Raw genomic sequence first — 72,089 nt, 5'->3', positions numbered from 1 at the left:
GCTGAAAAAAAATTTGTCTTGATATCCTTTCTAAAAAAAGCCCCTCAATTTTGATGCTGTGTTTTCTGGTCATAGACTCTTCCACCATAAGAAGCTTCCTCAACTCTGCCTGCCCCTTCACCTATCTTTGTATCATTTGCAACCCTGTCACAAAAGCCATCAATTCTGTTATCTAAATTATTGATATTTTACATGAAAAGATGCGGTCGCATATAGTCACCGGTCACTGGCAGCTAACCAGAAAAGGCTCCCTTTATTCCTGATCATTGCATCCTGACAATCAGTCAGGGTTCTAACCACCCCAGTATCTTTCCTGTAGTACCTTGGGTTCTAAGGCAACACCACAAAATGCTGGTTGAGCTTAGCAGGCCTGGCAGCATCTGTGTAAAAGAGTCAACAGTCCATGTTTCAGACTGATGAAGGGTCTTGGCCCGAAACATCATTTGTTTACTCTTTTCCATAGATACTGCCTGGCATCATCTGGCCTTTAGAATATTTCTTCTTTAGCATGCATCTATTTTATGCATTTCAATTTGTTCCCAGAATCTCCAGCTATTGCTTCTCTGCCATCATCCCTGCTAGTGTCCCCTTCCAATCAATTTTGGCCAGCTCCTCTCAATGCCTCTGAAATTTTCTTTACTCCACAGTAATACTGATAAGTATGACTTTAGCTCACCTTCTCAAAATAATTGCAGGGTGAATTCTATCATATTATGATCACTGGCTCCTAAAGGTTCCTTTACTTTTAACTCCGGTTCATTGCAGAACCCTCAATCCAGAACAGCTAATTGCCTAGTGGGCTCAATCACCAGCTGCTCTGAAAAAAAAAGCTAGTAGGCATTCTACAAATTCCTTCACTTGGAATCTGGCACCAAAATAATTTTGTACAGCACAGGCCATTCAGCCCACAGTGTTGTGCTGAACCAGCTATAAAGCAAATCAAAATCATCCAGACATCAATCCCTCCTACTTACACCATGTCCACAGCCTTCCTACTTCCTTACAACAATTGGGAAAGAGATACTCTCTGTCCACTTTATCTATGCCTCTCATAATCTTGTAAACCTCAATCAGATCCCCCTTTAGCTCTGATGCTCCAGAGAAAACAAACCTCGTTTATCCAGCCTCTGATGACAGCACATGCTCTCTAAACCAGGCAACGTCTTTGTAAAACTCTTCTGCGCCCTCTCCAAAGCCTCAGCATATTTCCTATAGTGGGACAACCAGAACTCTACACAATACACCAGATGTGATGGAACCAGATTTTTATAAAGTTGCAACATAACCTCCTGACCTTTGAACTCAATGCCGTGACTAATAAAAGCAAGCCTTCCGTAAACCTTGTTCACCCATTTATTGACCTGTGCAGCTACTTTCAAGGAGTTTGAACTTGGATTCCAAGATCTCTCTGCCTAGCAACACAGTTAAGGAACTTGCCCTTAAAGGTGTACCCTTGTTTCCTTCAGAAATAGAGGTACAACATTAGTACTGAGGACTTATGCATCTTAATCCTTTTTCGGAGGACCAATACTTCCTCCAACTTTACCAGGAAATGCTCAAATTTATTTATACACTCAGCACTGATCTCTTGGTACTCCGCATCCTTTTCCTTTGTAAGTACTGAAGCAAAGTTCTCATTAAGTACCTCACTCCCATTCTCTGCATCCAAGCAGATATTTCCCCCTTTACCATTGAATGGTCCCACCCTCTCCTGAGTTATCCTCTTACCATTGACATATGTATAGAATGCCTTGGGATTCACCTTAATCCAACTTGCCGAGGACTTTTCATGGCCCCTCATGGCTTTCCTAATTCCCTTTAGTTCCTTTCTGGTTTCTTTACACTGCTCATGTGCTTTGTTTGATTTGACCTTCTGAAGCTTTAGATACTTTATCTTTTTCTTCTTGACTAAATTCATCACATCTCTGAACATTCAGGGTTCTCTTATCTTTCCATCCCCATCCTTCCTTCTGACAGGAACATACTTTTCCTGTACTCTGTGCAATTGCTCTTTAAACACCCTCCACATATCTGATGTGGACTTGCCAGAGAAAAGGTGTTTCCAATTAACACTTCTTAGTTCCTGCTGAATGCCCTTGTAAGTTGCCCTACGCTAATTTAAAATTGTTCCACAAGGATAATACCTATCTTTGTCAATAGTTATCCTAAAAGTTAACGAGTTGTCACTCTTCCGTTACCGTTCACCCACTGACATGTCAGTCACCTGGCCAGGCTCATTTTCCAGTACCAGGAGCAGGGTGGCCCCTCCTTTCATTGGACCGTACACATAGTGATTTGAGAAACCTTCCTGGATGCACTTAACAAATTCAGCCCTATCGGAATCCCTTAAACTCTCCCATGTAGCATCAGCAAATCTTGAAGCCAGGATAATGGTTCCCCTGCAGTTCCTGTGCAATCCATCCCAATCAACCTGCTCATTGAAATTCCTGATGATTATCTTAACATTGCATTTTTGACATGCATTTTCTGCCTCCCGTTGTAACTTGTAGACCACATATTTGCTACACTGTTTGCAGGTCTGTTTATAAATCCAATAAGAGTCTTTCACCCTTGCAAATTCTTAGCTCTACCTAGAACGTTTCTACACCATCTGATCCTATGTCATATCTTTCTAATGATCTAATTTAATTTTTAACCAACACAGCCACACCACACCTTCTGCCTACCTCCTCATCCTTTTGATACAATGTGTATCCTTAGACATCAAGCTCCCAGCTATAATCTTCTTTCAACCACAATTCAGTGATGCCCACAAGGTCATACATGCCAATCTGTAGCTGTGCTACAAGTTCATCTAGCGTATTCCGTATACTATGTGCATTCAAGTATAACACCTTCAGTCCTGTATTCATCACAGTTTAAAATTTTGTCCCCCTTTTACATTGCAACTCATCCAACTGCAATTATACCTGAACATCAGCTTCTTACTAGCAGTCTCACTACACACTACCTCTGTTTGTAAACCAACAATTTGATCCTCAACCCTTTCACTTCATTTCCCATCCCCCTGCCAAATTTGTTTAAACCCTTCTGAACTGCTCCAACAAACCGGTCTGCAAATCTATTTGTCCCCCATGGATTCAGGTGTAACCTGTCCCTTTTGTACCGGTCATAGCTTCTGCTTATCAAGGCCCAGAGGCTCGGAGTAAAGAGGAAAGGTGTAAAGTCCCAGGGGTTGTGAAAGGCCTCAGACTGCATTGTCTGTTGATTGTGCTGTCGTTGGGGTTGCAGTGTCAGAGAATGCAATGTGGTGAGATAAGGAAGGTGAAAGTTTGGGTTTCATGGGATGCCTCCGTTAGTCAATTAGTTACCTTGACAACAGTGACGATTGTGCTGTAGAGGAAACTGATGATGAACAGAATGGCAAAGGCAGCAACTGTAAGCACATTGTCATCTCCATCCACGTATCCCTGTTCTTCCTTCACCTCCTCTCCTGTCAAGACTGTGCAGATTTCTGAAAGAATTGAGAAAGTGACAGTGTTAGTTTCTTGTCAATGTTTCATGAAGATCAACATGGCAATAAACTTGAGTAAACTTGATGACTTGAGTCATGTTTCCTCACAGCATGTCACTTATAACCTGGGAGCCCCTGGACAGAACGAAATGATCTAGTTTCTCTGAATCGACTACTTTCGCTCTGCTAAAAATATGAACCAGATCTTCACTTAGCATTCATTAACCATCGTCCCAACTTATAATTTCCACTGGGGAGTGCATGTATGTTCAGCAGTCCCTCCAAGACAGTTTGTTCAAAGACCTGGAGTTGGTTATTCATTTCATCGATTATCATCCCTGTAGTTAAAGCCTTCCAGACTGCTGACAGATCTGCCAGCCTTGAGTGAGTGGCAAAGTTGGTCACGGGTGTTTCTGCCCAATATCGAAACCATGAATAAATCTAGTGAATAGTGTCAGCACTCAACACATTGCTGCAGGTCCCAGGGAATCACTGGCTACATATTGTCCCTTCTTTCTGTAACTCTCCACTTTCTGAATGAGTTCACCAAACGTCTTCACAAAGTTGATAAAATACCTTTCCCTGTCAATTAACTTTGTATATTTGAAACTGTGGACCAAATGTTCTATCTGTACAACTGTAGAACTTCGGAATGTTCTATCATTTGCACAGTGGAAACTACAATACACATATACCTATATCTACTTGAATGTCTGTTTATCTGCTTATACAACGAAGGACAGAACCAACCAGGCAACACTTCCCACCCCTCATGTTTAAGTCACACATTGTATCCCAAAAGTACCGGCACAGAACACTGGCAGCTGAATGCTTTCCATACCTTCTTTATTGAACTTTGATTACACAAACACAGGCTGACATTTAACCTCTCAAGTAGTCTACACAAGTTTCCAACAGGATCAGACCTGACACTGGGAAGTTAAAAAAAAACTGCAGGATCTCAGAAATGTTGGTAATTTATTTTGATGTATTTAATCATGAAATACATATTTCCATTTTGAGCTAGCGAGAAAGGACTTGCAGGTAATCTTGCTTGTTTCAGTGATGTGAATCACTCTGCTGTAGGATCAGCCATCAATTGAAGGTTGACAATTGGAGTTGTCGGCCACTCTGTCCATGGGAATCTCTGCTGCAGAGGACCCAGTAACCCAACCTCTTTCCATCTCATCTGGTGGGGAAGGGTAATTTTAGAGTGCTCCTATTGGGATTTTTTTTAATATGATGTTTACCGGAAATATTCTGCTCTTACACCATCCAGGCCAATGTTTAGACCACTAGTGATCTCTCTGCATCTAAAATGTAAAGGTTTTTACTTTTAGAAAAGAAAGAGAAATTGTGGAAAGTGTTCAGCAGGTTAGAGAACATTTATGAACAGAGAAAGGGATAACATTGCGATAGTATCACAAGTGTACTCTGTACCATTGCTTCAGCACTAGTTCTGTGCCTGGCTGTGTACTGTGCATCTCTCTGGTTTACTGGAACTCAACAACTGTCTGGTGTCCAGTTACATTCCACAATGCCTGCTCCGGTTGAATTCAGTTCCTCCAATTCTGCTGACAGATAGACTTGCTTCATGTTTCCGAGACGCTGGTGTGCAAACGTTGATCCTGCAGTCATTATTTCATCATTCCCTCACTGACAAGGCTGGCATTCCTTGCTCTGCTCCAGCGGACCGATCACAGAGCAGTGAAGAGTTTGGTGTGGGACTGATGGATACGGGTAAACAAGGTAGGAAGGCCAATGTCCTTCACCAAAGAACATCAGAGAAATAGTTTGTAATCTCAAACTAGAATCCGGCACAGTGACCTCTGGTTGTGTGTTCACGCCATTGTCCTGAGGCTTGGGAACAGACTGTAGGTCAGTGATCCTGGTACTAGTACTGAGGGAGTGCTGCACTCTCACACATCTGTCTGAGATGCTACAGAGGGGCGCAGATGGGCACTTACTGATGGACAGACAGACCATGTGTTGGTAGTTTGGAAGAGAGTCACGTTTTGAAAGCATCGGATGAACTCTGATTCTTTCCCACTCTCTGCCTCTGCATTATTAATCCACTCACACAACTACAACAATGCCACACTTGCCGTTACCTATTGACCTTGTTTGGCCCTGGGTTGTGGCTGTGGCAGAGGATGTCAACAGTGGAGTGAATTTCAGAATCATACCCTGAGTGTTTTTCACATCCTGCCTGACGGTGGTGTTGGAGGGGGGATGAGACACTGTGCATCTGAAAACTGAGCTTTCCTTCCACTCCTCTGTGCTCATGGTCAGGACGTAGCTGGCAATGAAAGTCCCCGACTGTTCCAGAGCAGTTGGTCTCACACTGATGTTGGAAGAGATCAGAGAGTCCCCTTTCTCCCAGGTGATGGTTATTTGGTTTGGGTAGAATCCAGAGGCAACACACTCGAGGGTGACCGTGTTCCCACTCTTGGTCTCTCCCTCTGGCGGGAGAAGCAGTCTGACTTTGGGAGCTTTTGTCTCCACTGGAACTGATGGGCAAACAATGGAAATGTCAAACATTTTTAGTGAGGTAACAACGTTGTCCATTTTAATCGCTGACCTCTTGCCCACCTTTGGTACTTTCTGTCTGTGCCGATGCTGGTGAGGTTGAAGAAGGTTGTTGGGCAGAGCAAGTGTACTCCACCCCACTGGTCCACTCCTCCATACTGGTCTGGAGTTGGCTGATCACTGTGTCTCGGGTTCCTTCCTCTCTCGGTTTTTTGGTCACGTTTGCTTTGATTTTCTCCCCCTCGTTCACCTGCCAGTGGATTTGGACCTGGCTCAGATCAGCACCCACAATCATACACATCAGAGTAGCGGTCTGGTTGATCCACATCTCTTCAATGGAGGTATTTTGGATAAAGACAGACAACTCTGTAGATGAGAAATAGAAAATTTACAAACTGGACAATATCTGCTGTCAGCTGGCTTGACAACTTCAGCTCAGACTTATCCTGAAGCTCAATTTGTACAGAATTGTACATTGGAATGAAATCAGGTTTGTTTGCAGAGTGGGTTGCTCATCTCTGCTTACAACCTTTGACTGAGAAAACAAAATCAAACATCAAGGAGCTGATTTCCTCGGGACCCAGTCAGGTCACAGCAGGGACTGCAGGACAGTTGGCCAGCCACATGACATTTAGCTGCTGGAATGCCAATGAAGTATGCTATCGGAGCTGTGAATTGCAATGAGAGATGCAGTTTCTCATCAAAGACAACACTTCCTACAATCTTCTTGTCTTGAAGCATGTGAGAGTCTGTAGATCCATTTATGACAGGGACCTGAATCAAAGAACTGCCTCATATCTGTTCAGACTGAGCCTTGGATTCCTCCAGATTGAAAATTCTGATGTTGACTTTCGAATCTCCAATGAAAAATCTCTCATTTCATCTCTCTAATTTGTCTGCCGCAGTCAATGATCTCGCTTTGTTACAGTTGTCCTGTTCACTTCATCTATTTCCATCTCTACACTTTAAACCTCCCTGCCATTCTATTTACTGTGGAGTCTGCTTTTCATTTGCTGGACACTCATAGACATGGCTTTGTGTCCCATCATCCACATCATTAGTAATATCAGTGAATAGTTGCAGGGCCAACAAAGGTCACTGCAGAACACTGCTCACGATTAAATCCTGCTGGGTTCAGTCCCCTGACACGTGACACAGTGATAATGGAGTTGCTGATGAATGATTGTAAACAATTTCAGTCCATTAGTGTACAGCAGATCCTGGCCTGGTGTGGGGGCAGCTACCTCAGGCCAACATTGGGTAGTCACTGGAAGAGCTGAGCACCGTGATCGCTAAACACGAAATAGCACACCTGGATTCGAACCAGGACATCTCGAGGAAGTCTCTGAACAACAACCACCAACATATTGCCTGTGGAAACAGAGGAGCCAACAATTAACCACTGTTATACCACCATCAATACTGGTTACCGTGTCAGCCCATGGGCACACTTTGGTAAGGGTGATCAACTGGCTGTACTTCAACTCCAGGCATATAGGCAGAGACTAAAGACTACAGTGATGGTAGTGAGGACCAAGAAGATATCATCAAGGAAAGCAGAAGTATGCTTACTGGACTTTTTAGTTGGTGAACCGGACAATATTCAGAGACTTATCTTCAAATCGGAATGAATATGCCACAGTTATCACCAACTTCATCAAGACCTGTGTGGATGAGTGTGTCCATTCGAGAACATACCAGACATACCCAAAGAAAAAGTTGTGGATGGAGCAGGAGATTTTTAGTCTGCTGAGGGCTCGATCTGTGGCAGTCTAGGCTGGTGATCCTGCATTAGACAAGATGCCCTGTGAGCGGCCTGTTGCTGGGTGACTCGCCTCATGTGGTGCCCCTCTCTTCTCTTTCAATGAATGTCAGTGATATTGGAGAGGGTATTGTGGTTCTGTGTTTATGGATGGGACTGTTGTGTTTATGGACGGTGGACATTTTCAGACATCATTTTATATTCTGTGTTTTTTATCACCCATTCCTTTTCCGAGGGCAGGGTGTGTGGGGTTTGGTGTTCTGTTAGTTTTTTGTGCAGGGGAGGAGTTTTTTTGGGGGGGTTATGTTCCTGTTCCATTTTGTGAAGGGAGAGAGGAATATTGGGGGGGAGGGATTGATTATTGGGATGTTGTTTTTGTTGGTCATGGAGGGGAAAGGGTGAATTTGATGTTTCTGTCTGAACAATTTTCATATTCTTTCTTGTTTTCATGGCTATCTGGAGAACACAAATTTCAAGTTTTATGTGGATACAAGCTTTGATAATAAATGAAGCTTTGAACAATTCCAATTGAACTTAGAGAAGGAATCAGATGCCCTTCTGCTCTGGCAGACTTTTCAGGCCATTACTTCCTACAAGGTGAAACCCAACAACATGAATGGCAGTGATGCTTCATTCCCAGATGAGCTCAATGCCATTTAAGCACACTTTGAAAGGGAAAATAAAACTACATGTGTGCAAATCCCTGCAGTGTCTGGTGACCCTGTCATCTCTGTCTCGTACACCAATGTCAAAACAGCTTTCAAGAGGGTGAACCCTCACAAGGCATCAGGCCCTGATGGTGTACCTGGTAGGGAATTGAAAACCTGTGCCAACCAACTGTTGGGAGTGTTCAAGGACATCTTCAATATCTCACTGCTGCAGTCAGAGGTTCCATCTGTTTCAAAAGAGTGAGAATCATACCAGTGCCCAAGAAGAGCAGGCTGAGCTGCCTCATTGACTATTGCACAGTTGCACCCACATCTACTGTGATGAAATGCTTTGAGAGGTTGGTTATGGCCAGAAACAACTCCTGCCTAAGCAAGGACCTGGACCCACTGCAATTTGCCTATTGCCAGAATAGGTCTATCGCAGATGGAATCTCACTGGCTTTCCACTCGACCTTGGATCACCTGGACAATAACAATACCTGCTGTACGTCAGAATGTTGTTTACTGAATACAGCTCAACATTCAACACAATCATACCCTCAGTTCTAATCAACAAACTCCAAAACCTGGGCCTCGAGACCTCTTCTCCACAACTGGATCCTTGACATCCCCACTGGGAGACCACAGGAGCATCTTTTCCTCACTGACAATCAACACTAGAGAACCTCAGGGATGTGTGCTTAACCGACTGTTCTACTCTCTCTGCACCCATGACTGTATGGCTAGGTACAGCTCAAGTGGCATTTATACATTTGCTGATGAACTGTTGTGGGCAGAATTTCAGGGTGATGAGGAGGCACACAAGAGCAGGATAGATCAGCTGGGTAAATGGTGTTGCAACAACAACCTTACATTCAACATTAGTAAGATGAAGTAATTGATTGTAAACTTCAGGAAGGGGAAGTCATGGGAACACACATCAGTCTTCATTGAAGGATCAGCAGTGGAAAGGGTGAGCAGTTTCTGGTTCCTGGGTGTCAAAATCTTTGAAGATCTATCCTGGTCCAACACACCTATTTCTTTATTTGCATAGTTCTGATCTCACCCTTTCTCTCTTCTTACAATTCTCTCTGTCTCTGTTTCCACTGAACTCACAAGACGAAAACAGGAGAAAGTGCAGACCACCAGATTCCATCCTCTGGGCTGAGATTTCTGGGAATTCATTCCCACTGAGGGAAGAAATTTCTCTGCACCCCAGTTTCAAATGTCCTGCCCCTTACTTTGTAACTCTGTCTCTTTGTTCATTGCTCTGTGACAGGTGAAATTCTCTCAACATCTACCCCCTTGTGCCCCTTTTACATCTGATATGTTTGTCTAGAAATCTGGATTCTTCTCAACTGCACTCAATGCAGACACAAACTGTCTGGTCTTGGTCATTGTCTGACAGTCATTGAGTCTCAGAAAGGTACAGCACAGAAACAGGCCCTTTGGCCCATCTAGTCTGTGCCAAGCCATTTAAACTGCCAAGTCCCATTGACTTGCACCCAGACCATTGCCCTCCATACCCCTCCCATCCACGTAACCATCCAAACTTCTCTTAAACAATGAAATCGAACTTGCAAGCACCACTTCCTCTGGCAGCTTATTCCACACTCCCACAACCCTCTGAGTGAAGAATTTTCCCCTCAGGATTCCCTTAAACATTTCACCTTTAACCCATGATCTCAAGTTCTGGTCCCACCCAACCTGAGTGGAAAAAGTCTGCTTGCATTTATCCTATCTATACTCCTGATAATTTTGCATACCGCCATCAAATCTCCCCTCAATCTTCTAAGTTCCAAGGAATAAAGGCCTAACCTATGTAATCTTTCCTGATAACTCTGTTTCTCCTGTCCTGGTAGCATCCTTTTAAACTTTCTCTGTACTCTTTCAAGCTTATTTACACCTTTCCTACAGGTAAGAGACCAAAACTGATCAGGTAGAGATTTTTATTCTTCATGTATATGAAGGATGTAATTAATAAAGTTAATTAAATTCAATTCAACTCAGATTCGGTCTCACGAATGTCTTATACAACTTGAACATAACATCCCATCTCCTGTACTCAGTACTTTGATTTGTGAAGGCCAATGTGCCAAAATATTTCATTATGATCCTATCTACCTGTGCCTCCATTTTCAAAAAATTATGGACCTGTATTCCCACATCCCTTTGTTCTACTGCACTCCTCAGTGTCTTATCATTCACTGTGTAAGACCTACCTTAGCTGGTCCTACCAAAGTGCAACACCTCACACTTGTCTGCATTAAATTCCATCAGCCACTATTCAAACTATTTTACCAAATTTTCCAGATTGCATTACAAGCTCTGATAGTCTTTCTTGCTGTCCAACACAGCCACAATTTTGGTGTCAATTGCAAATTTGCTGATCCAGTTAATCATGTTATCATCCAGATCATTGATACAGATGACAAACAACAATGGACCCAGCACCGATCCCTGCGAGACTCCGCTCGTCACAGGCCTCGAGTCAGAGAGGCAACCATCTACTATCACTCTCTGGCTTCTCCCACAAAGCCAATATCCAATCTAATTTGCTGCCTCATTTTGAATGCCATGCGACTGAACCTTCCTGACCACCCTCCCATTTGGGACCTTGTCAAATGCCTTGCTAAGGCCCATGTATATAACATCCACAGCGTTTCCTTCATCAACTTTCCTCGTAACTTCCTCAATAACCTCCATAAGATTGGTTAAACATGCCCTACACATATAAAGCCATGCTGACTATCCTTCATCTGTCCATGTCTATCCAAATACACATATATCCGGTCCCTTAGAAGACCTTCCGATTGCCTTCCCACAACAGGTGTCAGGCTCACTGGCCTAAATTTCCTGGTTTATTTTTACTACCTTTTTTAACCAATGGAACGTCAGCTATTCTCCAGTATCTCACCTGGTGTTAAAGATGTTTTAAATTTCTCTGCTAGCCACCCGCCCCCTCCCCACAATCCTTAATTTGCTTAAATACAGTAAACCTCCTCCTCTGTAATCTGTAAAGGGTCCATGTCCTCGCTTCTGCTTTGCCTCACTTCTATAGACTCTCTGTCCATCTCCCAAATAAATACAGACACAAAAAATCCATTGATGATCTCCCCATCACTTTTGGCACCACACATAGATTACCATTCTGATCTTCTGGAGAACCAATTTCTTCCCTTGCAATCATTGTGCTCTTGACATATCTGTCGAGTCCTTTGGGATTCCCCTTCACTTTGTCCGCTAGGACTACCTCGTCCTTTCTTTTAGCCCTTCTTATTTCTTTCTTAAGTGTTTCCTTACATTTCTTATACTCCATAAGTACCTCATTTGTCCATACCTGCCTATACCTGCTGAGCACTTTCTTGTACTTCTTAACCAGGGCCTGAATAAGAAATCAAGTATCGCACACACTCTGTTGGGATTTCTATGTACTGATTAAGGAAACTTTCCTGAATACATTTGACAAATTCCATCCCTTTTGTAGTATGGGAGTCCAAGTCAAAATGTGAAAAGTTGAAATCACCTACTATCATAACCTTATGTTTCTTGCAATAGTCTGTGATCTCCCCACAATTTGTACCTGCAGGATGGTTTACAATATAGCCCCATTAACATGGCCATATCTTTCCTATTCCTCATTTCCACCTGTAAAGCCTCACAAGAGGAGTTCTCCAGTCTCTCCTGATTGAAAACGGCTGTGACAATTTCACTGATGTGTAATGCCATACCTCCGCCTTCAATCCCTCCCACTCGGTTGCATCTAAAACAATCGAACCCCAGACTACTGTGCTGCCTGTCTTGCCTCTCCTGCAACCAAGTCTCACCAATGGCCACCATATCATAATTTCTTGTGTTGAGCTCTGCCCTGTGCTCATCTGCCTTTCCTACAATAATACTTGCTTTGAAATATACGCAGCTCAGAACATTACCCACTGTCACGTGACGGGTCAAAGAACCAGCAGAAATGGAAAACACATTGGAGTCTGGTATTGCTATAAACTAATAATGTTGATTAGTAACTATGCAATACAGTACTATAAATGCAGATATATTTGAACAGATTACTGAGATGTGTGTGTTTGTGTAACTTGGAGTGAAACAAGGCTCTTTCAAACCCAGGGGTAAATGGATAGAGTCTTACGATGATAAGGAGAGTTCTGTTCAGTTCAAGGTAGTTATTTGAGTAGTGTTGTAGAGAGAGAGAGAGATGATGCCATCGATTTTCCCATTGTCTTCCGTGGTCTTCCGAAATATCTGTTGTTCTCCGAAGTCCTGTAGAAGTCACCGACTGTGATTATAATAACATGTGACCATTCTTCAGTGATGGAATTATCACCCAGATGAGGGTGGACACATAAATAACTCCCCACCGGTCACACCTTTTCACACTGCTAGAGCCACTGATAGATTTCCCCAAATCGATCCTCCAAAAGCCCCCAGCTTCCTGTGGGCGCAACAAAGCTTGTTCAGTGTTCGAAACTGTGTGTCTCTGTGTCTCAGTGGACCTGGTTGTTATCTCCACATGTTGGACACCAGCTGTCCATCAACCTACACCGTCCTTCTCTCTCTGCAAGAACTTTGCAAGCAGGCAAATGTCCTTGGAAAGGTAAACAACTTGTGGAGAAACCACAACATCAATCTTTCGAGCAATATCTGTCTCTCTCATTGCATTGGACACCTCCCTCTCTCTCTTTTTAACAGCTCAAACAGTGTCCAAAAGCCAGTCTCATTCCCCCGACATTTTAAAGTGATAGACCACAGAAAATATGAATCCTAGGGGTACATAACACTCACACCACACTCAACTTTTTGATTCCTGACTTTGTCTGATGTCTGAACAAACTCTGACTCCACAACCTCTCCACGATCTGTTCCTGCACTCTGGTTCTCATCTCCAGCAACTCTAGTTTAACCAGCCCCCTCCCCTACCATGCAGCACAAGCAAACCTTCCCACTAGGATATTAGTCCCGCTTCAGTACAGATGCAAACCATCTGCCATGGCAGACGGAGGTTTAACTGTGCCTTTGCAATAGAACAGTTCCCAGCAATGATACATTTCATTTAGTTAGCGACACACAGGCACCAGATGAGGAGCAGCAATCTTAGTGGGGACAAGGAGCCCTCAAACAGCAATCCGACATATTTGACACAGATATGACATTTGGTCAGTGGTTTCAACTCTCAACTCTTTGTCAGATGTCGTAGGTTCTAATTTCTTTGACCATTAGTTGACAGTTGATGCAGGAAGGGTTTAGACGCCAGTGATATAAAGACACCGACTTCTCACTGTGTGGGTCACCAACGACACCTCATGTTGAAAGTTCCTTATTTCCCATTTCCAAAAATCACAACCAAGACATTTTCAAGTTATATTTATTGAACTTGGATCAGTACATTGACAGATACAAAGATTTAATACATTGTGCAGTCCCAGACAGGGTTGAAATCCATTCAAACATGGCAGAAGAAGGTCTGAGAATGTACACACAAACTCAAAGATTTGTGGTGAATCATTTTTGTAGTTTAATTTGGTTCTTGATCTTAATTTCATTCTTAATTATTCTGAAAGGTCCAGATCTTAAACATGTTTTAATCAGCAAAATAACCCTCTGTGATAATTAATAATCATAAAACTAACAAAACTAGGGTTTCATGGATTGAGTCACACAGTGTTACACACAAGATTTAAAACTATCAGTCAGAACAAGTGAGAGATTGACCAGGGTTGGTTTGCTGTCAGATTTATTGATGCTTCGGAACAGGTTGGTTGTGAGCGACTCATGACCCACCACACAGGAGAAAGTGGTGCCGCTCTTCCACTCCTCAGGAGAAACCTTCAGCTGACTGGTCATTGTGTTCCAGCCTTTTCTGGGGTCCTTGGTCACCGGCTGGTTCACAAACCCTGTCTTCAGAAGGGTGTCATTGGCCATCCAGGCCACATAGATCTCTGCGGGAGAGAACTTGGTGACCAGGCACATCAAGGTCACAGTCTGATCGGTGTCTACCTCATCCGATGATGGGAGGAGGAGGTAGACATGAGGACGAGTCACAACATCACCTGGAACAGAGAGAATCTCAGTTAGAATGAATCTTCCAATAATTCCCTCCCTACCCGACACATTCTGGTCTTGTACCAACATGAACAATTTCTAAATCTGAGACACTTCACTTTATCTGAAAGTAAAGGCTTTTCCCTTTCTGCTCATCATTGGGATTTGTGGAGTGGAAATCTTGAACCTGCTGCATTTTACTTCTTCCAGCGAGGTTAGTCCATTCAGTTCAATCAATGGGAGTCGCTGAACACAGCAACTCGACAGAAAGTGGAACTCAGCCCCTGGACTTGCATCATCCTGTGCTGTTTGTTCCATCTCCCCTGGAGCAGGGGTGGCAGTCTCAGCTGTGTACGTGTGAGAGGGAGTGAGAACCTGTGGAACTCTCTCCCACAGAAAGCACTTGAAGAATTATCATGTAATATATTCAAGAATGGGTTGTGTATACTTCTTCATGTGAATGGGTCAAAGGATATCTGAAGAAAGCAGGAACAGGAATTGAATTTGGATGATCAGCTGAGAACAGACTGAATGGTTGAGCAGATCGAGAGACCCAATGACCTACTCCTGTTCTCATTTTCTATGGTCTATCACCCTGCTGGATGGTGATAAATCTGTCATATTACTGAGATCAGACTCACACTGAATTCTGTCCACACGTACCTGTGTCCTTCCTGATGTATTTCTTCACCGGTCTTGGCAAACTCTCATCCTCTATCACACAGGAGTACTCAGCCCCACTGTTCCACTCTGCAGCAGGGACTGTCAGTCTGCTGGTGATCATGTCTTCATCTCCGTTGCTGTCTGGACCCACAGTCCTCACCCCATCTTCCCTCTTCCTTCCGTCCACCTGCCAGGTTACACTGAATCCCAGTAAATCACTGTGAACCACCTCACACAGAATGGTCACTGTCCTCTTTGTCCAGATCTCTTCGAAGGAAGGTTTGCTTAAAGTGACCGAGAGGTGGGTATCTGAACATTCATCTGGGAGAAATGTCACAATTATTATTTCATCATTCCCCAATAGATGAGTTTCTCACTGACAAGACCAGCATTTCTGTTCATCTCTGGTCAATGATTTGCCAGTTGTATCAAGATGAGATGAGACCAATCTACATTGGTGAAGAAAGGAATCTCCCCTATTGAGCAGACAGGGTAAACACCCTGAGGGAACGTAAATGAGCAAGATTGGTGCTTACATTGTTTTTGTAGTTTCATGGTCACTTAAACTGTTACCAGCAACTTATTAAAACAAATACAGAAAATAACCAGTATTTCAGACTGTGTCGGTGGAACAGGAACAAAGTTTCAAGTGAAAATATTTCTGAAAATACACTTCATATTTCAAAATGGAAGTAGCAGAAAGATTTACTTTTTGTCACAAATGCTTAAAAATACCTTTTTTCCCTCAAGGTGTAACTAACATTTGCTTCTGCTTTGTCGGAATGTTGTGTATTCAAGCCACCCTCCAGAGGCTTCTACACATTGTCCAGGCTGACTATTCCCACACAGGAGCAGAGGGAGAGCTGCTCTGCTGGAAATTCAGTCACAACTGAGGCACTAATCGGAGGCTGGGATTATGTTCGAAGGCAGAGGGAGGGAGCATTTTGAAGACAAGTATCAGTGATCTCCAGAGTGCCTGTCCAGTGAAATGATCCAGATTCCCCTCAGGTTATGAAAGTATTTTCTGGGATACACTTATTTCTATGGTGAAAGCCTGGATTATGTTGGTTGAAAGCAGAAACAAACAGATGATTGGCCATTTTTCAGTGTCATTTGAGATTAAAAAGATTAAGGCGTTGAGGGTGAAGGTGAAATTAGGAATTCGGCTCACTACTCTATGAGGCTTCACTCACCTCAGCACTGAACTGACTCTGCAGCTGCAGCCTGCAGCCATCGGCTCTCACCTCAGCACTGAACCTGGCTCCGTGGCCGTGGCCTGCAGCCATCGGTCTCCTGGACCGGTTGCAGTGCTGAACTGGTGACGTGGCTGTGGATTTACTTTAGGGGACTCTGTGGTTCAGGTTCTGTGAATTGCTTGTTTAAAGTTTATTGTTTGCACAACTTGAATTTTAGAATTATAGAGTTACACTGCATGGAAACAGACCCTTTGGTCCAAGGAGTCCATTCTGACCAAGATTCCCCATCCACACTAGTCCCATTTGCCACTGTGTGACCCATAACCTTCTAAACCAGAGGTTCACAAACTGGGGTGTGCAAACCACTTGGTTCATGGTCGGGGTCCATGGCATAGAAAAAGGTTGGGAGCCCTTCCAATCCATGTACCTGTCCAACTGTTTGTTCATTTCCACACATTGGATGTTTGACTCTGAATTCTATTGTGTTTCTTTGTTTTGTGACTGCCTGCGAGAAGAGAATCTCAAGGTTGTATATGGTGCACAGACTTTGATGATAAATGTACTTTGTACTTTGAACTTTATCAGTTCCCTCAAATAACTAAACCAGAACTACACTGTGATTTAGTGTTGACCTTGAATTCATAGCACAATGTAAACAATTTCAATAATGGGGTGAGTACCAGGACCCTACCTGGGACGTTCTTCACTTGCTTCTTGATACTGCTGTTGGAGGGGGGATGATTCACTGTACAGCTGAAGACTGATTCTGTCTCCCACTCCTGTAAACTCACAGTCAGGAAGTGTCTGACACTGAAAGTCCACCCCTGCTCCAGAGCGGTCGGTGTAGCGCTGGTGTTGGAGGTGATCACGGTGCTGCCTTTCTTCCAAATGACATTTATTTGGTCCGGGTAGAATCCAGAGACCACACACTCCAGTGTGGCCATTTTCCTTTTCTTGGTCTCTTCCTGAGGTGGAGGCAACAGACTGACCTTGGGACTTTTTATCTCGACTGGAATAGACAAGAAAACAAATGAAATGTCAAACATTTTGACTCAGGTAACTAATGCTGGCCATTTAATCACTGGTCTCTCACCCACCTTTGGTACTATTGGTCTGTGCTGACACTCGGGAAGATGAAGGAGATTCCTGAGCAGAGCACTCGTACTCCACCCCACTGAACCACTCCTCCACACTGATCTGGAGTTCGCTGAGCACTCTGTATCGCGACCCGTCCCTCTCCGCTTGATGGGTGTGAATTCCTTTTGTTTTCTCCTTCCCGCCCACGTGCCAAGAGATGTGGATATCTTCGGGATCTGTACAGATAACCGTGCACTTTATGGTAGCAGTCTTGTCGATCCACATCTCTTCAATGTCGGGATTTTGAATAAAGACTGACAATTCTGTGGATTAGAAATGGAAATGCTCAGAATCTTATGGAGATATTTCTATTGGATGTGTTAGGTCAAGACAGATCATCAGTACATGACAGATGCATTTACTGCAAACAGAATAACAGAAACACCCAGGACTGAATCACGTGTCTCATATCCCTCCAAGTTTTGATTCAGAAAAGAAAATCAGAACAAAGGATGTGCTAACTCAGTTTCGAATCCCTTTCTAATAACTGTACCAATTGGTTCACTGTGAGACAGAGAAGCATGCAAATTTCTCAGCAGAGACACAGCTCAGTATATTCTTTGCTTGGAGACTCAGTGCCATTGATTAGTAACAATGAACACTGTGAATCAATGAGAATCCCTTTCTCCACCTGGGCTGAGCCTGGGATTCACTCAGTTTAATAACTTCACATCCTGACATTCCAGTCTTACTGTGGCTGTGCCTCTCCCCATCTCTGCAACCTTCATCACCCACACAAACTTCAGAAAACATTGTATTCTTTCAACTCTGCTCAATCATACATGGGCACTACTTCTGCTGGTGCCTGTGATTTTAGCATTCGTGCTGACAAACACTGAAGCCTCTGTCTCTCTTGAAATGAGCAGCCATGGTCAGAGTGTATCGTTAAGTTGCTGGGCTGATGAACTGGCAAAATGGGTTCAAATCCCAACCTGGTGGATGGGAGTTTAAATTCAATTCATCAATGCTTTTTGGAATAGAAAGATGTCTACGGAGGTATTTGTAGTGTCATTCCCTGTGATAACTTCCGGAGAGAAGTCCCATCTGATCCGGCTGGTCTGCGACTCTAGACCTGCAGCAACACGGCTGAACCTGAATCACCATCAGGAATGAGGCAGCAAGTCCCTCAGTTCCAGAGTGATCAGTGATTGATAGGAAATGATAAATGAATAAAACAGCTCTTTGATCAAGTGTTGGGTCGCCTGTCCTCTGGGTTAGTGTCGGATTTGTGTGAAGTTGTTGAGGCCGTCTCCCAATGCACGATCTTCAGTTCACGGACATTGCAGCTCTCTGCACTTTGTGTACACCATTTACACACTTGGTCACCTTCGGGAACGTGGATGTTTTTGCTCTTTGACATTTAGTGTGGAGGCTGATTGTGTTTGTGTCATGGTTGAGTCCTTCACTGAGACTGTGAGTCAGTGTCTTTGTCTGAAGAAAGAGCAGATGTAACACACACAGTTCCAGTCTGACTGGGACAGATCATCTGACAAAGTATGATATGTATTTCTTAATTGTAAGGGGATTTCTTCTTTTTCTTTGTTACTGTGTATGTAATCAAAATGGCTTCTTTGTTTTGTTAAAAGTAGGAATGCTTCTTTGTTGCGAGAGAGTGCTGGAAGCTTGTTTGGGTTAAAATTTACTGATAACGAGAATTGTATTCCTTTGTAAACCAATTGGGGTTAATGTTGTTCTTTCTTCTGAGTCTGTAAGCTATTGTTGGTGGGCTTTTGGGCAGATCGGCACGAGGGGTTGAGAGAGAGAGGACGCGATGCTGTAAGCTGGGTGAGGAATGGACCCCAAGGGGGGGGGGGGGGGTCCAAGGCCAGGAGGTACCCGGAGGAGAGGAGACAGCGATAGATGTGCTTGGTTGACCACTTTGGGTGGTCCTGAGCTGCGAGTCGAGGAGTTCGGAGGGGATCGAATGGTGGCAAGAAGACTTCAGTAATTGAGCTCCAACGGTTGTGCACGAAGTGGTTTGGACTTTGATAAGTTTGGTGCCTTTTCTTTATTGTTTTCCCTTCATATATGCTGTATCGTTATTAATCACTTAGTTATAGTAACCTTTATAAATTGTACTCATTTAATCGCATATGGTGTACTGTCTGTTTTTGGGCGAGGCGGGGACATCGCACAGCATCCACACCAGCTGATTACCCAGTTTGGTGGGGCCGAAGGCTGCTCCCCCTAGACGAGAACGAGCTGAGCGAGCCTGAGGCAACCCAGAGGGTTACATAATCTTTCCCGTTTCAGTAAGATTATGAGCAATTTTCCTTTAAAACAGGAAGTCCATGCGTGCAGACTAGATGATCATTGTTGTTGTGTAATATCACATATTTGCAAACCACGGTGTACACTGAAGGGTCATGGAATTGTGAATCCCAGTTTAATCAGCACTGTGTTGTTGTTAAACATGTTTTGGCAGGTTTCTCAGTTAGGTCCCATATCAGCCTGGTCTTGATGTTCAGCAGTCCCTGGGAAATGTGATCCTCTCATAAAACCTGACCGAGTAAAGATCTCTCCCCTTAGTGCTGAATGCTGGTGTTATTCCACAAGAAGCATATAATCCTGTCAATGCTTGGGTAATTCTATCAAAACATTATCCTTTGGACATTTCTTGGGATCACTGAGGTTCCCTCTTGGACTGAATTCAGTGTCCAGCACATGGATCAATGTAATTTTGCAATCGAACAGGAGACTGGGTAGACCCCTGTGTCTTGTCTCACCAATTTGTCTTGTGCCCAACATTATCAAAGGGTCATCCGTCCTTTGACTGAGTCAATTTGGAATTTCAGCCCCGTCATCTTCATCACCTCGTGCCTCACAGCCACTGGGTGAAAAACTGGTTCCAGTTCTTGCTGACCGGAGTCAGACAGGAGGGAATCTGGCCAAGGAAACTGGAATTGGGATCTGAGTCACACTGAAGCAACAATGTACACAAATGAATGAGTGTATGGACAACCAGAAACACAAGAGATTCTACAGATGCTGGAAATCTTGAACAACACACACAAAATGTGAGTTCACACAAAATGTGAACACGGGAAGTCAAGCAGCATCTATGGAGGGAAATAAACAGTCGATCTTTTGGGCCGAACGGCTTCACCGGTACTGGAAAGGAAATGGGCAGAAGCCAGAATAAGAGGTGAGTAGAGTGGAGAGGAATACATTCTGTCAGATGAGAGGTGAGACCAGGTGAGGGGGAAAGGGTGTGGATGGGGAGTGGGTATGAAATAAGAAGCTGGTAGGGGATCAGTGAAAGAGATAAATGGCTGAAGCAGAAGCAGAAGGAATCTGACAGGACAGTGCACTATGGAGGAAAGTGTTCAAGAGGAGGGGAACCAAATGTAGATGATGGGCAGATGAGGAGAAGTGATAGAATGAGGCGGTATCTAATATGGTGATTAGAAAAAAAGGAGAATAAAGAACTGGGGTAGATTACTGGAGGTTGCAGAAATTAGAACTCAAGCTATCAGGTTGGCAGATATCTGGATGGAATATGAGGTGTTGCTGCTCCAACCTGACTTTGGCCTCACCATGGCAGTAGAGGAGACCATGGACAGACATGTCAGAATGGGAATGGGAAGTCAAATTGAAAAAGGTGGCCACAAGGATAATAGAAAGTCGAATAGAAATGTGATTGGAGAGGTAGTCCATTTGAATCATGTGTTTTCTTCTCTTTCTGTTAAATTTCCATCCCAATGGATACCAGGGGCAGGTCTGGAATCCAGTAAGTAGATTGTAATGAAATCAATGATGAATTGTATATGCAGCCAATCACTTTATTTCACACTTTCCTGCTGAACAATGATACTCTTGGGTTGAACCATCTGAGAATGTTGCATTGAGATTACTCTGGTAAAAGAACCTTGGCACAGGCTTCAAAAAACAGCTGGGACAGTTTCCACCTGGAAATGGAAGATTCATAGATTTAAGTGTTAGATATTTTCAGCTCTCTTCCCATGCTTGGAAAAAGGGAGCCCCACATATTCCCACTCTCTATCCTCTGTATATCGCATCCTATCAAGATGAGGTTATGTCAGCCATGATAAATGCATGTGCTCTCTGACCCTGGTCAAGGATCTGAGGACACAAGTTCACAACATTCACTCGAGGACTGGGCATCAATTCAAAAATAATCCAGGCACCTACATTTCAGTGAGTGGACAATCGACAGAAACACTGGAACACTGGAACCAAAGTCTGGGGACTGAAGCAAATACAAAATTGCAGAGATAATTTTTGAGGAACTTACACCGAAAAGACAGTGAAAAGGGGAAAGGGAGATTTTCTCCAGATGGAAAAGCATGAGATGTGAGCTTTGCTCACTAACTTATTTTCATTATAACTACAAACAGAGACAACTACAACTATTGAGACACATTCGACAGGTGACCCTAATCTTACACCTTTCCTGCCCAGTAGATGGGGTTAAAGCTGCTGGTGATATGAGTTGATTCAAAGTGCAAAGATCATCTGTACATCACTCAACCAGATTGACAGTAGGGACAGGAATTGTGTGGGAGTATCAGTTAGGTAGTTTAGTGCTGTAAGTTAATTAATTTTTCTTCAGACATCACTCACCCTCTTGATACGTCATGTTGACCTGACCACTGAAACCGGAAGGTGCGTGCTTCACTTCACAAGTATATTTCTGTTTCTTGGTCCATTCCTGCACGGGCACTGTCAGGTAAGCGATTGTTTCAAATCCACCATCAGATCTCCGAGTGGAAGGGAGAACGATGCCTTCTTGGGCAGATCCAGCTTTTTTCCAGGATACTTCAATGTCGTCGGGAGAGAATCCAGATATCACACAGCCCAGGACAGCATTTGCTTGACTGTGGATCACCTCCCGGGGTGGAACAAGGGAGCTGAGCTTCGGAGCTGTAACACATTTAATATCTGTCAGTACATGATTGCTTGGCCCATGCTTTGGACTTCATTCCCCTCATCCCAGGCTAGTTCCCCAGTTCCAGCCCTCTCAAGAATGTTGTTAATTTACAGCTGATCTGATGATCTGATGGCTCACACCAGTGAGTGGGAGGGCTGGGTGTATCACTTGGGCCTCCCAGCAGTGTGTCCCACTATGCTATGATAATGCAGAGAGGTGGGTCATGGGGTTGAGGTGCAGACCTGCCGTGATCTCATTGTTTAATGGAGAATTACTGATACCAGCTCCTGTGAGCAGGAGTACATGGTGTGGTACTGTTTCCACTGGCGAGTTTGGGAAAAACAATTTTAGGTTCAATGGGAAAGAAGAACAGATGGACAGGAGGGAATTATTTTGTTGTAACTGCAAAGGCTGGTTCAGATTTGTGAGAAGATGGCTAAAGAAGGGCAGTGGAGTGGATTCCTGCAGCACATTCACAAGGGATGCTTTTACCAGAAGAGGGGGCAGCTGCAGGGTGAAGGGGAAAGTGCAGGAGGAGTGGGGTAAAGTTTAAATTGTTGTTCTGTGTGCAGGGGTACGATGGGCCAGCGGTCTCTGTATGTGTACAGGAGCTGATCTGTAGGGAGGGTTTAGTGGTAGGGTGTGGTGGAGAGGCTCCTGAAATTAGACAATGGAGTGGATACAATGGAGGCAGATCCTGATATCCAGTTTTGTGCTCATATCGACTTTCATACGTTTCTCACTGCCATTGTAAGAGCAGAATAAAGGAGTTAGTTGCCATGCTCCTACATTATCTGACAAAGCTTCCTACTCCAGATTTATGTTCTAACATCAGTTCAGCTTTAAATATAAATTATTTCTGATACTAACGTTGAGGTTGAGGTTTCTGCCACTCCGCTGTCTCAATCTCGTTTGGCTCGTACCCTGCCTTGCAGTAGTAGACTTTATTCTTCCAGTCTGCCGCAGAGACTTCGAGCAAGCTGCTCATCGTGTACTTTGAATTTTGCCCCAACACCGCTGGGTATTTCTTGATTCCTGTGGTGATGTCCCCACTGTTAGTGGACCATGACTGACTGATGCTCTCAGGCTGATAGTCCTTGACCAGACAGAGGAGCCTGATGCCTTGGTCAGATTCTGTGTTGCAGGAAGATGTGATGTAGACTGATGGCACAGACTTGACCTCTGAAATAGAAAGAAATTCACAGATGGTTCCCTGAATAAATGCATTACCAACAGAGAAAGGAGACGTTATATAAAGCAGTAATTCTCAAAATTATTCACCCCATCAAACAAAGGCAATATCACATTAACACTCAGCTGTGAGTCTGTGTCGCTGAGGTAGGAGGGTGTGGATCAATCCCACAGTGGTAACTTGGACACACAGTCCAGTCCAACACTTCAGTGCAGGACTGAGGCAGTGACCCAATGTCCGATTGGTCGGATTTCAGTCAAAATACCAAAGTGACAATCTGTCTCTCATCCAAATACAATTCCTGATTCTGAAAAGTCTGTTAGCCCCTGATCAGCAGAGTTTACAGAAGAAGTAAGATTTAGAAGTAACTTATTTGAATAATTCTGATCTGTTCAGTGTTGCTGTTGATGAGAGGAGTGATTGGTGTGGATATAGTGGTACCTGGTCTCCAGCACCATGTGTGCAATATACTGGAGGTTGGAAAATGGTCTCTGCTTCTGAAATTCAACTCAACAGACTACATTATACAGCTGACACTGCCTCACATATTTACCGTGTGTGACTGAGCAAGAATTTCAACCCCACTGAGCCTGTGGAAACTACTGAGTAACCGGGAGGGAATGGTAACTTGCATCAGAAAGGACAGAGGAACTGTGGAAATATATTAGTCCAGACTCTGTGGAGAAGTGTTGGCCAACACATGAGATTCCTGGGCAGATAGAGAAATCTCAAAATGGTGTTAGATGTAGGTGATATTCTCACTGAATGACCAGCCCAGAGAGTCCTGTGAGGAAATGCGGGTTGTGTCAATTCACAACCACTTCAGGTGCAAAATACACTTGAAAGCACTGGTTCTCAATTCAATTCACTGGAAAAGGAGAAGTGTTGACTTAACAAGGTAGGTAAAAGTGTCAGGATCAATTAATTAATTGACCAATTGACAGCTTTGACAGGTGGATATTTTGAGGAGATGTGGTTTGACCAGTTGTCAGAATTACCTTGTACAGTGTTGTGGACGTGGTTTGTACTAACCCACCAATGTGACATCATTTACCTCATGATTTACTCTGTCAATGACAGATTGTTGCTGGTGGATGAGGATAAAATCACCCAAAAAGACTGTGTGGACACAGCAGAACATGCAGGAACTCTGGGAGTAGGAGACTAGTGGGAGAGTACGTGTCAGACAGTGTGAATTGCAGTAGATGAGGCCTTTGTTGTCCAACAGTAAGATGGTCAACAGACACACACAGGCTTCAGATCGATTCTGCTATCGGAAGGGCAGCAAACTCAACATTTGTAGTAGAAGTGGAGTGATGGGAAGGTCACAATTTCAAATCAGGAGCAAAATAATGTGATATTCAGTTCACAGTATTCACTCCGGGACGAAGACCATAAAATATTAAAATCTGGATTTCAAATAGAATAAATGTAAATCAATAAATATAACATGTAAATAGGAATCAATATAATTTAACTGGTCAATAATGACAGCTGCATTGTTTAGAACCATTTCCAGTTGACTCTGGGGACTGTGAACTCAGAACATTTGCCTTCCTGAGCAAACACAGTTGATTCAGGTTGACAGGACAGGCAGAACAGAGAAATGGTCCCTTTCTCATTCCTTCAGACTGAGCCTGAAACAACGAGTGAAATGCTGATGTCAGACTCCCCACCGGGGACACAACTTCTGTGAAACAGGGGGACAAGATGACCTGTGCTGTGGGTGAAGTGTCACAGGAGAGAAAGCACAGGGCACGGTGCCAACTGGACCACGTCCACACAGACCGGGCTGAATGGTGCTGGTTCTAACCTGCTGGGACTCTCCCCACACTGCTACACTGGGAAAGGTGGGACGCTGCTGGGACTCTCCCCACACTGCTACACTGGGAAAGGTGGGACGCTGCTGGGTTTCTGGACACTGGAGACTTGCGGTGAGGTGTATCGGGGCATCAGCATTAAAAAGCCTCAAGCAGCACCCTGCTGGGACTCTGGGTCCAGAACACCCTGACACTTGGTGCTTGGAAGTAGGTACAGAGGATTTGCCAGGGATAATTTTTAACACAGAGAGTGGTGAGTGCATGGAATGGGCTGCCAGCAATGGTGGTGGAGGCAGATATGATGGGGTCTTTTCAGAGACTCCTGGATAGGTACATGGTGCTTAGAAAAATAGAGGGCTATGGCTAACCCAAGGTAATTTCTAAAGTAAGTACATGTTCGGCACAGCATTGTGGGTGGAAGAGCTTGTATTGTGCTGTAGGTTTTCTATGTTTCTATTCTTGGTAATTGTGGGGAGGGGCAAATGTAGGAGTCTTGTGTCAATGTAACAGGTTTGAAATGTCTGGGAAACATTAAAGTTGATGTAAATTCCTGTGGCAACAATTAATTTAACATATTTTGCTTAAAATAATAAATCTGAAATGTACTAAAATATAATAATCTGCCAGAAATCATTCCTGACTAAATCCTTTCCCAAGGCTCAGAATCCCCAGTCAGATGAATGGGGAATGTGATCCTTTGTCAGGTCCAGCCTGTGAGGGAAATGTGGAGGTGGATTTCCCAGTGTTACCCTGGGAATTCCAGTAGGACCCGGTGTCATGTGGTAGAGTGTGGTAACAGCTCTGGAGGCATCTGTCACTCAGTAAATCCCGGGGTACAGTGGTCTGTGGAACTCTGGGACTGACTCCAGTGTAAGTGGCTGAACACTGGTGATTCCCTTTGGAATTGCCAGCCACAGCCAGCACCATTTCACCCACACTGTCCTCAGCCTCCCAGGTACACAGCAGCTCAGGAACGAGCTGGTCAGCTGAGGTCTGAGGAACCTCACTGCTCTTTATCGACGTTAACCCTTGAAAACAACAGAATTGCTGGACCAAGCATCTGGGACCATTTGGACAACCTACAAACAAATAGCGTCTGTCTATTCATCTACTGCACAATCAGGATTCAGATGAGGAGTTTCTAGTGGTGGGGAGCTTTAGGAACTGCAGGCTAAAAGTGACCATTCCCTTCCAACATCACCCAGACTAGATTGTCATGTTGTAGTTCAGTTTGTGGAGACAAGATGCAGACAAGTTTGAGGTTTAGTCCCACATATGAAGTGACACATTGCAGAAGTACTTGCTGGGTTCGGAAAGGCTCAGGGATGTTCTAGGGTTGTAGAAGTCAATGAAAAACACTGGTTTTCATCAAAACAAATTCAGTAAAATAAAACTGGAAACAGCATAGTTGCCAGAAATCAGACAGACAGAGTCTGGTGAAGGGTCACTGATGTGAAACATTAACTCTGTTTCTCACCCCACAGATGTTCCCTGAGCTGCTCAGTGTTGGCAGTGCAGGAGGCAGAATAATGTCAGTTGGTGAGAGTTGCAGCTGAGGATCTTTTACATCCCGGGACCAGCAAGTGGTAAGTACAGTTCTGACTGGATCAGTGTTCCTCTGGGTCTTTATAAAAACACCCATCAAACTGTCAGCAGGGTGCTGGTGTGAAGAGGGGAACTGGATTTGGGTGGGTCACAGGGTGCTGGGGTGAAGAGGGGAACTGGATCTGGGTGGGGCACAGGGTGCTGGGATGAAGAGGGGAACTGGATCTGGGTGGGGCACAGGGTGCTGGGGTGAAGGGGGAACTGGATCTGGGTGGGGCACAGGGTGCTGGGGTGAAGAGGAGAACTGGATCTGGGTGGATCACAGGGTGCTGGGGTGAAGAGGGGAACTGGATCTGGGTGGGGCACAGGGTGCTGGGGTGAAGAGGGGAACTGGATCTGGGTGGGGCACAGGGTGCTGGGGTGAAGAGGGGAACTGGATATGGGTGGGGCACAGGGTGCTGGGGTGAAGAGGGGAACTGTATCTGGGTGGGGCACAGGGTGCTGGGGTGAAGAGGGGAACTGGATCTGGGTGGGGCACAGGGTGCTGGGGTGAAGGGGGGAACTGGATCTGGGTGGGTCACAGGGTGCTGGGGTGAAGAGGGGAACTGGATCTGGGTGGGGCACAGGGTGCTGGGGTGAAGAGGGGAACTGGATCTGGGTGGGTCACAGGATGCTGGGGTGAAGAGGGGAACTGGATCTGGGTGGGTCACAGGGTGCTGGGGTGAAGAGGGGAACTGGATCTGGGTGGGGCACAGGGTGCTGGGTGAAGAGGGGAACTGGATCTGGGTGGGTCACAGGGTGCTGGTTTGAAGAGGGGAACTGGATCTGGGTGGGTCACAGGGTGCTGGGTTGAAGAGGGGAACTGGATCTGGGTGGGTCACAGGGTACTGGGGTGAAGAAGGGAACTGGATCTGGGTGGGTCACAGGGTGCTGGGGTGAAGAGGGGAACTGGATCTGGGTGGGGCACAGGGTGCTGGGGTGAAGAGGGGAACTGGATCTGGCTGGGTCACAGGGTGCTGGGGTGGAGAGGAACTGGGTCTGGGTGGGTCACAGGGTGCTGGGGTGAAGAGGGGAACTGGATCTGGGTTGGGCACAGGGTGCTGCGGTGAAGAGGGGAACTGGATCTGGGTGGGGCACAGGGTGCTGGGGTGAAGAGGGGAACTGGATCTGGGTGGGGCACAGGGTGCTGGGGTGAAGAGGGGAACTGTACCTGGGTGGGGCACAGGGTGCTGGGGTGAAGAGGGGAACTGGATCTGGGTGGGGCACAGGGTGCTGGGGTGAAGGGGGGAACTGGATCTGGGTGGGTCACAGGGTGCTGGGGTGAAGAGGGGAACTGGATCTGGGTGGGGCACAGGGTGCTGGGGTGAAGAAGGGAACTGGATCTTGGTGGATCACAGGGTGCTGGGTGAAGAGGGGAACTGGATCTGGGTGGGGCACAGGGTGCTGGGGTGAAGGGGGGAACTGGATCTGGGTGGGTCACAGGGTGCTGGGGTGAAGAGGGGAACTGGATCTGGGTGGGGCACAGGGTGCTGGGGTGAAGAAGGGAACTGGATCTTGGTGGATCACAGGGTGTTGGGTGAAGAGGGGATCTAGATCTGGGTGGATCAGCTCAGAAGAAATTTGCAATGAAATGATACTTGGGTATTTGTACAAAATAATTGATGTTGAATCAGTAGATCGGGGGAGATGGTCTGATTTTAGTCTGTATTGCAGTAAGTGGATATGACATCGGGTAGTATGAACAACAGATGGGAATTTTGTTTATTCATTTTTTGGGATCTGGGTTTTGCCGGTAAAGTCTGAATGAATTACACATCTGAGCTGCCATTCAGTGGACATTTGGAGACAAACACATTGATGGGTCAGGAGTCATAAATAGGCTCGAAGGGTAAGGATGAGAGATCTCCTTCCCTGAGGGACATCAGTAAAACTGAAGGGTCATCATTACTAATGACTAGATTTAAAAATAATACCAATTATTAAGATGTTGTAAATCTGACCACAGATCCAAATCTGCTGCAGATTATTCTGAAATTAGTTTATTTTTTTCTGTTTTGTTGTGGTGGTAACCGTGGACTGTTCATCCATCCCTCTGCACTACTCATCTGCTTTGATGTACTGCCCTGTTTCCCATCACTCCGAATCCAACCTTGTGCCTGTCCATTGGATCACTGTGTCCACGGTGGCCTGGACAATATTTCTCCTTCAATAACATCACCAGAACAGACTGTCTGATCGTTCTCACCTTGCAGATTGTGGATTCTGCTGTGTGCAGAGTGGCTCCACATTCCCGACTCTACAACAGGGCTGTACTTTGAAACTACTTCATTGCCTGTGAAGAGCTCGGGGACACCATGAAAGGTGTCTGTAAATGTCAGCACTTTATCTCACAACCACTTTTACTGAATCACCAGCAACACTGGTTAATGTCGGAAAGCACTTGTTAAACAAACCCAGTCGGGGGATGGAGGAGGGCAAGAAATTAGAGCAGTTGCTCCGTCTGTACACTGAGAATAAGCAGTTCATTTGAACAGTAAAGTTCAACTCGTGTCCCGTGAGCGTGTGATGAAACAGGTTGGGGGAAGCTTCACTCTATGTCTAACCTCTGCTGCCTCCGCCCTGGGAGGGATGGGGCAGTGCAGAAGGATCTTTCTATTTAATCCGTGGCTGCCAGGACAGGACATGGGAACTGTAATCTGCATTTAACTCATGCTCTGTGTACACTGGGGTGCTTGTTGGAATCCCTTTGAGGAAGAATTTCCCAGATTTACAAGATAAATACTGATTCCATTGAATGACAGAGCAGAGAGTGAGGCCATTCATCCAATAGTGTCTGTGCTTCCCTTAAACTGAGCAAACCCAATAAACCCATTGGTCTCTCTGCTCTTCCCTGTATCCCTACAAAAGGCGGATCTCCTCCTGTTCCCTCTCTACACTCACTATTGGCCACCACCATCATTCAGGCAGTGTGCTCCAGATCACAAACATTCATCAACAAACCTTCCCTTAAATGCTCGTCTATTACACATTATTGACTTGAACGCTGTCCTCCCCACCCCACCTGCACCACTCCTCCCTCCCCCACCCACCAATGCAAGGCTGCCCGGAATGTGTGAAGGAATTGTGATTTCAATTCCCTGCCTTACCTTTCCTGCACCACTTCCTCACTGCCTTCTCACGCCAAAATTCTTCCCCACCATACCCCACCTCCTCACCCATCAGGGAATAAAACTAAAACCTTAATCCCATCAATTAATCCTGGGATATCGCCGATACTTTTGCTGTATCCCGGGACGGACCTCACGCCGGACATTACATGATGGGACTGACACCCAGCTGTACCCTGGGGATATTGAGCCATCAACCAGATCATACATGTGTAACCATTCCCTCAGATTATGTCTCAATCCCATTACCTTCAACATGAAAGCAGCCGACAGTAAAACCCGATCCCAATAACTTGACACTGAACAGATCCATTGTTGTCACTGACAGGGAACGAGTTCAACTGCGCTGAAACGCTCAGCCCCTGAACGTGGCTTCAGTTGGTGTTGAGGAACAGAAGCCAGGCTTGAACCAAACACTGAGCTCACTCAGCACAACCGGCCGGTGTCAAGGCACAGTCTGGTGACAAGATCCAACCCCATTCCCCTGAGCCTGTCCCCGGTCTGTGGACAGTTCACTGGTGGGGTGGGGTATGTACCCTTGTACTGTTACTGGGCTCTAGAGAAACCCGCCGGTTCGGGGAGATTCATGTATTCGCTCTAAATATCTCACTGATATCAGTTAAATCACCGAATTCCCCAAAACCGTAAATAAATAAAATTCTAGTGCGTGAAGATAAATTTGAAAAGTTGGTCTTACCTGAAGTCACTGTCAGTGAGGTTCCTCCGCCCCAGTAGTCAAAATAATCACAGTGCCCCGTCTCCCCATTCACCCAGTGCAGTAACTTCACTTGCCCGTCACATCCAATAATCTCAGTAAAATGTCAACATGATCCCTGTCTGGACCGGGAGCAGCCGCTTCTTGGATTTCCATCCCAAAGTCCGTCCTTGTCTCTTCCTGGCGTGTGAATAAAACAGGCATTTTCACAGTTTTCCTGTCTGTGGACACCGGCTCCCGCCATCACCCGGAATCAGAGTCGAATCCTTTTTGAGTTTTTAATTGTCCAGGAATGGACATTTACACCCAGCAGTCCGAGTCAGGCTTCGGGGATTTGACTCTGGGAAGCAGCAATGCGGAATCGGTGGAGACAGACTGCGCTGCAGACGCTCCTTTGTCGGGACCAGTTTCTGTTCAGCTCCCCGTCACCGTGCTCCATAGCGTCTCGCACAGTAATAGGTGGCCGTGTCGTCCAGTCTCAGGTTGTTCATTTGCAGATAAACGGTGCTGCTGTCCTTGGAAATAGTGAATCGGCTCCGGAATTCAGGCGCGTAGTCCTTGCTACCTCCACTCGTTATGCGCCCCACCCACTCCAGCCCTTTCCCGGGGACCTGTTTCACCCAGTTCATGATATAGCTGCTGAGGCTGAACCCTCTGACCTCACAGGACAGTGTGTGGGACTGTCCGGGCTTTACCACCGCTGACTTGGGCTGTGTCAACACGATGTCGGACCGCACGCCTGTTAATAAAAAAAGAGCAGAAATTAATAAAATGTTTCACGGGCAGAGGTTCACAAAGCCTCCGAGAAACAGCCGGTCCCGGGAGGGCGACAAGCCGCGGGACACCCACCTGCCAGACAAGACAGGAGGAGACAGAGATAAGGAACGACCCCCATCGCCCTGAACACTGAGCCGGACTTGGACACTGTTGAGATCGGCGGCTTCAGCTCAGGCCGGCTTTGTCCGGAGCCGCAGTGAGCGCTGTTTAAATAGGGACGTGGGCTGTGAGTGAGAGAGGGAGCCGCGGTTTGAACAGGCTCTCACACACTGAAACCAGAGGCGCAGCTTCCTGTCCCCGCCCACAGCTGCGATTTCAATTCCCCAAAAGATGTTTGTCTCTGCAACAGGCGGCAGGTCCGCGGCAGTGACCAGATCCGGATTAAAGATCTGTCACACTCTGATCGATTCATCAGTTTCAGCGATGAACAGTTTGTGTAAACTGAAACACACAGAATCCCAGCGAGAGAGAATCAGAGACACCAGTCAGTGGACATAGATCCCTCTGAGAGACAAGGACTGAGAGACACCAGTCAGTGGACAGATATCCCTCTGAGAGACAGGGACTGAGAGACACCAGTCAGTGGACAGATATCCCCCAGGAGACAGTGACTGAGACACCAGTCAGTGGACAGATATCCCCCTGAGAGACAGGGACTGAGAGACACCAGTCAGTGGACAGATATCCCTCTGAGAGACAGGGACTGAGGGACACCAGTCAGTGGACAGATATCCCCCTGAGAGACAGTGACTGAGGGACACCAGTCAGTGGACAGATATCTGAGAAACAGGGACTGAGAGACACCAGTCAGTGGTCAGATATCCCTCTGAGAGACAGGGACTGAGAGACACCAGTCAGTGGACAGATATCCCCCAGAGAGACAGGGACAGAGAGACACCAGTCAGTGGACAGATATCCCCCAGAGAGACAGGGACTGAGAGACACCAGTCAGTGGACAGATTTCCCCCTGAGAGACAGGGACAGAGAGACACCAGTCAGTGGACAGATATCCCCCAGAGAGACAGGGACTGAGAGACACCAGTCAGTGGACAGATATCCCCCTGAGAGACAGGGACTGAGAGACATCAGTCAATGTATAGATATCCCCTGGAGAGACAGGAATTGAGTGACAACTGTCAATGGATAGATATCCCCTGGAGAGACAGGAATTGAGTGACAACTGTCAATGGACAGATATCCCCCTGAGAGACACAGACTGAGAGACACCAGTCGGTGGAGAGATATCTGAGAGACAGGGACTGAGAGACACCAGTCAGTGGGCAGATATCCCCCTGAGAGACAGAGACTGAGAGACACCAGTCAGTGGACAGATATCCTCCTGAGAGACAGAGACACCAGTCAATGGATAGATATCCTCTGGAGAGACAGGAATTGAGTGACACCTGTCTCACCCAGAGATACCAGTTGGTGGACAGATATCCCTGAGAGACACGAGTCAGTGCGCAGATGCTTGCCTTAGAGACACAGCAATGAAGTATAAAGAGATCAGACATTCTGCGGTGCTGGTTGAGGGATCAATGTTGGGACAGATGGTGGAGAACTTCCCAAAACCTGACACAACAACCCCACCATGACACCAATCAAAATTGTGAATCATTATTTTTTCCGTCCAAGAGGACCACAACCTTGCTGTAGGGTTTGGAGGCTTGAGTGCCTCAGTGACCCAGAGATCTGTGTTGGTTTGAGTTTTATGTTGCCTTGTGCTTTAGCTCTAGGTAGGGACACCCATGCCAAACAGGTCAAAGGGTAGAGATCAGACAAAGAGTGGTTCACCATTCCACCAGGTTCGGAGTTTCAGGGTTAGTGAACCTGACTAGGCAAAAAGAAAAATTGTTATTGTTACGAGATGCTCCCAACTGTGCCAGCTTCCAGGATTTAGACTCTCTAACTCTCCGGTGTATGGATAGCTGGTTGCAGCCCCTTTAAGGTTCATGATGATCCCGCTAAATGGGGCTGGGCCCAAAGAATTGAGTATTTAAAGAATATCTGAACTGATGTTCGGTGATGATTTGTAACCTTACTCATGATATCGTCTGGTGTTTATTTTATGCTCAGTGCAAGAGAAGAATGCTCTTAACTCCTGGTGGTGCCGTCATGACAAGCTTTTTGCACCGATCTTTTTGGTGGTTGCTCATTATAGGGCATTTCTCTAGCATTCTCCAGTTTTTTTTTTAATGAGATCGAGTTGCTAGCTCGACGCTGAACCCAGCACAGATGGAAAACGTGCAAGGGAGCCATCTGGATTCGAACTCGGAACCATTCACTCCAGAGTCCAGCACTGATGCCACTAAGCCACCAGCCAGCCTATCGTGCTCAGTTCTCAATCCATTTTGATACAGTGTCTTGATCTTTGCCTTGGATATTCCAGCATTTGGGTCCAAATTGTCCTCGTCAAGGACTCTCTTCACAGTTACGGAAACAGCAATGAAGAATCCTTCTACATCTGAGTGTGATAATATTCCCTATTCACCACTCGGGACTTGCATAGCTGACAGTAGTGAAAACTGACAGGAAGCTACAGCCATGGTGAAGGGAGCCATGAACTTCACTAAGACCAAGACCAAAAATGTTTATTGGAATGTACGAACTATGTACAACACTGCAAGCTCACACAGATAACCACAGTAATGTGTTGTTACAGCCAACGCACACTGGCGTCTGTGAAAGCAGATGGACAGGGTCTGGCAGACCAAAGCCACCAACTGGTGAAACAGTTTTATATCCAGGAGGGGAAGATGGTCAGCATCATGATGGTGTAGCTGTCATTTTGAAGAAAGGCATTGAGAAGTGCCCGCTGGAGTGAAAACCAATCAACAGTCGGCTGGTGAGAGTCAGGCTGAGAGTGAAGCAAGTGAACATGACTGTGATCCAGTGCTATGCTCCAAATAACAATAGTGACATTGAAGAAAAGGACATCTACAAACAGCAGAGGTAGAGTTAACACTACACCATGACATAATCATCATCATGGGAGATCTAAATGGCAAAGTGGGAAATAACAACTCGGACTTCACTGGGGTCATTTGCATGCAAGGGTGTGGAACAATGAATAACAACGGTGAAAGACTGGTGGAATTCTGTACCATGAACAATCTGGTCACAGGAGGGACCCTCTTTCCACACCATGAAATACACAAACTGACATGGTGCTCACCCAGTAGAAGATCCAGCAAGATCCAGACTGACCATTTGATGATCAATTGTATGTGGAGATGATCCTTGCAGGGTGTAAAGGTGAAGAGAGGAGCAGATACAGGAAGTAATCACCACCTTGCTGTAGCAGTACTGAAACTCATGCTGAGAAGCACTGGGACCAGAGCACATGTACAAAGATATTCTGATGTTGAGAAGCTCGAGGACACCAGTGTGAGATCTACTGTCACCATTAAAGTTAAGAACAGATTTCAGGCTTTGGCGAGGATGTGTCAGTGCACAAGATCAACACTATGTGGAAACAGATTGTGTCAGTGTTCATCGATAGCAGCGGGGCTTGTCTACATTACAGAGCTGTAAAGAAAAACAAAGAATGGATACAGCAGGAAACATGGACAGCCTTAGAGGAAAGATGGAAAATTAGGAAGAAAATGTTCAATGCAAAGTCAACACGAATTAAGATGAAACTTCAATTGGAATTCACTGAAGCTAGCAAGAAAGTGAAGAGCTTCTAAGGATGGATAAGAGAGTCTACATGGAAGACCTTGCAGTGGTGGCCACAGCAGTGCCAGTCGATGTGATCAGGAAAATATAGACAAGATTTCAAATTTAGTATGCAGAAAGTTCCAAGCCAGATCCAGTAGCCCCATGAGAGGTAAGAACGGTCTGCTTCTGACAAGAGCACAAAGCATGATGGACAGGGTGTTTCAGAGATTTACCGAATAGACACAGAGGACCTTGACATCCACACAGATCCAGCCAAGAAAGTAGAGATTGTTACTATGATTAATACATTAAGAAACAGCAAAGCTCCAGAAATTGACAATTTGAAAGCTGAACTGCTCAAAGCTGAACCAAAAGTTGCAGCGGTCATCCTGCATCCATTGTTTACTATAATCTGGGAACGAGGACAAGTGCCCAAGGACAAAGGGAGTTAGGATCCCCAAGAAAGGAGTACTAAGTGATTGCAACAGCTAGTGTGGCATCACACTTTTTTTTCACCAAAGTCATTGTCCAAAGGATTACAGATGCTGTTGATGTTTGCTTGAAGGAGCAAGTTGGCTTCAGGAGGAATAGAGGCTCTGTCAACTGGATCTTCATGCTGCATATCGTAGAGCAGTGCACAGAGTGGTAGAGACAACTGTACATAAATTTCATGGATTTTGAAAAGGCTTTTGATAACATCCATGCGGAGAGCCTCTGCCGAATTCTCAGATCATACAGGATCCCTTCAAAAATTGTCCAGCATATCTTGAGTTTGTTTGATAATTTCACATTTGGAGCAGGTAAAGTTCTAGTCATTGCATTCCAGGAATTATGTGGATGCTTTGGAGAGGGTAAAGAGTAGATTCAGTCGAGTGTTGTTTGGATTGGAGCATATTTCCTGTAAGGAGAGTTTGGATAAACTTGGACTGTTTTTGCTGGAGCATTGGACACTGTGGGATGGACTGACAGGAGTATGTAAATTTATGAGGAGCATAGATAGTCACAGACTTTTTCTAGAGTAGAAACGTCAAACGCCAGAGGGCAGAGGTTTCAGATGAGAGGGGAAAAGTATAAATGAGTTTTATCAGGCAAAATTGTAGTCCATATCTGGAATGTGCTGTCAGAGGATTTGATAGCAACAGATAAGACAAGAAGATTGATCAATGAAGAACCAAATGGTCCCAGCAAAACCTAAACTGATGTTGAGGTTATTTGGTGAGTAAGTGCCACTTTCCAACACTGTCAATTATGGTTCCCATCACTTTACTGAAGATTGAGTAGACGAATTGGGCCATTATTGTCTTATTAGATTTGTCCTATATTTTGAGAATGGATACACTGGGCAATTTTTTCCCATTCTTGTGCAGATATCTGTACTGGAGAAGTTTAGTTGGAACCATGAGTATAATGGTATTGGGCCAGAGCACAAATTTCCTGCTTGCAGCGTAAATAACCACCACCTTCAATCTGAGCCCATCTCTGTTTTCTTCCCATAGAACCAAGATTTAAGTTAGTTTCACGTCAGCTTTATATTGTTACTTCCCAGAGGACAGATGTCTCCATACTTGCATGGACCCCTTCTCCCTTCAGACTTTCAGTCCCATTAGTCAATCCTCTTCAGAATTAGAATCAGAATTAGGTTCATTGTGACATGAAATTTGTTAACATAGCAGCAGCAGTTCAATACAATGCATAATATAGAAGAAAAAAATAATAATAGTAAATAAATGAATAAATTAATTACAATATACGTATATTGAATAGATCAAAATCATGCAAAAAACAAATAATATATTTTTAAAAGTGAGGGAGTGTCCAAGGGTTCATTGTCCATTTAGGAATCAGATGGCAGAGGGGAAGAAGCTGTTTCTGAATTGCTGTGTGCCTTCAGGCTTCTGTACCTCTTACCTGATGGTAACAGTGAGAAAAGGACATGCCCTGGGTGCTGGAGGTCCTTAATCATGGACGCTGCCTTTCTCAGACACTGCTCCTTGAAGAGGCCCTGGGTACTTTGTAGGCTCATACCCAAAATGAAGCCAACTAAATTTGCAACCCTCTGCAGCTTCTTTCAATCCTGTGCAGTAGCCCCTACTTCCCCCCCCCCCAATACCAGACAGTGATGCAACCTGCCAGAATATTCTCCACTGTACATCTATAGTATTACAACAAATGTATTTTCAGTAATACAAGAATTGTTTAATGATATTGGCCCCTGAATCAAAAAAGTATTTCTGTGCCTTGAGCAGCGAACTTTTTCTTATTAGTAAGCTTATTTCCTCTGGAAGATTCCCTGTTCAGATTAAGTCAAGCCACATCTCCAACAGGAAGCTGAGAAGGAAATATCCCCTATATCACTGCCCAGTTTCACCCACCTGTCAAGAATGAAAATGTGAAATGTGTTTCTGGTAAATCAACAGCTGCACACAGAGATTCTGTTCAAATTTATCCCATGCACTGAGTGTCAGAAGGAGGTTGTTCAGCCTCCAGTCCATTCCCACTTGAGCTGATATGTGTCCGAGCTCCATTTACCAACCTTGGTTCCACATATTTGAATAATTGAACTCAAACCAAATTATATTAGTATTGAATTTTCAACTGACACCTCTCATCCCTCCCCACAAGTGACCACTTTCCAGGGAGACTTCCAGGTTTCCAGTGACCTGTATATCCTGAAATTACAGATTCTTTGTGTTATTCTTCTGTGCCATTCTGGAATGTTTTTAAACTCCTTAATTACACTGGCCTTCAGTTTTCCACACTTCAAGGAACAAGAGACCAGACCTAACATTTTATCCCAGTCCCAGTAGCACTTCAATGTGCCTCATCCACACGACCCCTCTCCAAGGAAGACACATCCTTCCTGAGGGGTGATGCCAAGAATCACAGCCAGTGCCCCAGATGTGGTCTAACTAGATCTCTAATCCATAGCTGTGTCATATCCACCACTCTGTATCCCTGTTTTCCTCATTAACTGCAGCCCATTGAGATCCTAAACTTAAATTCATCATCAGGATTAATTAGAACCCAAATCTGCCAGTGGTCTCGCATCCAAAGTAAACCTTCCACATTCCCTCTTTCCACTGGGATTGGTTATTCCCTTATGGAATCTGTGTCAGTCAGCTGACACGACAGAAACAAGACCTCTCTTGAAAAACGAGCTCACCAAACAATAACCTCTGTGACTGTGTGCAGTTTACCTCCTTATGTTTCTCACCACACCTGAGTATTTTCATGTGTACCTGCCTCGACCTACCATTGGCTTGTATTCATTACAGATTGTTTAAAACTCTCTAGACTTACAGCTGTAAGTTAAAAATCTCACAGCTCACTATACCATTCCAGTTCCCACTGCCTCTTTGTCCCATTCTGAATTGAGATATGGGACATGCTCCACTCTGCTCTTTCTTCACCCATGACCGTGTGGCTAGGCACAGTTCAACTGACATCTTCACATTTGTCTGTTGTTGGCAGAATCTCAGATGGTGATGAGGAGGTGTACAGAAGTGAGATAGATTGGCTGGTTGAGTGGTGTCACACCGATGACCTTCACTCAACGTCAGTCAGAATAATGAATTGATTGGGGCCTTTGGGAAGGAAACATGGGGGAAACACACACCAGGTATCATTGAAGGATCAGCAGTGGAAAAGGTGAGCAGTTTCAAATTCCTAGCTGTTAACATTGCTGAAGATCTATCCTGGGTCCAACTTATTGATGAAATGACAAAGAAAGAACATTAGAGGTTAAATTTGATTAGGAGTTTGAGATGATTTGTTGTGTCACAAAATACTCTAGTAAATTTCTACAGATGTACCATGGAGAGCATTCGATGTGGTTGCATCACCATCTGGTACAGACAGGCCACTGCACAGCATCAGTAAAAGCTGCAGAGAGTTACAAACTCAGCCAGCTCCATCACTGGCACCATCTTCCCCAGCACTGAGGACATCATCAAAAGGCAATGCCTCAAAAAGACACATCCATCATTAAAGACCCATATCACACATCAGAGAGTTCCTGAGAAAGAGTTTGGGATTGGGTGATGAACAGAAAAGTGAAGGGAAAATACAGAGAGAGGAACATACAGACAGAGTGAAGGAGGAAGTGGATAAGAGACATGAGAATGAAATGGGGGAGGAAGTGATGAGAGGGGTGACAGAAAGAGGAAATAAGAGGAAAATGATGTGGATATGCAGAGAGTGTGGGGGTAACAGGAGAGTGAAAGTTCCAGGAAGAGATAAAGAGAGTGGGAGAGGAACATGGTGAAGGAAAGGAAACTCAATAGATTTTGTTTCTTTCCCGTGACTCTGGTACAACACAGACTTAAATAAAACATAACATACAGGAGCAGATTCAGACCAATTATTTTATGCCATTGTTTATTTTCCCAATGAATCTCCAGTCAATCCATCTTTGTCCAACTGGGTTAACTTTCTCTTCTGCTCCCTTTCCCCACATTTACTTCTGTGGGAGAGATCCACAATCTCCCACTCTCTGGATAAATAATCCAAAGTGGATGATTAGTGAATATTTACGATAGTTTTAATCCCCCTGAAGATTGAACCACCTTTCTCCTCCACCCCATCAAGTATTTTTATTATCTGAGAGGTGGAAATATGCTTTACCCTTCAACCTTCTCATGACCCTCATGACAGGGTGTATTTGAGCATCTAAACCATTCTTGTATTACTAATGAGGTTAAAAATGTGTCCCTGTTTCCACAGGAAAGAGCCCAAAAGTTGAATCCAGTACATTCCAGCATCAAGGAGACAGTGTCCCTGCTGGTAGAATATCATGGGACTGGGTAAGAGGAGTGTACAGATTGCTTTTTGTCCAAGTTAAAGCATAGGTTTTCATGCCTGCATTAACCTGGGTGAAACTTCATGAAGTTTCAGTTCTGGTTGCTCCGTTTTAAGAAGGATGTGGCAGCTTTGGAGAGGGTGTAAAGGACGTTCATGAGCATGTTGCCTGGATTACAGAATATTAGCTGCAAGGAGAGGTTGAACAATCTTTGACTGTTTACACGGGAGCGTCAGCTGAGAGGCAACCTGATAGAGGCTTATAAAAGCATCAGAGTCATCGGTAGGGTCGACAGTCAGAGTCATTTTCCCAGAGTAAAATGTCATATCCAAAATGACAACGATTTAAGGTGAGGGGTGTAACATTCAAAGGAGATTTGTGGGTTGTATTTTTTACACAGAGAGTGATAGGTGCCTGGAATGCACTGGCAGGAGTGGTGGTGAATCAGCATGATAGTACAGTTGAGATACATTTCAAAAAGCACATGACCATTCAGGATATGGAGGGATATGGATTCTGTGCAGATAGTTCAGTTTAGATTAATTTGCTGTTATGGCTGTCACAGTCATCATGGGCTGAAGGGCCTGTTCCTGTGCTGTACTGTTCTGTGTTGTAGGTTCACTTGAAGCTCAGTAACTATTTGTTATTAATAGCTGACAGATGTCTGAAACTCTGCGATAACATTAACACTCAGTCCTTACACTTCCTCTCTGGTTTCACAGGCAGGTTTAATTTGAGCAGGGAGCCCTCCCAGTGGAGCTGTGTTACTAAAAAGAATAAACACACTGCTTTACATATGGAAATACAATTCTAACTTTGTGCTTTGTACCAACCAACAGGTTCACGTTTATCACACAGAATGAGACAAAATGAATCAAAACCAAAGGGGAAAAGATGCAGAGAGAGCAAGACCCTCTCCTCATTACAGAGCATTTGCCACCTGTCAGAAACAGGCTCACTGTAATGATGATTGACTGTTACTGATTGATTTATTCATTATGTTATGGGAGTGAGCAGTTCAAATGTATGTACACCTGCACTTTATGTTCTGAAGCAGTTGGGAGAGTGTCACCAACTACTTAAAGTGTGTTTGCTGAAACTGAGCACAGAGGTCCATCTTGGTGATCAGATAATTGTGAATTGTCATCAATAAAGTGAACAAGAAGGAGAAACTAAAAGATGCCACAGATTGCCTTGTCAACATTACAGAATCACTGTGTGACATGCTGGAGCTGATGTTTGTTGATGAGAATGAAGGCTGCCCAGTGAATCAAGTTTAAACTGAAAAGCAACACAGACCAGAATCACTATGGATCACAGTGGAAGCTGGGGGTTATCATTGTCCTGGAAGCTCTCAGACCCTGAAGATCAAGGATAACAAACTTGCATATTCAGAGAGAATCAATAATCTGTCATTGAAAGGTTGTGAGCTGATGAGTTCTGCAAGTATAGATATCTACCAAACCATTTTTCCTGGCATCTGGATAGCAAAATGTGTAGATTTATTCCTGTATGTTTGATTTTTGTGTTCTCGTTGAATAAAATAACATGACCTGAACTGGATTTGAGTCTCTTTATACTCTGAATCAATTCTGGTAAGGACAGATTGATAGATCTCACAAACTGCAAATAATGGTCCCGAAGGTACTGGGATGGTACTACTTTATTATCTTCATTGTATCTCCTGGAAACTCCCAGTTTCAGTGGCAGGCAACACATTGCTCGAATAGAGACTATCTTATTTGTTAATGTAAGCAATGGAATTTGAATGGAATGTCTGCTACCAGTATTCAACGGCCATAAGCAGCAGGTTTTAATGCCCCTTCTTGATTGCTGAAGTACTTTAGTTTGCAAAACCGTCAGGACCCAACACAAGTTTAAGTTTTGATTAATGAATCCATCAGACAGGCTGGGGAACCCAGCATTTGGGGCGGCATGGTTGTGTAGTGGTTAGCAGAATGTTTTCCAGTGCAGGTGACCTGGGGTTCAATTCCTGCCACTGCCTGTAAGGAATTTGTAATCTCTCCCTGAGAATGTGTGGGTTTCCATCGGGTACTCCGGTTTCCTCTCACAGTCCAAAGTCTAAACTACCTCAGTTTGGTACTTTAACTGGTCATTGTAAATTGTCCTTAGATGAGACGAGGATTAAATCGGGATTCCTGGGTAGTGTGGCTCGAAGGGCCAGAAGGGCCTATTCCATGCTGTGTGCCAATAAATAAATGAATTTAATAATTTACATGGACTTTACTGATGTTTTCCCATGAATTCATTCTAAAAATGATTCCTGAGTTTCCTCTCACGCTCCTCCATCTGGGAGTCCAGTCCTACTGTCAATTACTCTGTCTGAGGAGCTTCCTCAAAGTCCACAGATTCATTCTGATGAATTTAAACCTGCAGTCTGTCTTTCTCTTCCACTTTAATTTCAATCCATCTTATGGATGTCATTTCCATTCCCCTCACTCTTCCATCACTCTGTGTCAGACGTCTCAGTGAGTCAGTAAATTGTGGTGTAAACCATTTCAGCACATCATCCCGTTGGACTGAGGCATTGCTTCCAGATTCCTCCTCTGACCAGACACTTCCTCACCTGCCATCCCCTCTCCTTCTATGACCTGACATCTGATTTATGCTCCTGTGAAACACCTTCTGATGATTTCCTATATTAAAGCCACACTGTAAATGCCAGTGGTTGCTTTTGGGTAAAATTGTCCAATTATTTTGCATTGCAGACCAACCATGTCCACAAATGAACCACAAAAGTTCTTGATGATGAACGGGGGCTGAGTCCCAAGGAAGTCACATTTTCTATTAGAATGTGCAAGAGTGTAGAAAATAAAATCAGAAAACAGCGAGACAGGCAGTGTCTGGGAAAGAACATTAATCACTGGTGATTCAGGTCTGCATTCCCCTTCAGATTGCAGTGGGGTCACACTTACCTCTTTTGATGGTTAGTCCCAGGAACACTTACAATGGCTTCCGTACTCGGTCTGTCCTGTTTCCTGTAGAGATAGAGAGATACAGCACAGAGACAGGCCCATCATCACACTGAGTCTGTACTAAACATTAGTCACTGAGTCTGTACTAACCATTAACCACTGAGTCTGTACTAACCATTAACCGCTGAGTCTGCACTATTAACCACTTAGTCCGCACTAACTATTAACCATCTGGCCCATAATTTCCTTTCTTCTGCTTCCATCCCCTCTTAAAAAGTGGAATGACATTTGCAATTTTCTAGTCCTCTGGAACCATTTCGGAATTTAGTGACTGTTTAAAGGTCATTACTAATGCCTCATAGTCTCTTCAGCTCCCTCTTTCAGAGCCCTGAGGTGTCGTCCATCGAGTCCAGGTGACTTAAGTACTTCAGACTTTTCAGCATCCCAAGCACCTTCTCCTTAGTAATAGAAATGACAATCACTTCTGCCCCCGAACACTCTGCATTTCTGGCATTCTGCTGCTGTGTTCCACAGTGAAGTCTGACACAAGGTACTTACTAAGTTCACCTGCCATTTCTTTGTCCCACTTTGTTACCTCTCCAGTGTAATTTTCCCGTGGCCTGATAGCCACTCTGGTCTCTCACTTACTTGATATATATCTGAAAAAAACTTTTGGCATCCTCTTTAATATTATTGGCTAGCTTACCTTCATATTTCACCTCTTCTCTCTTTATGTCTTTTTTTAGTTGCCTTCAAGTTAAATTCAAGTTTATTATAATTCAACCAGGCATGAATGCCCATCAATACAGACAAACAATGCAGTGTTTCTCCAGGACCAAGATGCAAAACGCTGCACCAACAGTCATACACAGCACAAACTACATATAGCAGATGCTAGATAGCAAGCCTTCTGTTGGTTTTTGTTATATCATATGCCCTCTCTTTTTCTTTGTGCGTTCTTAAACTTGATTTGATTTCATTTTTTACCAACAGAGCCACCGCATCCTCTCTGCCTACCTGCCTATCCTTTCGATACTATGTGCATCTTCGGATGTTAAGCTCCCAGCTATGATCGTCTTTCAGCCACGACTCAGTGATGCTCAGAGCGTCATACCTGCAAATCTCCAACTGCACTACAAGACCTTATTTCATATACTGTGTGCATTCCAATATAACACCTTCAGTCCTGTATTCATCACTCTTTTTGATTTTGGTCCTCTGTTACACTTTAACTCATCCACATGACTTCAATTTTGCCTATCAACTGCCTGTCCTTTCCTCTCAGCCTCACTACACACCACATCTAGTTGTGTACCAACTGCCCCATCATCAGCCCTATCACTCTGCTTCCCATCCCCCTGCCAAAATAGCTTTAACCGTCCCAAATAGCTCAAGCAAACCTGTCTGCAAGGATATTGTTCCCCTCGGGTTCAGGTGTAACCTGTCCTTTTTGTACAGGTCATATATTGCCCAGAAGAGATCACAATGGTCCAGAAATCTGAAACACTGCCACTGCACCAATTCTTCTGTCACACAATCAACTGCCAAGTCATCCCATTCTTAGACTCATTCGTATATGGCACAAGCAGCAATCTAGAGATTACTACCCTGGAGGTCCAGTTCTTCAGCTTTCCATATATTCTCCCTACATTCTCTCTTCAGGACCTCTTCTCCTTTCCTACCTATGTCATTGGTACCAATATATACCATGTCTTCCAGCTGTTCACCCTCTTCTTTTAGAATGCTGTCGACCTGATCCAAGACATCCCTGACCCGAACATTCAAACCTGACTCATTTGTGATCTATTGCTGCTGGTACATAACAGAAGCAACACACCATCTGAGCGTCTCTTTCACATCCATATAACCTGCCGCCTGCTCTTCTGATTATGGAATCCCCTATCACTGCTGCACTCCTCTTCCACACCCCCACCTTACCTTCTGAGCCACTGGAACAGACTCAGTGCCAGAGAACAGGCCACTGTGGCTGCCCCCGGTAGGTCATCCCCTCCAATTGTATCCAAAGCAGTATACTTATTATTGAGGTGAATGTCCACAGAAGTACTCTGAACTGGCTGCCTATTCCCTTTCCCTCTCCTGACAGTCACCCAGGAAACTGCCTCCTGCAAGTTAGGGGTGACTACCCACCTGTAGCTCTTTTCTATCATTTTTCTGTATGAACCAAAGGTCATCGAGCTGCAGCTCCAGTTCCGTAACACAATTTCTCTAAGGAGTTGCAGCTCAGTACACTTCATGCTGATGTACTTCTCAGGGAGACAGGAGGTCTTCCAAAGTTTCTACATCTAACAGAAGGAACATGTCACTAACTTTGGACCCATTGTCAGAGCATTAGGTGTAAACTAACAGAAAAAAATAAACTTACTATAAACTTACTCAGAACATCCAACTGTACTTGCCCAAGCCAGTTTTCGAGGAAGTCTGTTTAGTCAAGTCCGACCACTCTAACACTGTTCACTCACACAATGGCTGCTCCACTTTCACCTTGCTTCATTCCTACCGAGTACCTAGTAGATTGTTATGATTGCAGTCCCAAAACACCTGAGCACTCTTTAAACCTTGCACTGTGTTACCTGTCATGTACCCCGTGACCGGGTTACAGAACCAGCAGAAATGGAACACACGTTTGGGTCTGGTATTACTGTAACTAATAGTGTTTATTAGTAAACTAAGTAATACAGTACTATAAAAATGCAAATATATGAAACAGGTTAACAATGATATATACAGAAGTGTGGAAATAGGAATCAAAACCAAGCTCTTTCAAAGTCTAGGGTAAATTGGTACAGTCTTACGATATGATGAAGAAAGTTCAGGTCAGTTCGAGGTAGCTGTTTGAGTATCGTTGGAGAGAGAGGGAGATGAGAGGTGATGCTGTTGCCATCAATCTTCCCAGTGTTGTCTGAAGTCTTGTTATGGTCACCGACTATGACCAGGATACGTACGACCGTTCTTCAGTGGTAGACCTGTCACCCAGCCGAGGGTGGACACACAAACTCTCTCTCTCTCTCTCTCTCTCTCTCTCTCTCTCTCTCTCACTCTCTCTCTCTCTCTCTCTCTCTCTCTCTCTCTCTCTCTCTCTCTCTCTCTCTCTCTCTCTCTCTCTCTCTCTCTCATCTGCACGGGATGCCTCCCCCCTCTTCTCCTTCTCTTTCTCTCATTAGCAGCATAGTTCACAGGGGGGTCAACTCTGAACCCCCCCCCCCCATCTCAGCTTGGTTTGCTCATCACACACCCTTGAATGACCATTCATGCTGGTTGCAGCCCACCGAAAAGTTTCAAAAGCATCTGAGCTCTTTACAACCCTAGCACTGCATCAACAACGAATGACATCTTGTGCTGGTTACAAACCATTGTAATGTCCTGAAGACACCCAAGCTCTTTTTAAACCTTGCTCTGCATCACCAATGAACGACCTCTCACACTGATTACAGCCCGCAAAAAAATAAGCGGTAAAGTCAAGAGTGAAGTTTATCAAAATTACTGTGGAATCTTGTTCGGCTGAATAAGTGGACTGAAGAGGGGCAAATGGAGTTCTATTCAGGGAAGCTCAAGGTGTAATACTTAGGAAAGTTAAACCAAGGTAAGACTTTCACAGTGAACGAAAGGGTGCTGGAGGTTGTTGTGGAACAGAGGGGCCTTGGAGTTCCAGTAGAAAGCTGAAAATAGTACCTCTAGTGTAGTAATCTTTGGATTGCTGCCTGTGCCATGTTCCTGTGAGGATAAAAATAGGATGATTTGGCAGATAAACTGGTACAGAGGGCAGGATTTCAGATACTTGGATGAAAGACTGTTATAGTTGGGAGCTTAACATCCAAGGATACACACTGTATCAAAAGGATAGGCAAGTAGGCAGAAGGGGTGGCATGGTAAAAAAACAACTGAAATAAAATCCTTAAAAAGAGGATTAGAAGATGTGGAATCATTGAGGTAGAGTTCAGGAACTTCAAAGTTAAAAAGACCCAGAAGGAAGGTATATACAGGCCTCCAAACAGCAGCCAGGATGTGGGCTACAAATTACACTGGGAGATAGAAAACACAAGTCAAACGAGCAAAGTTATGATTGTCATGGAGGATTTCAATATGCGGGTAGATTGGGAATTTGTTGCTGATTTTGGTTTCCAAGATGAGAGAATTTGTGGAATACCAACAAGATGGATTTTTAGAGCAGCTTGTGCTTGAGCCCACTAGGAGATCAACTATTCTGGATTGGGTGTTGTGTAATGAACCAGATTTGATTTGGGAGCTCAAGGTAAAGGAACCCTTAGGACACAGTTATCAAATTATGATAGCATTCATGCTGCAATTTGAAAGGGAGAAGCTAAATTCAAATTCATCAGAACATAGAACAGTACAGCACAAGAACAGACCTTTCAGCCCACCATGTTAAGAACATAAGAAATAGGAGCAGGAGTAGGCCATCCGGCCCATCAAGCCTGCCCCACCATTCAATAAGATCATGGCTGATCTATCCATAAACTCAGCTCCATCTACCTGCCTTTTCCCCATAACCCTTAATTCCCTTACTAGGAATAGAATGAGGTGGCTGAGGGATTGGAGCAGGGGGCAGGGATTCAGATTTCTGCATCATTGGGACATCTTTTAGGGCAGGTGTGACCTGTACAAAAAGAACGGGTTGCACTTGAATCCCAGGAGGACCAATATCCTGGCAGGGAGGTTTGCTAAGGCTACTAGGAAGAGTTTAAACTAGAATTGTTGGGGGGTGAGAACCAAACTGAAGAGACTGGGGAAGAGGCAGTTGGCTCACAGATAGAGAAAGCTTGGAGACAGTGTGTGAGGGAGGATAGGCAGGTGATAGGGAAGAGACGCACTCAGATGGACGGTTTGAGATGTGTCTATTTTAACGCAAGGAGTATTGTGAACAAAGCAGATGAGCTTAGAGTGTGGATCAGTACTTGGAGCTATGATGTGGTGGCCATTACAGAGACTTGGATGGGTCAGGGACAGGAATGGTTACTTCAAGTGTCGGGTTTTAGATGTTTCAGAAAGAACAGGGAGTGAGGCAAAAGAGGTGGGGCCGTGGCACCGTTGATCAGAGACAGTGTCACAGCTGCAGAAAAGGTGGACGTCATGGGGGGATTGTCTACAGAGTCTCTATGGGTGGAGGTTAGGAACAGGAAGGGTCAATAACTTTACTGGGTGTTTTTTATAGGCCGCCCAATAGTAACAGGGATATCGAGGAGCAGATAGGGAAACAGATCCTGGAAAGGTGTAATGATAAAAGAGTTGTCGTGATGGGAGATTTTTATTTCCCAAATATCAATTGGCACCTCCCTAGTGCAAGGGGATTAGATGAGGTGGAGTTTGTTAGGTTGGTCAGGAAGTTTTCTTGACACAATATGTAGATAAGAGGAGAGACTGTATTTGATTTGGTATTGGGAAATGAACCTGGTCAGGTGTCAGATCTTGCAGTGGGAGAGCATTTTGGAGATAGTGATCATATTTCTATCTCCTTTACAATAGCATTGGAGAGAGATAGAAACAGACAGGTTAGAAAAGTGTTTAATTGGAGTAAGGGGAATTATGAGGCTATCAGGCAGGAAAATGGAAGCTTAAATTGGGAACAGATGTTCTCAGGGAAAAGTACGGAAGAAATGTAGCAAATGTTCACGGGATATTTGTGTGGAGTTCTGCATAGCTACGTTCCAATGAGACAGGGAAGTTATGGTAGGGTACAGGAACTGTGGTATAGAAAGGCTGTAATAAATCTAGTCAAGAAGAAAAGAAAAGCTTACAAAAGGATCAGAGAGTTAGGTAATTTTAGGGATCTAGAAGATTATAAGGCTAACAGGAAAGAGCTTAAAAATGAGAGCCAGAAGGGGCCATGAGAAGGCCTTGGCAGGCAGGATTAAGGAAAATCCAAAGGCATTCTACAAGTGTACGACTCTCAGTACCAGTAACAGTAGTGTTAGCTGTTCAGGCTAACAAAATGGCTTTGTATTGTTATAATGAAATGGCTTCTCTGTAATGTTATTTAATGCTGTAATGAGTTTCTGTGTCTGGTGTATTTGGGTTATGACTACCGATAAGGGGGAACCTAACCAATGGAGAATTGATATGCTATCTTGTATGTGTAAGCTGAGGGGAGTTCATGGTCTTTTTTGGGAGGAGAGTGAGGAGGACGGACGTGTGAGGAGTGGACAGCGGTTCCAGAGTGGCGGATATTGGACTTCAGTGGTTCGGACGGTGGCCGAAGGCTCGGAAGGTCATTGTGGATGGAACCGGAGGCGTGAGCTCCAACATATTAAAATATTATGTGTACAAACTGATAAACTTAATTATTTGGTGCCTTTACGTTATCTGTTTCTACTAACCCATCACTAAGAATTAACTATAAAGCTGCAATTATTTACTCGCTTTTGGGCGTATAGTCTGGTATTTATATTGCGAGCGTGTACTGGGGGGGCATTACACCGTATTTACACTGAAGTATTGCACTATTGCCCAGGCAACGGCAGTTCACCCTAGGCGAACGGGGGTAAACTGGGGGCATGGAGGCTACACAAGTATGTGAAGAGCAAGAGGATAAGACATGAAAGAATAGGACCTATCAAGTGTTACAGTAGGAAAGTGTGTATGGAACTGGAGGAAATTGCAGGTGTACTTAATAAATACTTTACTTCAGTATTCACTACGAAAAAGGATCTAGGTGATTCTAGTTCTGACTTGCAGCAGAGTGAAAAGCTTGAGCATGTAGATATTAAGAAAGACGATGTGCTGGAGCTTTTGGAAAGCATCAAGTTGGATAAGTCATCGGGACCAGATGAGATGTACCCCAGGCTGCTGTGGGAGGTGAGGGAGGAGATTGCTGAGCCTCTGGCGATGATCTTTAAATCATCAATGGGGACAGGAGATGTTCTGGAGGATTGGAGGGTTGTGGATGTTGTTCCTTTATTCAAGAAAGTGATTAGAGATAGCCCAGGAAATTATAGACCAGTGAGTCTTACCTCAATAGTTGTTAAGTTGATGGAGAAGATCTTGGGAGGCAGGATTTATGAACATTTGGAGAGGTATAATATGATTAGGAATAGCCAGCATGGTTCTGTCAAGGGCAGGTTGTGCCTTATGAGCCTAATTGAATTTTTTTAGGATGTAACTAAACACATTGATGAAGGAAGAGCAGTAGATGTAGTGTATATGGATTTCAGCAAGGCATTTGATAAGGTACCCCATGCAAGGCTTATTGAGAAAGTAAGGAGGTATGGGATCCAAGGAGACATTGTTTGTGGATCCAGAACTGGCTTTCCCACAGAAGGCAAAGAGTGGTTGTAGACGGGTCATATTCTGCATGGAGTTCGGTGACCATGGTGTGCCTCAGAAATCTGTTCTGTGAGCCTCACTCTTCATGATTGTTATAAATGACCTGATGAGGAAGTGGAGGGATGGGTTAGTAAGTTTGCTGATGACACAAAGGTTGGAGGTGTTGTGGATAGTTTGGAGGGCTGTCAGAGGTTACAGCAGGACATTGATATGATGCAAAACAGGGCTGAGAAATGGCAGATGGAGTTCAACCCACATAAGTGTGAGATGGTTCATTTTGGTAGGTCAAATATGATGGCAGAATATAGTATTAATGGGAAGACTCTTGGCAGTGTGGAGGATCAGAGGAATCTTGGGGTCCAAGTCCTTAGGACGCTCAAAGAAGCCATGCAGGTTGATGCTGTGGTTAAGAAGGCATACGGTGTATTGGCCTTCATTAATCATGGAATTGAATTTAGGAGCTGAGAGGTAATGTTGCAGCTATATAGGACCCTGGTCAGACCCCACTTGGAGTACTGTGCTCAGTTCTGGTCGCCTCACTACGGAAAGGATATGGAAAGCAAAGAAAGGGTGCAGAGGAGATTTACATTGCCTGGATTGGAGAGCATGCTTCATGAGAATAGGTTGAGTGAACTTGGCCTTTTTTCCTTGGAGCGATGGAGGATGAGAGGTGACCTGATACAGGTGTATAAGATGATGAAAGGCATTGATCATGCTTTTTCGTGCTGATCGGCTTTATCCGAGGGCTGAAATGGTAGCCACAAGAGGACAAAGGTTTAAGGCCCTGGGTAGTATGTACAGAGGAGATTTCAGGAGTAAGTTTTTTATTCGGAGAGCGGTGAGTGCATGCCGGCAACAGTGGTGGAGGCGGATATGATCGGGTCTTTTAAGAATCTTTTAGATAGGTACATGGAGCTTAGAAAAATAGAGAGCTATGGGGAAGTCTAGTAATTTCTAAGGTAGGGACATGTTCAGCACAACTTTGTGGGCTGTAGGGCTTGTACTTTACTGTAGGTTTTCTATGTTTCAATGTAAAAACCTATCTAAATGTTTCTTAAATATATTTAGTGAGGAAGCCTCAACTGCTTCCCTGGGCAGAGAATTCCACAGATTCACCACTCTCTGGGAAAATCAGTTTCTCCTCATCTCCATCCTAAATCTTCTCCCCTGAATCTTGAGGCAATGTTCCCTCGTTCTAGTCTCACCTACCACTGGAAACAACTTTCCTACTTCTATCTTACCTATCCCTTTCAAAATTTTGTATGTTTCTATAAGATCACCTCTCATTTCTCTGAACTCCAGAGAGTATAGTCCCAGGCAACTCAACCTCTCCTCATAGGTTAACCCCTTCATCCCTGGAATCAACCTGGTGAATCTCCTCTGCACTGCCTCCAAAGCCAGTATGTCCTTCCTCAAGTATGAAGACCAGATTTGCACACAATACTCCAAATGCATCCTCACCAGTACCCTGTATAGTTGCAGCATGACCTCCCTGCTCTTGAATTCAATTCCTCTATCAATGAAGGCCAACATTCTGTTTATCTTCTTAATATCCTGTTGTACCTGCAAGCCAACTTTTTGTGATTCATGAACAAGCACTCCCATGTCCCTCTGCACAACAGCATGCTGCAGTCTTTCAACATTTAAATAATAATCTGCTCTTGCAAAGTGGATGATCTCACAATTACCAACATTGTATTCCATCTGCCAGACCTTGGCTCACTCAATTAACCTATCTATATCCCTCTGCAAACACTCCACGTCCTCTGTACAATTTGCGTTTCCACTCAGTTTAGTGTCATCATCAAATTTTGCTATGTTACACTCAGTCTCCTGTTCCAAATCAATTATGTAAATGGTAAACAGCTGCGGGCCCAGCACTGATCCCTGCGGCACCCCACACACCACTGACTGCCAACCGGAGAAACACCCATTTATACCAACTCTCTGCCTTCTATTGGTTAACCATTACATATCATATTTATAACTCTCTTGTGCAGCACCTTATAGAACGCCTTCTGGAAATCCAAGTATTCAATATTCACCTGTTCTCTTCTATCCACCACACTCATTATGTCCTCAAAGAACTCCAGTAAGTTTGACAAACAGGGCCTGCCCTTTCTGAATCCAGGCTGTGTCTGTCTAATGGAACAACTGCTTTCTAAATGTTGGGCTGAGCCAGCTAAAAAATAAATCAAATGTCCCCTAAAACTTATTCCTCACAATGTCCATGTCCATCCATTTTCCTTATATTCATGGGCCTATCCAAATGTCTCTAATGTATTTGCCTCCACCACCATACCAGGCAACGCATTCCAGGTATCCACCACTCTGTGTAAAAAACTTACCCCTCACTTCTCCTTTGAACCTATGTACTTATGTCCTCTCACCTTCCTGCCTGACTTCATCCTTCCCCGCTGAGCCTCAGAGCCGGCCACAGTGCTACTAGCCTGGCTGCTGCTGTTATGCCCTGATGGGTCACCCCCCATAGAGTATCCAAAGAGGTATAGTTGTCACTGAGGCCAATGTCCACAGGGGAACCTTGCAATTACCGCTTAATGCCCTTACCTCTCCTGGTGGTCAACCATCTACTGTGTGAAGCCTGTACTCTGGGTGTGACTCCCTCATCAATAGTCTCATCAAAAATGACTTTAGCCTCCTGGATGATCCTGGGTACATCCAACTCCAGCTCCAGTGGAGTGTTACACTGGGGTAAAGAGAATTACAAAGTCATGAGTGAGGAGCTGGCCAACGTTGAATGGAAGGGGACACTAACAGAGATGATGGCAGAGAAGCAACGGCAAGTATTCTGGAGGCAGGATGACATTCCCACGGCTGGCAAAGGAAGTCAAAGCTAAAGTAAAAGCAAAAGAAGGGGCATACAATAGAGCAATAACTAGTGGGAAGTGAGAGGATTGGGATGCATTCCTCTGTGAATCACTGGTGCCAAGCTGTATGGGTCCTAATGCCCTTCCCTTAGACAACATCTCAAGGACATACACACAGCCTCAGCCAAGGCTCGAACTAGCAACAGATGAACACCTTAACCACTTGGCCACACGCCAACTTTCAGATATATAAAGTGTAAAAGTGAGGCTGAGTAGATATTGGATTGCTGGAAAGTAACACTGGAGAGGAAGTAATGGGGGACAAGGAAATGGTGGACGGACTGAATAAATATTTTGCATCAGCCTTCACTGTGGAATATGCGAGCTGTATGCCAAGGGTTTGTGACTGACAGGGCATAAGGTAGAAGGTGCTTGGGAAGCTGAAAGGTCTGAAGGTAATTAAGCCACCTGGACTAGATGCGCTACACCCTAGGTTTCTGAAGAGCTTAAGAAGTGCTTAAGAGTTTGTGAAGATATTAGCAATGATTTTTCAATAATCACTAGATTCTGGCATAGTTCTAGAGGACTGGAAAGTCACAAATGTCACACTGGCCTGAGTGTCTGGGAAGATATTGGAGTTGATTGTCGAGAATGAAGTTTCAGGGTCCTTAGAGACACATGATAAAATGGTCAAGTCAGCATGGTTTCCTTCTGGGAAATTCTTGTTTGACAAATCCAGTGGAATTCTTTGAGGAGATAACAAGCAGGATAGACAAAGGAGAGCCAGTGGATATTGTGTGCTTGGATTTTTAAAAGGCCTTTGACAAGATGCTACACATGAGGCTGCTTAGCAAGAGAAGAGCCATGGTATTACAGGAAAGATACTAGCATGGACAGAGCATTGGCTGACTGGCAGGGGGCAAAGAGTGGGAATAAAGGGAAACTTTTCTATTTGGGTGCCAGTGACTAATGGTGTTCCACAGGGACATCATTAGTAACATCAGTATTGGGGCCACTTGTTTTCACATTGTGTCAATGATTTGGATGACAGAATTGATGGCTTTTTGGTCAATTTTGCAGACAATACAAAGATAGGTGGAGGGGCAGGTAGTGTTGAGGAAGCAGGTAGGCTGCAGAAGGATTTGGTCAGATTAGGAGAATGGACAAATAAATGACAGATGGAATATATTGTTGGGAAGTCTATAGTCATTCACCTTGGTAGAAGGAATAAAGGCACAGACTATTTGCTAATTGGAGAGAAAACTCAAAAATCCAAGCTGCAAAGGGAGTTAGGAGTTCTTGTGCAGAATTCCCTGAATTTCAACTTGTAGGTTGAGTTAATGGTCAGGAAAGCAAATGCAATGTTACCATTCATTTCAGAGGACTAGAATATAAAAAAAAACAAGGATATAATTCTGGGCTTTATAAGGCATTGGTGTGGCCATTTGGAGTATTGAGAACAGCTTTGGGCCCCTTATCCAAGTAAGGATGTGTTAACATTGGACAGAGTTCAAAGGAGGTTCATGAAAATGACTCTGAACTCTGGGCCAGTGCTCATTGGAATTTAGAAGAATGAAGGGGATCTCATTGAAACCTTTCAAATGCTGACAGGCCAAGGACCAGAGAGCACAACCTCAGAATAGAGGGGCATCCACTAAGAATGGAGAAAAGGAACAATTTTGTTAGCCTAAGGGTGGTGAATCTGTGAAATTTGTCACATGCAGCTGTGGAAGACAGGTCATTGAGTGTATTTAAAATGGATGTTGATAAATTCTTAATTTCAGGACATGTAAGATTATGGGGAGAAGGCAAGAAAATGGGGTTGAGAGGAAAATGGATCAGCCATGATCAAATGGTGGAACAGACTTGATCAGCTGAATGGCCTAATTCTGCTCCAATATCTTATGCTCTATATGGTTCACTGAAAGTGGAGTCACAGGTAAACAGGGTGGTGAAGAAGATTGCTGTTATACTGGCTGTCACCAGTCAGAACATTGTGTTGAAAATTTGGGAGCACATGCAGTGAATGTAGAAGGCATTGGTGAGGTTGGATTCAGAGTATTCTGTTCAGTATTTATTCAATCTCTAGGTGAAATCATGTTATTTAAGCAGGAAAGAGTGCAAAAAAGATTTACAAGGATGTTGCCTTGACTGAGTTAATGGGAGAGATTGTCTAGGCTAGGACTTTCCCTGGAGTGAATATACAATTACATAATTTGTATCTGTGGAGAGTCAACATAACAGTGAGATGGGATGTTTTGCTGATACTGCACTTGTCTATAAAATCCCTAACAATCTCTAACTTTCTCAGCTCTGGTGAAAAGCTCTGACTTGCAGGAGATTGAGTGGTGATTTTATAGAGATGCCTAAAATGAAGAGGGCCATGGAGAGGAAAAGTTCTGTCAAAATGCTGTCAAGGTGACTAGCTTGGATGGGCATCTTGGTTGGCATCAACCAGTTGGGCAGAAGTTCCTGCTACACCCGGTGACCCAGTGATCTCTGTCTAAGAGGCAACATCAGGCTCTCTTTCAGGAGGGTGAACCCTTGCAAGGTGGCAGATGGAGTATCTGGTAAGGATCAGAAAATCTATGCCAGTAAACTGGCAAGTGTATTCAAAGATATTTTCAATCTCTGACTGCTATGTTTGGAAGTTCCCACCTGCTTCAAAGGAGCAACAATTATATCAGTTCCCAAGAAGAGTAGTGTGAGCTGCCTTATGACTGTCATCCAATAGGACTCACATCAACAATGATGAAATGATTTGAGAGGTTGGCCATGGCTAGAATCAACTCCTGTCTCAGCAAGGATCTAGACCCATTGCAATTTACCAGTTGCTACAATAGGTCTACAGCAGATGTGGTCTCAATGGCTCTCCACACAGCCTAAGATCACCTGGACAATACAAATAACTATGTCAGGATGCAGTTCATTAACTATGGCTCAGCGTTTAATACCATCATTCCTCCAGTTCTGATCAAAAAGCTCCAGAACCTGGGCCTCTGTACCTTCATCTGCAACTGGATCCTTGATTTCATAACCGGCAATCTACAAACTGTGTGGATTGGTCATAACATCTTCTACTTGCTGATGATCAACACTGGTACACGTCAGGGATGTGCGCTTAACCCACTGCTCTACTCTCTCTACACCCATGACTGTGTGCTTAGACATAACTCAAATGCCATCTATAAATTTGCTGATGATACAACCATTGAGACAGAATCTCAGATGGAGATGAGAGGGCAGACAGGAGTTAGATATACCGGCTAGTTGGATGGTGTTGCAGCAACAACCTTGCACTCAAGAGCTGATTGTGAACCTCAGAATGGGTAAGACGAGGAAGCATGAACCAAATCTCATTGAGGACTCAAGTGGAGAGAGTGAGCAATTTCAAGTTCCTGGGTGTCAAGATCTCTGAGAGTCTAACCTGCTCCCAACGTATTGATGCAGCAATAAAGAAGTCAGGACAGTGGCTATGTTTCATTTGGATTTTGAGAAGATTTGGTTTTGTCATCTAAAACAATTGAAAACTTCTACAGATGTACTGCGGAGAGCATTCTGACAGACTGCATCACTGTCTGGTGTGGGGGTCTACTGCAAAGGATCAAAGCAAGCTACAGAAAGTTGTAAAATTAATCAGCTTCATCATGGGTACTAGCCTCCGTAATATCGAAGACACCTTCAAGGAGCAGTCCCTCAGAACGAACCTCAGACATATGCTGGTGATATTAAATCTGATTCTGATTCTGTTTGCATGATAGTTGACTCTCTGATTCTACAAACACGTGCAATTTACAGTAGCCAATTAACCCACAGCTCCTATCAGACCGAGTTAGGGAATTGGAGCAGGAGCTGGATGAACTATGGATCATTCGGGAGGCAGAGGCAGAGATAGATAAGAGTTATCGGGATGTAGTCACACCAAAAAGACAGGAGGTAGGCAAATGGGTGACAGTCAAGAGAGGCAGGGGGAGCAGACAGAGATAGCAGAGCACCCCTATGCCCGTTCCCATCAAAAATAAGTATACCATTTTGGATAATTTGGTGGGGATGACCTACTAGGAACAAGTTGCAGTGATCCTGCCTCTGGCCTGTAGGTTGGACCCTCGACTAGGAAGGGGAGGAGGGAAGAGAAGAGGGCGGTAGTGATAGGGGATTCTAGTCAGGGGGGCGGATAGGAGATTTTGTGGGGAAGATCAGGAGTCTCGGATGGTATGTTGCTTCCCTGGTGCCGGGGTCCGAGACATCTCAGATTGGGTGCAGATTATTCTCGAGAGGGAGGGCAAGAATCCAGATGTTGTGGTCCATGTAGGGACCAATGACGTGGGTAGGATGAGTGAGGGGGTCCTGCGTAGGGAGTTCAGGGAGTTAGGTGTGAAGCTGAAGAGCAGGACTTCCAGGGTAACAATCTCAGGATTGCTACCTGTGCCACGTGCGAGTGAGGCAAGGAACAGAAAGATTATACAGATTAATACGAGGCTGAGAGGATGGTGCAGGAGGGAGGGCTTCAGGTTTGTAGATAATTGGGCTTTGTTCCAGGGAAGGTGGGATCTGTTCCGAAGGGACGGTTTACAGCTGAACTGGAGCAGTACTAACATTCTTGCAGGGAAGTTTGCTAGTGCTTCTTGGGGGCGGGGGGGGGGGGGTTTAAACTAAATTTGCAGGGGGCGGGGATCCAGAATGTGAGAGAGGATAGCGAGATGAAGAATAAAGGACAGGTGGGGACTACACGGTTCCGGAATATTAAGTGTGTAGTAGAGAAAGGTGAGGCGGAACAAGTGATAAGGAGGACACGTACAGAGGGATGGTCTGACAGAACATTGTGGTGAACTACATATACCTGTCTGGACTGCCCCTGTGGCTCCTCCCACAGACCCCTGCTGACTGCTCCTGTGGCTCCTCCCACAGGCCCCTGTATAAAGGCGATTGAGGCCTGAGCCCGGCCTCATTCTCCAGGATGTAGTGTTGTTCATTCTTCCAGTCAATAAAAGCCAATATCTCACTTCTTACGTCTCAGAGTGAGTTATTGATGGTGCATCAAACATGGAGTTAAATGTGCAGAAAGAATCAGTAAATTTAGGAAGGACAACAAAATTCTAGGGGTGTATAGCCCAATGGGAGTTCGGGGAGCTGGGTTAAGCACAATAGGCAGCGTTTCAAACAGAGCGAGGAGAAATGGGCTAAAAATTCTATATCTGAATGCACGAAGTGTCAGAAATAAGGCGGATGAGCTTGAAGCTCAGGTGCGAATGGGTAACTATGATGTTGTTGGGATAACGGAGACATGGCTGCAGGGAGGTCAGACCTGGGAAATGAATGTACAAATGTATACGTGCTATCATAGGGACAGAAATGTGGGCAGAGGGGGTGGGGTGGCCCTGTTGGTGAGGAATGAGATTCAGTCCTTTGCAAGGGGGGACATAGGATCAGGAGAAGTAGAGTCTGTGTGGATAGAACTGAGGAACAGTAAGGGCAAAAGGACCCAAATGGGTGTTGTCTACAGGCCACCAAACAGTAGCATGGATATTGGGTGCAAGTTGAATAGGGAGTTAACATTGGCATGTGGCAAAGGTAATGTCGCAGTAGTTATGGGGGATTTCAACATGCAGGAGAACTGGGAGAATCAGGCTGGTGCTGGACCCCAGGATAGGGAGTTTGTAGAGTGCCTAAGGGATGCATTCTTGGAACAGCTTGTACGAGAGTTGACCAGGGACAAGACTATTCTGGATTTAGTGTTATGTAATGAACAGGATTTGATAAGCGATCTTGCAGTAAAGGAGCCATTAGGAGGTAGTGATCATAATATGGTAAGTTTTTATCTGCAATTTGAGAAGGATAAGGGCAGCTCGGAGGTGTCAGTGTTGCAGTTGAACAGGGGAAACTATGGAGCCATGAGGGAGGAGCTGGCCAAAGTTGACTGGACGGATATCCTAGCAGAAAAGACAGTGGAACAGCAAAGGCAGGTATTCTTGGGAATAATGCACAAGGAGCAAAATCAGTTCATCCCCCAAAGAAGGAAGGAAGGGGGGAAAGGGGCCACAGTGGTTGACAAAGGAAGTCAGCATTAAAAAAAAGGAAGGATGACAGAGCTAAGGTGAGTGGGAGGACAGATGATTGGGAAGTTTTTAAGGAACAACAGAACTTAACTAAAAAGGCAATACGGGGAGAAAAAAATGAGGTACGAACGCAAGCTAGCCAGGAATGTAAAGGAGGATAGCAAAAGCTTTTTTAGGTATGTGAAGAGAAAGAAGATAGTTAAGAACAGTGTTAGCCCCTTGAAGAATGAATTGGGTGAAATTGTTATGGGAAACAGAGAAATGGCAGAAGAATTTAATGAGTACTTTAGATCTGTCTTCACTAAGGAAGACACAAGCAAACTCCCAGATGTATGGATGGGCCAATGACATAGGGTAACAGAGGAAATGAAACAGATTGACATTAGGAAGGAAACGGTGATGAGTAGACTGATGGGACTGAAGGCTGACAAATCCCCAGGTCCAAATGGTCTGCATCCTATGGTACTAAAAGAGGTGGCCCTGGAAATTGTGGACGCATTGGTAATCATTTTCCAATGTTCCTTAGATTCAGGATCAGTTCCTGAGGATTGGAGAATGGCTAATGTTATCCCACTTTTTAGGAAAGGAGGGAGGGAGAAAACAGAGAACTATTGACCTGTCAGCCTGACATCGGTGGTGGGGAAGATGCTAGAGTCCATTATTAAGGACGAAATAGTGGCATATCTAGATAGGAGTGATAGGATTGGGCCAAGCCAGCATGGATTTACCAAGGGTAAATCATGCTTGACTAATCTGTTGGAGTTTTTCGAGGATGTAACCAGGAAGTTAGACGGGGAAGATCCAGTGGATGTAGTGTACCTGGATTTTCAGAAGGCATTTGATAACTTCCCACATAGGAGATTGGTGGGTAAAATCAAAGCTCATGGCATTGAGGGGAAGACATTGACATGGTTAGAAAACTGGTTGGCAGATAGAAAGCAAAGGGTAGCGGTGAATGGGTGTTTCTCGGAATGGCAGGTGGTGACTAGTGGGCTGCCACAGGGCTCGGTATTGGGACCACAGCTGTTTACAATTTACGTCAACGATTTAGATGAAGGCATTGAGAATAACATCAGCAGATTTGCTGATGATACTAAGCTGGGTGGCAGTGTGACATGTGATGAGGATGTTAGGAGAATTCAGGGTGACTTGGATAGGCTGGGTGAGTGGGCAGATACTTGGCAGATAACGTTTAATGTAAATAAGTGTGAGGTTATCCACTTTGGGAGTAAGAACAGAAAGGCAGATTATTATCTGAACGGTGTAGAGTTGGGTAAGGGAGAAATACAAAGAGATCTAGGAGTCCTTGTTCATCAGTCACTGAAGGTGAATGAGCAAGTGCAGCAGGCAGTGAAGAAGGCTAATGGAATGTTGGCCTTTATTACAAAGGGAATTGAGTACAAGAGCAAGGAAATCCTCTTGCATTTGTACAGAGCCCTGGTGAGACCACACCTGGAGTATTATGTACAGTTTTGGTCTCCAGGGTTAAGGAAGGACATCCTGGCTGTAGAGGAAGTGCAGCATAGATTCACAAGGTTAATTCCTGGGATGTCTGGACTGCCTTACGCAGAGAGGTTAGAGAGACTGGGCTTGTACATGCTGGAATTAAGGAGATTGAGAGGGGATCTGATTGAAACATATAAGATGATTAAGGGATTGGACAAGATAGAGGCAGGAAATATGTTCCAGATGCTGGGAGAGTCCAGTACCAGAGGGCATGGTTTGAGAATAAGGGGTAGGTCATTTAGGACAGAGTTAAGGAAAAACTTCTTCTTCCAGAGAGTTGTGGGGGTCTGGAATGCACTGCCTCAGAAGGTAGTGGCGGCCAATTCTCTGGATGCTTTCAAGAAGGAGCTAGATAAGTATCTTATGGATAGGGGAATCATGGGATATGGGGACAAGGCCGGAACCGGGTATTGATAGTAGATGATCAGCCATGATCTCAAAATAGCGGTGCAGGCTCGAAGGGCCAAATGGTCTACTTCTGCACCTATTGTCTATTGTCTAAACAAACAAGCATGTATTTGGGATGTGGAAGGAAGACATATTTCAATGCGGTGATGTCATTTGAAGAGCTCCTGCAGACTCAGGGACTCCTGATGCTCCAGTATCCTTCTGTAAACTGTTTCACCCACACCATACAGCAGTGTCTCTGTGCCTGATATGTTACTCTGACACCCAGAGACTTGGTGCTATTACATCAGCCAGTTTAACTGAAAGCTCAGTATCTGGAGGTGTTCCTCTGACCCCTAGTGGTTGCAGCTATTATTTCAGGGTAACAGATTGTCAATTCAAATCGGCTTCAGACAAAATTGGCATCTGAACTCCAACAGGAAGAATGAAATCATCACTGAGGGACAAATAACTACACGTGTTGTAAATAAGACTAAGGCTACTGAAATTACAGGACAAGCAGTATCTGTGGAAAGAGAAACAAACTAATATTGCAAGCCTTTCACCAGAGCTGAGGAAATTAGACATTTTAAGGTTGAAAATTAAGTACAATATCATAAACAACGCCATCTCACTCTGACCTCCACTCTCCACGATGACCAAGTGACCATGGCACTGCTGCTTGATCTCCCTTAAAATTTGCTTGTCAGAAATAAACAATTTCCCTGTGGTCTCATTGGGGTTGGAGAGTTTGGAAAGAAGGACGTGTATAAGAGGATATGGGTAGATCAGGATGAGAGGGAAAAGGGGACAGAGGAGGAGAAGTTGACCTGAAATTGGTGAATTCAATATTGTAGATGACTCAATTGGAATATGAGGCTCTATTCCTCCAGCTTGCTTTCAGCCTCACCATGGCACTAAATGTCACCAAGACCAGACAGCTTGCTATGGCAATGGGAAAGGGAATTAAAATGACTTTTAAGTGGAAGCTATAGTTGGCCATGGTACCTGAAGATCAGATGTTTCCTATGGTGGTTCCCTCGTTGGCAGCTGGGTCACCTTGAGATCAGTGAATTCAATCGTCAACAATGGATGAGGACATGAAGGCTGAAGGCTGGTGACATGAAAGAAAAGGAACTATCACCCAGTTTTGTCCGAGGGGGATGGCAAGTTGTTGGAAATGGAGATTTCGGTCAGGTCTCTATCAACCACAGCATGAGATCGAGTTGGAAGTTACTGCTCTTTCTGAAAGGACGGCATTTCAAATGTCCTGCATTAGAAGGCCTCCTCTCAAGAGCAGATGCCACAGAGATGGAGAAACAGAGAGGAAGGAATGGCATCCTTACATGAAAGAATTTGATGGGAAGGTTAGTCCTGGTAGCCATGGGAATTAGTGGGCTTGCAGTAATTGTAAGTGGACCTAGAAATTGCTAATGTTTTTCTTTGTATATGGGCAATTGGGATTATTCAGCAAATTATAGGTCAGTGAGCCTCACATCAAATGTAGGGAAATGATGGGAAAAAATTCTCAGTGATAGGATTCACTCACATCTGAGTGACCATCAGCTTGGCTTTGTGCATCAGAATTCCTGCCTTCTGAACACCAGCTATTTTCTTAGGGCTCATCTCTTCTCTGCAATTCTGCTTGCTCTCTGCCCATGCTTGGAACAAAACTCTCATGAGAACAGGAGCAGAGTGGTCTGGAGAAAACTGAAGCTGAACACAGCAAACAGGTTATTAATGAGCAAGTCCTATTTTAGAGCACCACAGGTGACAGCTTCCATTGCCATAACAATGACTGACAGTCAGCTGATCATGCCACAGTGGGAAGAACAAGGATCTGACAAACCTTCAGGCTAGGCATCTCTCTTTTATTTTCTAGTAATCATATACATTTATCTCCCTCCCTGTCTCCGGCTATGCACATATGATTTATATTCCTCTATAAGCTGCCTCTAAAATCTTTGCAATTGGTGACTAACTTTGCTGACTAAATGAAGTGACATGAAACAGTTGTCAACAGCAGGACGGCAAATACAAGTCATCTGTGTCTCACCATTTCTCTGTGTTTTATCAGCTGACTGCAATCTTGGTTAATAATGTGTGTTTTATAGAACAGCTTTTCAGAGGTGGGAGAAACAGAGACATGGACTGACTCTGGGAGAAGACTCCAGTGCTGATAGCCTAAGTGGTTGAAACTATGGCTGTAGTGGAGGGTGCAGGAGATGCAGGAATGGACAAGGGATCTGAGTTGAGAGAACAGTTGCAGTACTGTTGCAGCATGTTTGTCAATCTCAGGACGCTGATAGTCAAACATAGTTTTTTTTTCTGAAGTCTCTTGCAGGATCAGAGCAAGAAGGACTCACACTTTCCCCTCCCTGAATGGCAGAGTGGACCTGATAGATTATAACAATTCAGCGGTTTCACATCATCTTTTCCCTCAATTCATGGTATGTGAATTCCAGGTTTCTTTAATGTACTGAAGCAAATTGCTCTCAGTTATGCTGGGTTTTCAGTCTGTTTCTCTGGATCACTTTGCCACCCTCTCTATTACTGTTGCAAAGTCAGAACAACAGTAACACAAAAAAAAATATTCACAGCAATTTCAAATCAACTGGAAAAACATACAACAGTGAACTGTTATTTTCAGCCTAATGAACACGGAGACACTGTGTTCAAAGCCACCCACTGGTGAGGGGTTAACGTACCCACATTGAAGGATCAGTCCAGGTACACTGTGAAAGTCTGCAGTACCCTAGCAAGTTGCACAGAATCCCCTCACTTGACCTGGGAGAGTGTCCTGAGGAGGAAGTCCAGGTACTGCAAAGCTCTCGGGGAATGGAGGCACAAAACCTGTTTGTAATCCTGACAAATCAATAAGCAACACACGCAAAATGCTGGAGGAACTCAGCAGGTCCGGTCCATTGATGCTGCCAGGTACTCACTACTCTCAGTGTAAAGGCAACCTTCAGATCTCTTTTTAATCTCTGCCCTCTTATCTTCTATAAGAACCCTCCTGTTTTGGACCCCCAACCCTGAGGAAAAACCTATGACTATCCACTAATCCCTACCCCTCATGATTTCACAAACTTGTCAGGTTGTCCCACATTCTCCTCTGCTCCAGATAATAAAGAATCAGCGTAGCTTACCTCGTCCTATAACTCAGGCACTCTAGTCCAAGCAGCACCCTTGTACATCTGTTCTGTACCATTTCCAGCTTGACAATGTCTTTGCTATATCAGAGTGACCAAAACTGTACACAATACTCCAAGTGCAGCCTCATCAATGATTTACATAACTGCCACATAATTGCCCCCTCCTGAACTCCATGCCCTGAATGATGAAGGCCAGCATGGTAAACACCTTCTTCACCACCCTGTCATCTCCTCACCATCTCCATCAGCACAGTTGCACCACAAGGCTGTGTGCTTAGCCCCCTGTTACTGGGTTCAGATACGGCCCAAGTGCTGAGTGAGAGACACTGAAGCAGGTCGATACTTCACAGACTGTAATGAGAACAGTGTTAAAGGGAAAATAAAACAATAAGCTAGGCCAAATAAGGGCACTAACTAAAACTCTCAAATGGTAAACCAAGCCCACACTACGGCTGAAAAGAACATCTAAACATTAAATGAATATCGCTAGTCTTCAGAGTCAGTTGACTTGAAAGTCCAATTTCTCAGTAAAGGCCAAATGCAAATAGGCAACAAAGTGTTGCTGTGCTCTGTCCAAGTCTTGACAAGCACTACTATCATGATTATATAATAATTAGCTAACATGTGCATATTCACAACCACAATTGCCGTATCTACTGCACTGCTGAATCCATGATTGTTACATCCTGAACCTAGTGGTGTGGGTCCTGAGGCTACTGTACCTCTTTCCAAAGAAGGGAACATGGCCTGGATGGAGTAGGTACTTGATGACAGATCTGCTTTCCTGTGACAGCACTCCTTGCAGATGTGCTCAATGGTGGGGAGGGCTTTTTCCACAATGGACCTGGTTTTATTAACTACTTTTTCCAGACTTTTCTATTCAAGGGTATTGGTGTTCCCAAACTAGGCTATAATGCAACCAGTCAGTATTGTCTCCACAGCGCATCTATAGAAGTTTGACAACATTCTAGATGACACTGAATTTTGGCAAACTTCTAAGATATTTCTAAGTCCATTGCATCTTCTGTCATGATGCCCAGTATCTGATGCTCACCCTCTGAGCCTAAGAACCAGTCACAGAGCCACTGACCATTTATGCTATCCCTTGAAAGAATATCCCCCTCAACAGTATCCAAAGACATGTACCTGTTAGTCAGGGGAATGGCCACAGGGGGTCTTTACACAGATTGCCTTCTTCCCTTCCTTCCCCATCTATCTCAGATGTGCACTTTACGTGTGATCACATCAGTAAAAGTGTCATCTCTGAAGCCCTCAGCTTCCCAAATGAGACTAAGTTCCTGCAGGTTCAGCCCCAGCTCCCTGACCCAGTATGCAAGGGTGAACTGTCTGCCAATGTAAACCATGAGGTTCTCTGAATTCCCATGTCTTTTAGGAGGAGCATTCCACTGCCAAACCACTGTCCTACATTGACTGAATCTAGGACTGTGGATGAATAACAAAATATAACCTTACCTGTGCCTTCTTAGTGAAGCCTTTTTAGAAAAATGTTCTCATTCCCCAAATCTGAGCCACTTACTCCACCTCTTCATATAAAAGGCTGTCGAGTCAAAGCCTCTGCTCTCCTCCAATCTAGTGGCCCACTGTCACAATGGCAAATCTGCTTGATCCTGTTTTCTTGTATTGGCTCCTGTTAATTAGCTGATAACTAACCAATTATTAACTTACAAATTGCAAATATTACACTTTTGGAGCCTGTTAAATGAAACTCACCAGCAAGTCATGGAACCTGCCTGCTTCAGTCTCTCTTGCCTCTTGCACCAAGTCCCGGCTCCTGGTAAGTGAAACTCACCCAATTCCTTTCTGCATTTTGATCGCTGATGATAACTGAGTGATCCTCTGTAATCTGTATACCCAGAGAGATCAGGTTTACATGAATGCCTCGGATGAATTGTAGGATAGACTCATTGAGTTTGAGGAAGAGAAAGAAGACAGTATCCCTCAATTTCTGAGAATGTAAAGAATGTAAGAGTGAACAACAGAAAACCATTAGACAATATCACATTTTCTGTATTGAATTAACGTAAATGCAAAGGAAAACAAAAGGCATTATACATCAAAATATTGTGGTAGAGATGTTGGGATTAGTGAGGGTCAGTCGATGCACTTACCTGGTGTCAACTTTCCACCAAGAGTCTGAAATGGATGGATGCTGTACTGGGAACACATGTACATTCTCAGTTCTTAGTTTCAGTGAGATGGCTGTGAGCGACCATGGAAGGGGTTAGGATGCCCATTCACTTAGTAACATCAGATAAACTCCACTTATATCTGGTCACCCACCTTGTAATCAATGTCCTGTCACCGGCCTTACTGACTCTTTATCCAACTTATTATCTATACATGAAAGAATGAGAACCTCCTTTCATACCACTCTCCAGAGTCCTTCCTGCACTACATCGACTATCCAGTGCCCCACCCACACTTCACCCACCATCCAGTCCTAACGTACACACCACACAGACATTGACACAATCACCATCAAGAGTGTAATTCCCATCAATGTTCCACCATTTATTCCAGCAGAGCATGGCCCTATCTACCTATCAGAGAGACAAAAAACAGTCAATCAGAGCCCAATGCCTGTCCCAGTGATACACACAGAATACAGTCATAACCAATCTAGTGTCAATTCCAGCATTAAACCAGATTCACATCCTTCCATTCTACTTGCTGAAGGGATTCCATTACATTGTTTCTCTGGGTCCACTGTAGTTGATTTGATGGTACCTTCACATCACTGTTTACAAAGTGACCTTCTTTTATTTAAAATATGCCTTCTCCTCAACCATGTCTTTTCCACTTACAGCACACCAGTTCTCTCTTCATTATCACCTTCCACTCATCAGCAGGTCCACAAGTTCCCACAATTCATTAATCATTCTCTGTCATTTCCATCACCTCCCAGGTAATGTCACTGACAGACAAAACTTTCCTCCCCTTCCATTTAACAATTGAATTAGATTATTTCTTCCACAATTCACCCTTCTGCATTCATCAGTTGTGTCTGCATAACTCTTGCTGTCCTCACAACTTTTGGAGATCAAACAACTGCCTTTTTAACTTGTTCCCATCCCAATTCCCAGAGATGTAAAGGTGCTTTTTACGTGAATTCGACAGCCCACTCTGATCATCCTCACTTTGACAACTCAAAGTGAAGTTTGAAGAAAGACATCAAATCTCTCAATTAAGCACATTATAGATCCTGTGTTTAAGAGATGACATCACAATCTCAGATAACCAGCCATTCCAGTTCGTGACAGAACTGTCTAGCTAGTGGAGCATCCACCAAAATGTAATATAAACCCATTTTCTCCACGGATGCTGTCTGACTGATCCTTCTCACTCCTATCACCCTTTTCCATTCCTGGCTGCATTCCAGCCATTGACTATTTCACTCACCACCACTCCCATCATGTGCTCTCTGACCTGACCATCCAGCTCAAATTGCTCATATGGGGTCTGTGCCTGCACCATATTCCTCTACTCACAAACACTGCTCAAACCTCTGAGTTTATCCAGCAGACTGCTTGTTGCCCTAGATTCCAGTGTCTGCAGTCTCCCATGTCTCCTGGTCACCCTTATATTGATAGGTCATTCCCTGTTGGTGTTTGGCTGGAGTAAACCGTTAGTTTTTGATGGACTGTAGACCATGATCTCTCTTTGGGGGCTTTTCTTTTATTTGCATGGTGGGTGGTGGGAATGCTGATGCTCTGTGCTAGAATAAGAGGCGGGGGGGGGGGAGTTGATGTTGCTTGTGCGTGGGAGGGGACAGGGGGTTTTGGGATTCTTGTGTTTTTTTTCTGTCGTTCATTCTTTGGGGGGGGGGGCGCTGTTCTTCTGTTTCGAAGATGTCTGCAGACATTATGAATTTCAGGGACTCCGCCTAGCTCTCACCGACATGTAAGTCACAGTCGCTTTCTGTCCGCCTTTAATCACTCCCTTTTCCGACTTAAACTTTGCAATTTCAACTTTATTCAGTCGGATCTGTAGAGCAACAGTTATAATTATGGCTACTTTAAGTGGGACCAGGAGACATCTGGACCCGGCCAACGGAAAGTCTAAAAAAGCTGACGAGTTTTTGGAAGAATCCACTTGGGTGAAGAGATTAGAGTCTCAAATCAGCAGTATCGGCACTGAAATAACTCAACTAAAAGAGAAATTTGAAGAAAAAATTGACTCTCTGAGCCTCGATCTTAAACAAGTTAGTCAAAATGCGGCTGACCTTTTCTTCTCATTTGGAAAAGGCTCAACAACGAATCATGGATATGGAAGCTCGGTCGTGTCGGAATAATATTCGAATTGTTGGATTAAAAGAGAAATCAGAATCTGCCAACACACGGGATTATTTTGCAAAAATGTTTCTGTCTTTATTTCCGGATGTTTGTTCACAACTCCTGGAGATTGAAACGGCTCACAGAACCGGTGCTTTAAAAGTTTTGGATAAAGGTAAAAACAAACATATTGTTGTGCGTTTTCTCCATTTTAGAGACGAAGACCGCATTATTAAGCTTGCAAGAAAACAAAGGTTGTTTCAATTTCAAGGTTCGGAGATTCTCTTATTTAAAGATTTTCCACGCGAAATTGTCAAGAAGCGTGCTGGATTCGCCTTGGCCATGAGACTAGCGTATCAAAAAAAGCTTTTCGCATCGCTACAATACCCAACCAAATTAAAGCTTTTGCCAAAAATTCTGGAGCTCGTATTTTTGATGATCCAGCCGAAGCATTGCATTTTATTAACTCTTTGTCTGACAAGTCTAATGACGAGTCTGAAGCCTGAAGTTTGAATGATCCACAACAGTTTGATCGTCTCGTGGTGTAAAGAGTGATGAAATTGGAAGAATTGATGGTTATAAAAAATCTTTACCATAAAATGTATTTTTATCTCTGAAAAAGACTGGTTTGGATGGGAGAATTGTTGAATGATTGTAGATAATTTTGAACCATCTAGAATTTTTTCTCTGCAGCATTTAAATAAACTGTTTTTTTTTTGTTCCGTGTGCTTTTGTAAAAATTTTTTAAGTAATTACTTGGATTTTTTACGTTTTAAAGATAGATTGGATAATTTAAAGATGGCGATTGTTTTTCTTTTGTGCAAATATTTCAAGAATTGTTTTGGATGTGTTTTTCTTTCCTTAGCTAATATTATGAAGGTTACTTTCAAAATTGAAGGTCGTTTTGTTCTACAAAAAGACACTGTTCCTTCCAATTTAATTATATTGAGACTCATGTCAATTGTAATGAGCTTTATGTTCGGTAGAGGGAGACAGAGATTCATTTTTTTCCCCATTTTTTATTATTATTTAGGTAGGTGGAGTTTGTTATTGCTTCTTTGCTTTTCTTGGGGCTTGCGTCGATATCTCGGCTTTTTAGTTTGGGTGCTTTTTTCCTTCTTTTTTTGTCCCCATTATGGAATCCCGGAGCATACGCAAATTATTATTATTTTTGTTCATCTCCACCATTTTCGACGATCTTATCCTGACATGCGTCTAACTACTCTTTTTAGATACAAAGTCTCATGATGATATCTAAACAGTCAAATGTTTAAAGTTGGAATGTCCATGGTTGGAATATTCCTATTAACTGTAAGAAAACATTTAAAATTATTAACCGATTCAAACCTGATATAATCTTTGCTCAAGAGAGGCATAACAGGTTATGTGATAAGAATCGATTTTTTTTAAATCTTGGCAGGATCCTCAGTTTCATGCAAACTCTCAGAGTAAAATTAGAGATGTTTCTATTTTTATTGATTCCAATATCCCTTTTAATTAGAGGACATTATAGCTGATATTAATGGTAGAGTTTTGATTGTTAAAGGATTAATTTATAATAGGAAATGGTTTTGTTTAATATTTATGGACCAACGTAGATGATCCCTCTTTTTTTAAAGCTGTCTTTGATCTGTTACCTGATTTAAATGAATATATGTTATTAATGGGTGGTGATTTTAATACTTGTTTAAATCCTTTAATGGATAAGTCATCACCCATACATCAACTCCCTAATTGTTCTGCATCACTTATTAATTCCTATTTAATTGATCATGGTCTAATTGAAGTATGGAGGCATATACATCCTAGTGATAGAGAATACTTTTTTTGCTCATATATTCATAATACATATTTGAGAATCAACTATTTTATAGTTGACCCTCAACTTCTATTTAATGTTCAGAAATGTGAGTATGATGCAATTGCTATCTCTGATCATGCTCCTTTAAATCTAATATTTGAACTGAAAGATGTCGTTTCTACCAGACCATTTTGGCGTTTTCCGGAACACTTGTTACAAAGTTCAGAATTTGTTGAGTTTATTGAAACTCAGATAAAAGAGTTTTTGTCTTTTTTAATAATACAGGAAACGTCTCAAAGTTAGTAATTTGGGATACATTAAAAGCCTAATTACATGGTCAGATTATTTCGTATATGGCTAAACTGAAGAAACAAACAAGAAAAGAACTAGGTAAGATCTCTAAAGAAATCAAAGAATTAGATAACATTAATGCAATCTCTCCAAATGTTTCATTTAAAAGAAGAATAGAATTGCAATCAGAATATAATTTATTATTAACATATCCTATTGAAAGATATTTGCTTAAATCCAAAAGTCAATTTTATATTTTTGGGCATAAAAATAATAAGCTCTTAGCTTCCCAATTAAGAGCAACTAAAGCTAAAAGGAAAATTTTAAAGATTCGTAAAAGTAATGGCGATATAGCAAGTAACCATGAAGACATTAATAATATTTTTTCAAGATTTTTATTCTTGTCTTTATAGATCTCAATTTCCTCCAGATTCCTCCAAAATGAAGGCCTTTTTTTACATAAGATTAAATTTCCTCAAATTTCTGCTGAAGATCAACAGATGCTTGATGCTCCAATTACCAAGCATGAAATTCAGAAAGCTATTTTGTTAATGCAATCAGGTAAAGCTCCTGGACTTGATTGTTATTCGGTAGGATTTTACAAAAAATTTGAAAGATTACTTTCTCAGTATCTTGTGGGAATATTTCATGACTCCTTTGAGAAGGGTAGTTTACCTTCTTCCTTTTATGAAGCATCTATTTCCTTAATCCTTAAGAAAGATAAAGATCCTACTGAATGTTCATCATATAGACCTATTTCACTATTCAATGTGGATGCAAAGATTCTCTCTAAGATAATGGCTAACCGCTTGGAAAATATTTTAACTAAAATCATCTCTATGGATCAAGCAGGCTTTATTAAAGGCCATTACTCTTTCTCTGATGTTCGGAGATTGATGAATATAATATATTCACCAATATCTAAGCAACCTCAATGTGTTATCTCTCTCAATGCAGAAAAAGCATTTGATAGAGTTGAGTGGCCATATGTGTTTAAAGTATTAGAAAAATTTGGTTTTGGTAATAATTTTAATAGGTGTATTCAAATGATTTATATGAATCCTATTGCCACGGTTATTAATAATAATTTCAGGTCCTCTTTTTTCACTTTCTCGTGGTACTAGACAGGGATGTCCATTAAGCCCTTTATTATATAATCTTGTATTGCAGCCTTTGGCTATAACACTACGTAAAGACAAAAATACTCATAGTATCTCTATGAATGGAACCATGCATAAGATTTCTCTTTGTGCAGATGATCTTTTGGTGTTTATTTCGAATCCTGAGGAACCAATTCCTAATCATTTGGAAACACTAGAAAACTTTGGTAAATTTTCAGGATATAAACTTAACTTGAATAAAACTGAATTGTTCCAATTAAATGCCTCTGCTTTTATACATAATGATATTCATTTTTTTGAATTGTTAATACTTAACTTAACTTGAATAAAAGTGAATTGTTCCCATTAAATGCCTGTGTTTTATATATAATGTTATACATTATTTTGAA

General features: G+C 43.9%; 1 long non-coding RNA gene and 2 gene segments (V, D, J or C); 1 reads left to right on the top strand and 2 right to left on the bottom strand.

Moving 5' to 3' along the window:
- Positions 1 to 13,774: 13,774 nt before the first annotated feature.
- Positions 13,775 to 31,200, bottom strand: LOC140716618 (Ig heavy chain C region-like). The segment is given in 7 exon segments: positions 13,775 to 14,475; positions 15,131 to 15,451; positions 17,018 to 17,335; positions 17,424 to 17,726; positions 22,048 to 22,347; positions 23,225 to 23,536; positions 30,776 to 31,200. Coding segments are annotated over 6 exon segments (1,746 nt in total).
- Positions 31,201 to 31,218: 18 nt separating this feature from the next.
- LOC140716293 (immunoglobulin heavy variable 3-23-like) lies at positions 31,219 to 35,852 on the bottom strand. The segment is given in 2 exon segments: positions 31,219 to 31,532; positions 35,747 to 35,852. Coding segments are annotated over 2 exon segments (420 nt in total).
- A 4,099-nt stretch (positions 35,853 to 39,951) lies between these two features.
- Positions 39,952 to 41,581, top strand: LOC140716621 (uncharacterized). Its single transcript, XR_012096331.1, has 2 exons — positions 39,952 to 40,032; positions 40,868 to 41,581. It is a non-coding gene; the product is annotated as an uncharacterized lncRNA (long non-coding RNA).
- Positions 41,582 to 72,089: the final 30,508 nt, after the last annotated feature.

The sequence above is a fragment of the Hemitrygon akajei genome, chromosome 25 (genome assembly GCF_048418815.1).
Source record: "Hemitrygon akajei chromosome 25, sHemAka1.3, whole genome shotgun sequence".
Classification (NCBI taxonomy): Eukaryota; Metazoa; Chordata; class Chondrichthyes; order Myliobatiformes; family Dasyatidae; genus Hemitrygon; species Hemitrygon akajei.
Note: the sequence above shows the minus strand (reverse complement) of the source record. Positions and strands in the feature narration are given on the sequence as shown.